General features: G+C 41.1%; 2 protein-coding genes across 3 annotated transcripts in view; both read left to right on the top strand.

Moving 5' to 3' along the window:
* The first annotated feature begins 26,721 nt into the window (after positions 1-26,721).
* On the top strand, positions 26,722-53,122 carry LOC133232094 (myosin-2). Of its 2 annotated transcripts, none has more exons than XM_061391077.1 (40): positions 26,722-26,781; positions 27,004-27,046; positions 28,493-28,716; positions 28,805-28,948; positions 30,485-30,641; positions 31,395-31,422; positions 31,506-31,620; positions 31,708-31,800; positions 32,203-32,266; positions 32,384-32,482; positions 32,901-33,004; positions 33,983-34,121; positions 34,488-34,606; positions 34,695-34,844; positions 36,472-36,642; positions 36,768-37,077; positions 37,537-37,610; positions 38,445-38,532; positions 38,621-38,738; positions 39,349-39,472; positions 39,561-39,697; positions 41,148-41,403; positions 44,010-44,252; positions 44,368-44,544; positions 44,625-44,770; positions 44,854-44,944; positions 45,031-45,420; positions 46,519-46,645; positions 47,322-47,440; positions 47,574-47,770; positions 48,476-48,659; positions 48,741-48,906; positions 49,006-49,130; positions 49,297-49,605; positions 49,692-49,895; positions 50,430-50,555; positions 50,645-50,815; positions 50,899-51,003; positions 51,123-51,218; positions 52,836-53,122. In XM_061391077.1, the coding sequence occupies exons 3-40, from the start codon at positions 28,513-28,515 to the stop codon at positions 52,986-52,988; spliced, it is 5,823 nt and encodes a 1,940-aa protein (XP_061247061.1). In that variant the 5' UTR covers positions 26,722-26,781; positions 27,004-27,046; positions 28,493-28,512; the 3' UTR covers positions 52,989-53,122. The 2 variants fall into 2 exon arrangements, with proteins under 2 accessions (XP_061247061.1, XP_061247062.1); XM_061391078.1 differs by lacking the exon at positions 26,722-26,781 and adding an exon at positions 26,797-26,859.
* A 2,725-nt stretch (positions 53,123-55,847) lies between these two features.
* The window catches only part of LOC133232095 (myosin-1), a 24,260-nt gene continuing 8,487 nt past the window's right edge, over positions 55,848-71,620 (top strand). Inside the window, exons 1-27 of the mRNA XM_061391080.1 lie at positions 55,848-55,872; positions 56,126-56,156; positions 57,959-58,202; positions 58,302-58,445; positions 58,553-58,709; positions 59,781-59,808; positions 60,577-60,691; positions 60,778-60,870; positions 60,996-61,059; positions 61,706-61,804; positions 61,898-62,001; positions 62,154-62,292; positions 62,484-62,602; positions 62,693-62,842; positions 63,941-64,111; positions 64,884-65,193; positions 65,286-65,353; positions 66,426-66,513; positions 66,594-66,711; positions 67,010-67,133; positions 67,222-67,358; positions 67,454-67,709; positions 69,554-69,796; positions 69,889-70,065; positions 70,144-70,289; positions 70,523-70,613; positions 70,701-71,090. Coding sequence (XP_061247064.1) covers positions 57,999-58,202; positions 58,302-58,445; positions 58,553-58,709; positions 59,781-59,808; positions 60,577-60,691; positions 60,778-60,870; positions 60,996-61,059; positions 61,706-61,804; positions 61,898-62,001; positions 62,154-62,292; positions 62,484-62,602; positions 62,693-62,842; positions 63,941-64,111; positions 64,884-65,193; positions 65,286-65,353; positions 66,426-66,513; positions 66,594-66,711; positions 67,010-67,133; positions 67,222-67,358; positions 67,454-67,709; positions 69,554-69,796; positions 69,889-70,065; positions 70,144-70,289; positions 70,523-70,613; positions 70,701-71,090 — 3,735 coding nt within the window. The 5' untranslated portion in view covers positions 55,848-55,872; positions 56,126-56,156; positions 57,959-57,998. The remainder of the gene's footprint in view (positions 55,873-56,125; positions 56,157-57,958; positions 58,203-58,301; positions 58,446-58,552; positions 58,710-59,780; positions 59,809-60,576; positions 60,692-60,777; positions 60,871-60,995; positions 61,060-61,705; positions 61,805-61,897; positions 62,002-62,153; positions 62,293-62,483; positions 62,603-62,692; positions 62,843-63,940; positions 64,112-64,883; positions 65,194-65,285; positions 65,354-66,425; positions 66,514-66,593; positions 66,712-67,009; positions 67,134-67,221; positions 67,359-67,453; positions 67,710-69,553; positions 69,797-69,888; positions 70,066-70,143; positions 70,290-70,522; positions 70,614-70,700; positions 71,091-71,620) is intronic.

Here is a 71,620-nt window from a genome sequence, read left to right as displayed (position 1 = left end):
AGTTGCTAGCAAAATATATAATACCAATATTCTTATGTACTACTTTTGGAACTTTTGACAAGTGAAAAGATTTTTTTAAGCTGATCAAAAAAAAAAAAAAAAATGGACTCACTTTGCTTTGGATGAGGTAGAGTCCCTGAATTTTTCTTAGTGGAGTAAATGTGTATTCACAAGTCAGGAAACCAAGCTCTTGCCTTTCCCAAAGCTCAGTAAACTGACAGATGCTCTGCATCCAATTACCTTTCTAGATATTCTAGCATTCCATGGGAGCTATTTCAAGGCCATAGTTCTACAGGCAGATAGGATGCTGGTGGGTTTACTGGAAACCAATTTCACTGCCCTCCCCCAATCTACCTGTCCTGCCATCCTCGGTTTCTCTGCTCTCCTTCCATCCCTCCTTCCACAGTATCACGATGCCCTCTTCTCGTATTCCAGGGGCCACCTCTCATCTTATTTCACTCTTTCTAATTTCATCCTGTCTGCTTCCTTCTCCTCCTCTCTCCACTGGCTGAGCCCTGCTCTCCCATCACCAGTGTCCTCCAAAACTTATACTGGTCCTCAACCCCCACAGCCTCCTCCCTGCAGCTTCGCAGCCCACTGTCTTAACTCCTCCCTCCATATTTTACTTGATCTCCAATCACCAGACACCCTCACACTTTTCCATTAACAGGAACACATTTGTAACTTTTTTGACCTCAACATGTCAGTTGCCTACAGGTCTGAGCTTCTGAGTCACTGTTGTTTCACAGAGTGATGATACAACCCCACTCTGTGGGCAGAAACCTTTCCCCTTGAAAGGCTGCATTTTCAATAGTCCATTTTGACAGAAAGTAGCAGAGTGTCAAGGGCCACGTATTACATTTAAATTAGTTTAAGTGGACATTTAAATGAAGCCCAAAAGTAATAAACTTAAAGTATTGAATTGGGAAGGAAAAAGGAAAAGCTAGTGGTAACTACCTTTGATAGAAAAAAAAAATCATATATATTTTTTAAAAATCAAAGGGCAAGATCTTCCCAATTTCCAAGTTCCTTTCTGATATTCAAGTTCCTTTCTTATCAAAAGTTAAATGCCTATAAAGTTATAACTATTGCATAGGTATTTCTTGAGAAGTGGTAATGGCACACATGGTGACCATACTGCAATGAGACAGTTACTTAAGTAACTTAAGATAACATATCATATATTCACAAATGGTGCAGCTGCTATGGAAAATGGTATGGAGGTTCCTCAAAAAATTAAAAATAGAACTACCATATGATCCAGCAATCCCATTTCTGGGTATCTGTTCAAAAGAATTGAAGTCAGGACCTCAAAGAGGTATTTATACTCACCTGTTCATTGCAATATTATTCATAGTAGCCAAGATGTACAAACAACCTAGATGTACATCAGTGGATAAATGGATAAAGAAAATGTGTTTTATACTATACACACAATAGGATATTAGCCTTGAAAAAGAAGGCAATCCTGCCATTTGTCACAACATGGATGAACCTTGATGACAGCAAGCTAAGTGAAATAAGTCACAAAAGGATAAATATTACATGATTCGTCTTATATGCAAAACCTACAATAGTCAGACTCATAGAAGCAGAAAACAAAATAGTGGTTTCCAGGGGCTGTAAGGAGGGGGAAATGCTGAGTTGCTTGTCAATAGGTGTGACGTTTCAGTCATGCAAGATGAAAAATTTCTAGAGATCTGCAGTGCAACATCGTGTCTGGAGCTAACAGTGCTGTATTTATTGTACACTTAAAAAATTATTAAGAGGCTTCCCTGGTGGCTCAGATGGTAAAGAACCTGCCTGCAATGTGGGAGACCCAGGTTTGATCCCTGGGTCAGGAAGATCCCCTGGAGAAGGGAATGGCTACTCACTCCAGTACTGTTGCCTGGAGAATCCCAAGGACAGAGGAGCCTGGCAGGCTACAGTCCATAGGATTGCGAAGAGTTGGATACAACTGAGCAACTAACACTTTGATGTTTCTCATCCTCATGTTAAATGTTCTAACTACCAAAAAAAAGTTGACACTCACCTGACTTCTCTGGCTACTGTTGATAATCAAGCAAACAGCTGTCAATGCTATTTTTCTAATAGCTAGATGCGCCAGGCTGAGGGTGTGCACTAATAAATACGTGTACTTATAAAAGACCTAGCCCAGCTCCAGGAGCCAGGGCATGGTTAGAGGAAAGGGAACTGGAAGGCACCAGCCAATGGCAGCTGCCTCCTAGCCCTCAGACCCTGCAGAGCCAGGTGGGGTTAGAGAGCCCAGGACACGGGGAAAGTATCCTGTCTACCTCTGCTTGGCTATCTGGTCCCCTGGTTTAACCAACAGCTTCAGCAGAAACAACTCCCAGGACTTTTCAGACTCTGATCTCTTCCCTTCCCATCCTGCCCTTTCCCATTCCAACCCTCAACTGCTTTTTCTATCTTACTCCAGGGGAAAAAAAGAAATGGGGGCTCTACACCAGTGTTTTATAAAAGACAGGCCCCATATCCACTCATATGCCTCACCCTCCATTGACATAAGCATAGGTATGCTAATTAGAACAAATGAGGATAGACATCAGATCTGTATAGCTACAAAATAAAAAAGGAAAAAATCAGAACAATGAAAATGAATGTATTGACACTCTATAAAAATATAAAACTAGATACTGTGACTAGACACTATTGACATTATTATAGTATAAAACAAGGTGGAAAAAAAAGGGCTTCTCCAAACAATAATCACCTTTACAAAATAAAACACCTTACAAAGCTACTAGGTACACTTCACTCACAGAGCACACTTATAAAGCAGGATCCTAGGTCAAATTAGGTCTAGTTCCCACTTTTTGGGCTAATATTTTGCTTCTCTGCTCATTCATTGTTGCTTTAATAAAAACTCACATCTTCTACTTCTCTCCAATCCACCAGTCATTTGACAGATTCTGCTGATGTATCAAAAGAAGAAAATCATTCTATGAGCAATTCAGATTTTTGCTTAAAGATGTGGTTTTTAGGCCCAAAGTGTTTCTGAAATCAGTTTTCCAGCAGTGAAATGCTCAGAGAACTAAGTTAACAGTTTAAACCCGCTGTCATGTTATTTCAAAGGCAGACTATAATTTTTTTTGGTTCGTTTTTTGTTTTCCTAGCTTCAGGTCTAAGCTAAGTTTAAACACTATCAGATTAACATGGAGAAGGGGCGGTGATGTGCAGGTGATGTTCTCTTTCTACCTGGATGAGGGTTACCTGGTGGATTCGGCTTATAAAAATTCATCAAGCAATAATCTTATGATACATTTACCTTTTTGTGTTTATATTATACTTCAAGAAAGAGTTTTAAAAACTAAACATGCTATCTTCACATAAAGATACAGGAGCTATAGACAGTTATGATATGATTTACCAAGGAGATATGATTTACCAAGAGCTTTTCTGGTCAAACTACTGCAATGGTTGTTGCCTGAAACCAATAAAGAGTAATAAGTTCAGGGACTCAGTCTTATACCCTGGAAGTGCATTTTTATTTGTTGGGGTATGCCTAACAAACAACAAAAATATCCCTTTCTTCCCCCCAGCTTTACTGAGATACAAGTGTAAGTTCAAGGTATACAATGTATTGATCTGATACACTTACGTATTTTAAATGATTACCTCCATAACCTAAACTCACCTCTACATCATAATTACCATTTCTTTTCTGTGGTGAGAACATACAGGATGTACTCACTTAGCAATTTTCAAGTGTATGATACAAAATTATTAACTATAATCACTACGCTAAACATTAGATCCCCAGAACTTATTCATCTTACAACTGGAAGTTTGGACCCTTTGTCTGAACAGTATCCATTTATTCAACAGAGTGTTTTGCTCTCTTGTGGCTTGGGAGTAGACCTTGCAGAAAAAAGCTTCTCTGTTACCACAGGAATCCCCAGGAGACTCTACTCAGCCATAACCGGCTGTGCTTGTCCACCTACCAGGCAGTTCAAGTTCAGGGGCGTCAGTCAATTGCCACAACCTGTTTACAAAGTCACACACCCACTGTCTCTCTCTCCTCCCTTCCTCTCCTCCCCCAGGACATCACCACTGGACCCCTAGACCCCATTTAACCAGTGCTTCTTCCCTTCTGCTTTCAAACAAGAGCATTTACTCCTATTGAAGATGGGGGAAATGCTTACCTTGACTCTACTGACCTTTCAATGGTCTCTCCTCTTATACTTGTTGATTGCTTGCCTCTGAATCAGCCAACCTCTTTTGCCCCTTCCCAATATTCTCCGCTTTCTGTTTGTATTTCTAGACAGTTCCAGAGAAGGTGATTCCCCTCACCCTACTACCTCCAGGGATGGAGGGGGCACTGGCCTGAACCAAAACTGAAGCCATGATCAATTTGTTGTTATCCTTCATGTACCACTAGGAATTTTGAAAAACTGAGTCCCCTCCCATATTTTTAGTTTGACATCCGAAATCCTTCATTATCAGTTTTAAATGGCTGGAAAAGAAATAATCTTGCATTTATTTTGACGTTTTTTGACATTTTTAAATAAAACTATTAATTAACTCTTTTATGTGGCTACAACAAAATCTAAATACCATGGCATCTGGTTTCCAAAATCTAAAATATGTGAACAAGATCTTCTATAACAGGCCAAATTTCCACTGTTCTTTTTTATTACTTAAAATTGTATTTCTATTTTATTTCTTCCCCAGAATTTGATCACAATGTAATGAATGTTCTTTTTTGCTATTAAGTGAGCCATCATTCCTTCATGCAATAAAATATGTCTATTATTTGAGATTAATTTTTTGAGGTTTTTCTGCATTGCTATTATTACAATTTTGGTAAGTAAAAATTTAATTAAAAAATCTAAATATATGATGTTTTGATAAGTAATGACCAAACATAAATAGTAAAGTTGTACTGAAAAGGTATTTTTTAATGAGATGGATGTGGCTGTTTTTATATTTTAATTAGTTCATAAATCCATGGATAGCTGTTACTAATTTTGAGAAAAGGTTTCCAGAGTTAATTCTTTTGCTATTGTTTTTCTTTTTATAGATGTAAGTGCTGAAACTTCACTCATATAAATAAACAGAAGAAAAGGGATTCTATCAAAGAAATTAATATTTTACTATTAGCTTCACAGGTCATATAGCTAAAATCATAAAGTGGTATGCAAAAAACTTTTTTAATGATCAATTAGTAGGTAAGTTAGAGTTTTTTCTTAATTTTGTTGGAAACAAAGATTTGGAAATCACATGTCCTGCTAATAGACTTGATTCCCATTTAGGGTCATTTACTCTCTCAGTTTTGGGGAGTCATAACAAAAAGGCTTTACCTAGATAGCAAATGACTATGAATTATACTAGTAATTGTCAGTTTTACCAAAAAGAAGGTAAAGATGATAATACCAGATTTAATGTGAGATGGACACCCTGACAAAGTCTACACATAACTGGGAGAGCAAGAAGGAAGAGGAGGTGGTGGTCTCAAGTGTTCTGTCTGCCCTGAAAATCTTTAAGAATTAAGAATTCCTACAATTCAATAAGAAAAAAACCAAATCACTCAGGTTTTAAAAATAGATAGAAGATTTCAATGAGAATTCCCCAAGAGAAGATATCCAAGTGGTCAAAAGGCACATGATAATACATTCAACTTCATTAGCCGTCTGGGACATGCAAATTAAAACCACAATGAGATACTTCTTTATACCTACTACTTAGTTAAAATTTTATTAAAAGACTATCAATTTCTAATGTTTGGAGGATATGGAGAAACTGGAGCTCTTCTACTTTGTAGCTGAGAGTATAAACCAGTAAAACCACTCTGCAAAGCTGTTTGGTGCCTTACTATGAAGTTAAGCCTGCACCACCCTGCTGCTGCTGCTAAGTCGCTTCAGTCGTGTCCAACTCTGTGTGACCCCATGGACTGCAGCCTACGAGGCTTCTCCTTCCATGGGATTCTCCAGGCAAGAACACTGGAGTGGGTTGCCATTTCCTTCTCCAATGCATGAAAGTGAAAAGTGAAAGGGAAGTCGCTCCATCGTGTCCGACTCTTCTCGACCCCATGGACTGCAGCCTACCAGGCTCCTCCATCCATGGGATTTTCCGGGCAACAGTACTGGAGTGGGGTGCCATTGCCTTCTCCACCCTATGATCTAGTAATTCCACTCTAGGTATTTATCCCAAAGAAATAAAAACTCAAGTCTGTACAGAGACTTGTTCACATATGCTCACAGACGCTTTTACTACAATAGTAAAAAAGAAAAAATGTAGACAGCCCAAATGTCCATCAACAGGAGAATAGATTATACTTTATAAACAATGATTATACTTTTATATAGATCAATATATCTCAAAAACATTACACTGAATTAAGGAGCCAGACACAAAAGAGAACAAACTGAAGGATTACATTTATATGAAGTCCCCAAATAGACAAACCTGATTTGTGGTGGAAAAATCAGAAGTGGTGACCTTTGTGGTAGGCTCTGACTGAGAAGGCACACAAAGAAACTTCCTGAGATGGTGGAAAAGTGTTATATGTTAATCTTGGTGGTAGTACAGGTGAAAGTCCATTGATCTGATTATGCCTCAATTTCTATAAAGTCTAAACGCTGTAATATATAAAACCTGAAATTTACTTGTCTAACATAATTAAAACACCATATTTTATCAATACTAAGACACATTTCCACACATTTTAACATTTCTGAAGTCAGGATATGCCTTATACTCAAAGGCACATCATGGTTTACTGGTAGCATATTTTTGTTGCTAGAAGTATATAAACTAATGATACATCTTAGATTCATTGAAACTTGGAATCTTCTTTCTAAATTTTTTTATTTTGCAAAGTTCTTACTAAAGTTATCAAAATCAAACTTTTCTCAGACTCCCTACTTAGCCTACTCAGTAATCTAGAAAAGCCTCCATTTTATGACCTACGGAATGACATTCTTTAACACCCATGTCCCTGAAGTTTGAAGACAAACTACAATGACTGCCCGCAGAAGGCAATGGCACCCCACTCCAGTACTCTTACCTGGAAAATCCCATGGACGGAGGAGCCTGGTAGGCTGCAGTCCATGGGGTCTCGAAGAGTCAGACACGACTGAGCAACTTCACTTTCACTTTTCACTTTCGTACATTGGAGAAGGAAATGGCAACCCACTCCAGTGTTCTTGCCTGGAGAATCCCAAGGCCGGGGGAGCCTGGTGAGCTGCCGTCTCTGGGATCACAGAGAGTCGAACACGACTGAAGCGACTGAACACGACTGAAGCAGCACAATGACTGCCAGGCTCCAGCCCCATGTGGCTCTAGCACCCACACCTGGGGCTCCTCCACTAATATGCTCATTCGTGCTTCATCCTGAAGGCCTCATCAGGCCAAGAGCAGCAACATGTGATCACCGCCACGGCTCAGCAGCTCAGCTACTCCTGCTGCCAATTCCACTCTGTCCTCATCCAGTTCTAATGATTAGTTTCACAGAATGGAGACAGGTGCCAAGTAAAACTTTTCTCTTCCCAAAACTAGTGTGAAAGATACTATATGTTGACTTATTAGCAACTATGCCTCACCTTATTAATCCATATAATCCTCTATTACAGAGGTTGGAAAGACAAACACTCAGTTTTCCAACTTGCCTTGTTAGTAATGGCAGCCACCGACATAGTTCTGGCAGATGAAAGGCGAGACCTCACTCAGGTCTGCAGGTGTAAGGGAGGGAGGAGGGGTCTGGGAAAGGTGATTTCTTGCTACTCTGCCTCGTGGTGTCTTGCCTTGAACTTCAATGTGATGGCTGAAGATAGAGTAGCTTTCTTGCAACTGTTAAACAGCAAGATAAAGAATCACACGCCAAGGAGGGCAGACTGGGAAAATAGAAACAGCTTCAAGATTATAAAGCTTTTAAGAAATGGTAATGATATCGACCCAGGGATCAAACCCAGGTTTCCTGCATTGCAGGCAGATTCTTTACCATCTGGGAAGACTCTACCATCAGGGAAGCCCCGTGATATTGTGGCTATTTTTCTTGAAGTCCTTATACTTTAGTGATCCGTACTGAAGATCACAACAAACTGGAAAATTCTGAAAGAGATGGGAATACCAGACCACCTGACATGCCTCTTGAGAAACCTATATGCAGGTCAGGAAGCAACAGTTAGAACTGGGCATGGAACAACAGATTGGTTCCAAATAGGAAAAGGAGTACGTCAAGGCTGTATATTGTCACCCTGCTTATTTAACTTCTCTGCAGAGTACATCATGAGAAACGCTGGGCTGGAAGAAGCACAAGCTGGAATCAAGATTTCCAGGAGAAATATCAATAACCTCAGATGATACCACCCTTATGGCAGAAAGTGAAGAGGAACTAAACAGCCTCTTGATGAAAGTAAAAGAGGAGAGTGAAAAAGTTGGCTTAAAGCTCAACATTCAGAAAATGAAGATCATGGCATCTGGTCCCATCACTTCATGGGAAATAGATGGGGAAACAGTGGAAACAGTGTCAGACTTTATTTTTTTGGGCTCCAAAATCACTGCAGGTAGTGATTGCAGCCATGAAATTAAAAGAGGCTTACTCCTTGGAAGGAAAGTTATGACCAACCTAGACAGCATATTAAAAAGCAGAGACATTACTTTGCCAACAAAGGTCTGTCTAGTCAAGGCTATGGTTTTTCCAGTGGTCATGTACGGATGTGAGAGTTGGACTGTGAAGAAAGCTGAGCGCCAAAGAATTGATACTTTTGAACTGTGGTGTTGGAGAAGACTCTTGAGAGTCCCTTGGACTGCAAGAAGGTCCAACCAGTCCATCCTAAAGGAGATCAGTCCTGGGTTTTCATTGGAAGGACTGATGCTAAAGCTGAAACTCCAATACTTTGGCCACCTCATGCGAAGAGTTGACTCATTGGAAAAGACCCTGATGCTGGGAGGGATTGGGGGCAGGAGGAGAAGGGGATGACAGAGGATGAGATGGCTGGATGGCATCACTGACTCGATGGACATGAGCTTGAGTAAACTCTGGGAGTTGGTGATGGACAGGGAGGCCTGGCGTGCTGCGATTCATGGAGTTGCAAAGAGTCGGACATGACTGAGCAACTGAACTGGACTGAACTATGGTATCTACAGCTTGCTTCAAAATAGCTCAGTGGCGGCTGCTGGGAAAGTGAGTGTAAGTATAGATTGAAACAAGATCAATTATAGATAGATAACTGTTGAAGTTAGACATACAAGCATCTTCTCTCTACTTCTGTGTATGTTTCAAATTCTCCATAATAAAAAGACTGAAAGATTTGGCAGACACTACTTCTGTAATTAAGTTTAGCACTACCAGTTGACAGTCACAGGGCTAACATCACAGGGGATTAATCTTGTCGAGGTCATGTAGCCCCTGATATGATGCAATGAGAGGGGCACTCCACCTCTGGGGCATTCTTCCCCTAAACCCACAATCCCAGGCTAAGTATCAGAAACACCAGCCAAACCATGTTGAGGAACCATTTACAAACTGGCTAGTAATCTTTAAAAAGTGTCAAAGTCATGAAAAACAAGTGAAGGCTTAGAGACACACAAGGATCCTAAAGTAAGTCAGTCAAATCATTCAGTCATGCCCGACTCTTTGCGACCCCATGGACAGTAGCCTGCACCAAGCTCCTCCATCCATGGGATTTTCAAGGCAAGAGTACTGGAGTGGGTTCATTCTCCATTTCATTCTCCAGGGAATCTTCCCAACCCAGGGATCGAACCCAGGTCTCTCACACTGTAGACAGATGCTTTACCATCTGAGCCACCAGATCCTTCCAAGGATCCTAAGGAGACATGAAATCCAAATGTAATGTGATACCTGGATTGGGTGGAATTGGACAAACACATTAGTAGAAAAACTGATGAAATTCCAAAAAACTGTGGTTTAGTTAATAACAATGTACCAACTTTTTACTTTTGACAAATGTTCTTTATAGGAGACAATAATGTTAGGAGAAACTCGGGGAAGGGTATATGAGAACTCTTTGTAATTTCTTTGTGATTTTCCTGTGAATATAAAATTATTTCAATGTAAAAAGTTTTTTTTTTCCCCCAAGTCTAAAAGAGTTTGGATTCCTAGTGGTAGTATTGAAGCGCTGAACCAACACCAGCAACAGCCTACCTTCAGATTTCTTGTTATGTGAGAAAAACAAAACACATCTTAAAAAGTAAATGCCACTCAACTAGTCTGTTACTTGAGCTGAATAAAATATGGACTGATAAAATGTGTTTAGTGTTCATCTGATGCAATTAGCTCTTAAACCCCAGAGCTAAGAACAATGGCATTAAGTACCTCACAGCAAATGGGGTCAGTTCCTGACCCTCAGCGCTGGTCGGCATCTGTCATTTCAGCAGAATTCACAGGACTGACACCCCACCCCATTCCTGCTCCTAGCTGACAGAAGGGAAAGACAGGAAGTGGGAGGGAAGGGATTGTTGGAGACCTGCCTAAAGAAAACAATGAGCAGGACCCTTTAGTAAAGCGGTTGTGACACACGATCAAAGCATAAAAACAACAGCTTTCTTTTCAACTATATCCATCAACTATAAAGGAATTGATCAACATAATGGAAAACAAATCTCACTCAAGTGGCAACAAAAACTCCAAAATATCTTGGAATAAACTACTAAAATGAGCACAATATATGTGGATAAAACTATAAAGTTTTACAGACATAAAAGACTTGAATCATTTAAAAAACATGATCATGTTCTTGGATATAAAAATATTACATTGTAAAGATGCCAGTGCTTCCTAAATGAATCTATAAATTAAATACGTTGCCAAAGTTTCAATGTAAAACCTAAATCATAATCATATATACTACACAAAAATTAACTGAAAGCAGATCATATATCTTAAGGTTTTAAAACATAAAACTATAAAGCACTTATAAGATAACAAGAGAAACTTTTTGTGATCAAAGGGATCTTGGTCATGACACCAAAAGCACAGTCAAAAAAAAAAAAAAACCCAAAAAGCCATAAACTGGACTTTACCAAAATGTAAAACTTTTGCTCTGAGAAAGACACTGTTAAGAGAAAAAAAAAAAGACAAGCTACTGATGGGGAAAAATATCTGCAAATCTTATATCAACAAATAAGATGAGCTACATAATTTATGAGGCCCAGTACCAACTGAAAATGTGGGACCCCTTGATGAAAACTTATTAAGAATTTCAGCTGCAACAGCAGAACATTAAATGGGGCTCCTCTGAGCATAGGTCTGTGTGACCACACAGGTCACACTCCCATGAAGCCACCCTTACCAACAAAGGATTTGCATCCAGAATATATAAAGAACCCTCAAAACTCAATAATAAGGAAACAAATAGCCCGTTTTTAAAATGAGCAAAAGATGTGAACAGACACTTGCACCAAAGAGAATGTGAGAATGGCAAATAAGGACATGAAAAGATGTTCAGCATCATTAACCATTAGGCAAATGCAAACTAAAACCATGATGAGATCCCACTGCACACTGATCAGAATGACAGAATACAAAGAACTCACGACAGCAAGGGCTGATGAGGATATTGCAGGGCCTGTACTCTCAGACACGACTGGGGGGAATGCAAACAGGACTGCTGCTCTGGAAGAGTTTGGCAGTCTTTACAATTAAACAGAAACTCAGCATGCAACCCAGAAATCCCACATCTGGGTATTTAGCCAAGAAAAATGAAGGTTTATGTTCACATGAAAATCTGTACGTGAGTGTTTAAGATGACTCTCTTTTCAGAGTGGCCCCGAACTGCAAACAACTTGAGTGTCCTTCAGCAGAGAAGAATGAATAAACTGGAATCATTCATGCCGTGGGATATTACTTTACAATGCAAGAAACACACTCAAGAACTTGGGTGAATCTCAAAGGCACCATGCTGACTGAGAGATCGGTCTCAGAGGGCTCCATACTATTCGATTCCATGCATATAAGATCCTCAAAAAGACAAAATTATAGTGGCAGAGAATAGACAGTGGATGACAGGAGCTACAGCTGGAGGAAAGTCTGACAGTAACAGGTTGATGAAAGTGTTGCATATCCTGGCTGGGGTGGTGCCTACACCAATCTGCACACGTCGGTACTCACAGAACTGTACATTTCCCCCAAAGTTAATTCTACTATATGTTAATTTTTTTAAAAAATTTCCAATGTAATTTTTAAGTGGAACTTGACAAACTAACACTAAAGCTCAGCCATAAGGAAAAAAAATGAACAAAAATAATGAAAATATTTTGAGAACAGTGTTTGAAGACCTGCCCCACCAAATTTGAAAACATCCTATAAGATTATCCTAACTGTATGGCATGGAAAGTATGGTTGGTTTAGACAAAGAAATCTATAGAAAGGCAAATCACTGGACGAGTCAGAAGCAGGTATACATGCAAATTTAGTTCAGGATACAGTTTACATCTTAGACCAATAGGAACAAGTGAAGTCGCTCAGTCATGTCCAACACAACCCCACGGACTGTAGCCTACCAGGCTCCTCTGTCCATGGGATTTTCCAGGCAGTAGTACTGGAGTGGATTGCCATTTCCTTCTCCAGGGGATCTTCCCAACCCAGGGATCGAACCCAGGTCTCCCACATTGTAGATAGACGCTTTACCATCTGAGCCACCAGGGAAGTCCTAATAGGAACAAGAGGGCCTATTAAATAAATGGTTGGGAACAAAGGATACCTATTTCTTTCAAAGTATGGTTATATCACATTAATGTATTAAAATAAAACTTAGCTACATTAAAGATTCGTTAATTGTATAAGATTGTAAGTTTTCTTCAGAAATCTGTGTAAGAATATCCACCAGAGCATCCTTTGTAACAGCAAAGGGAGAGAGTGAGAAAGACAACAAATAAAGAAATGTCCATCAGAAGTTACATGACGCACATTCATGCTACGGAATAGGTATATTTACATATGCTCCAACATGAAAAGATTTGGAAAACGTAGTGCAAAATGCACAGAAAGATGTCTTTATATTGAAGCTGCATACACTGATCTGGAGGGCTTGCTCTAGCTGCTGACCTGGGAGAGAGGGGAGGAGGAGGTCTACCTTTACCCTGCATACTTCACTTTAAACAGTTTTTCACTACAAAGAGCAATGTATTATTTATTGTTAAAACAGACAAACAAACAAACAAAAAACGCTTAACTTCAACTAACTTTAGCACGTAGTGGTAGGAGGAAAGAGGTCTGAGAGAAGAGCCTTGGAAGCCTGGAGACAGGCCTGTCAAGTCTGCGAGAGGCTGTCATAAGAGAAGGACGTTTGTGCTAAGTGACAGCCAGACCTCCCTGGCCAGCAGGGCTTTTTGTTCCCTTTGCCATCCAAGGCCCAGTTCCCCAGTAAGAAGTAGTTTTCAAGGAATAAGAAGACTCTTTTAGCCCAGATCCAGGGTTAGTAAATGTTTACTGATTTGCATTTTCCAATGCGTTGAAGAAGACTCTTGAGAGTCCCTTGGACTGCAAGGAGATCAAACCAGTCCCTCCTAAAGGAAATCAATCCTGAATATTCATTGGAAGGACTGAGGCTGAAGTTGAAGCTCCAATACTTTGGCTACCTGATGTGAAGAACAGACTCATTAGAAAAGACCCCGATGCAGGGAAAGACTGAAGGCAGGAGGAGAAGGGGACGACAGAGGACAAGATGGTTGGATGGCATCGCTGACTCAATGGACATGAGCTTGAGCAAGCTCTGGGAGTTGGTGAGGGACAGGGAAGCCTGGCGTGCAGCAGTCCATTGGGTTGCCAAGAGTCAGACTCGACTGAGTGACTGAACAAACAGCAACAACAATGATTTTTACAAGAAAAAGAAAAGCAAGAGACAGAAAACCACGGCAGTGCTCAACTGTGAAAAGAATGCTCTGCCTTGTAATGCAGAAAGACAGTAAACCCACAATGAAGTGAAAAGATAATTAAAGAAATCAACTGGCGAAGGCCCTGGGAAGCACTAAAGAGGATGAGGAGGGATTCGAGCTGTATTCCTGCTTCACCTTCTCTCCTGGGTTGTGAGCTCTTGGAGGGTAGGAATATTTCTCAGATTTCCCTGAAGGTCTTAAACAATGATTTTCACATAGTAGAATCAATACATCAGTGACATGCTATTTAAAGAGCAAAATATATGCTCTGACAGCCTTTTGTTCGAATGTAAATTACGGTTTTCTGGAAATTATACCCCTTTAGCTCTAGTTTATTCTACCTATATCCGAAGGTGGAATGCAGAAGGATTGTCCTTCATTCTGTAGGGTACAAGAGCTCACATCATACTCACTAGTCAGGAAGATCAGAAAACCCCAAAGAGTTTGAACCTGAGCAGGAACCTATAGAGCCTTCATGGGGCAAATCCCCACCCTGTGTCCCCTGCCTCTTGTTTGTATCAACAGAAAAGTTTTAGCCTCCCAGGCCTTCTGAGTTCCAAAAAGCAAATTTCATCAGAGAAGTGAGAAAATGAAAACACAAAGGAAAGCAGTCAAGTAAAAGAGAATAATAATAATTTAGCTATAAAACAAAGTCAAGGATTCCTGATGCTTCAAGGGCCACAGATAATATCCCTAGCCATATCCTCGGGTTGTTTTAACAGAAACCAAACTCCTACCAGATGAAAATTGGGGGCCACTGGCACAGAAACCTCAGAAAGGTTGGAGCCAGAAGGTTGATTGAGATTCCTAAAACATCACCCTCTTACCTCATCATCAACAATCAGAGAACTGCACAAGCTGATCACGCATCTGTGACCCTTTCCCTCACACTCTCTTCAACAACCCTTTCCTGAAAGCCACTGGGGAGTTCAGGTCTTTGAGCATGAGTTCCCATTCTCCTTGCTTAGTGCTCTACAAATAAATGCTGTATTTTACCTTCTCCACAAGCTGGGGTCAGTAGATTCACTTTGTTGCATGCCAGGCGTTGAACCCAGTTCCGTTTGTTAGTAAGTTCAGCGTGGCAAGTTCTCCTGATAGAAAAAAATAATGCAAAATTTAACTTGGTTAAAACTTTTAGGTTTCAAGTCTTGTTTCTCAAAATTCTCCCACAACCTAAATCAGTAGCTGGAACTATTAGATGAGCCACAAGTACATCATTTATTGAATAACTGATGCCCTGCAATAAATGGCAGCTTTGAAGGAAATATTCATCTTCCAAATGGCTTGTTTCACCTAATTCCTATAAAAGTCATCAGACACTGAGACATACAGTTGTTTATTACTTAATTAGAGGGCTTCAGATACATCACATTTTGGTTCTTTTTCTTTTTTTTTTGACAAATAATTCTGAGTCCTGACCATATGTCAGATGATTGAGAAAGAATGGTGAGCAAAACTGAACCATACCCTCCAGTTCATGGAGTTTACTGAATAATGGTACTTTTTCATTCAGTTCCCTGAATTCCACCCAATACTTTCTGAATAAGAATCCCTAGGACAGTCACAAACTTTAGTTCAGTTCAGTTCAGTCGCTCAGTCGTGTCCGACTCTTTGCGACCCCATGAATCACAGCACGCCAGGCTGTCCATCACCAACTCCCGGAGTTCACTCAGACTCGCGTCCATCGAGTCAGTGATGCCATCCAGCCATCTCATCCTCTGTCATCCCCTTCTCCTCCTGCCCCCAATCCCTCCCAGCATCAGAGTCTTTTCCAATGAGTCAACTCTTCGCATGAGGTGGCCAAAGTACTGGAGTTTCAGCTTCAGCATCATTCCTTCCAAAGAAATCCCAGGGCTGATCTCCTTCAGAATGGACTGGTTGGATCTCCTTGCAGTCCAAGGGACTCTCAAGAGTCTTCTCCAACACCACAATTCAAAAGCATCAATTCTTCGGCGCTCAGCCTTCTTCACAGTCCAACTCTCACATCCATACATGACCACAGGAAAAACCATAGCCTTGACTAGACGAACCTTTGTTGGCAAAGTAATGTCTCTGCTTTTGAATATGCTATCTAGGTTGGTCATAACATTCCTTCCAAGGAGTAAGCGTCTTTTAACTTCATGGCTGCAGTCACCATCTGCAGTGATTTTGGAGCCCAGAAAAATAAAGTCTGACACTGTTTCCACTGTTTCCCCATCTATTTCCTATGAAGTGATGGGACCGGATGCCATAATCTTCGTTTTCTGAATGTTGAGCTTTAAGCCAACTTTTTCACTCTCCACTTGCACTTTCATCAAGAGGCTTTTGAGTTCCTCTTCACTTTCTGCCATAAGGGTGGTATCATCTGAGGTTATTGATATTTCTCCTGGCAATCTTGATTCCAGCTTGTGCTTCTTCCAGCCCAGCGTTTCTCATGATGTACTCTGCAGAGAAGTTAAATAAGCAGGGTGACAATATACAGCCTTGACATACTCCTTTTCCTATTTGGAACCAGTCTGTTGTTCCATGCCCAGTTCTAACTGTTGCTTCCTGACCTGCATATAGGTTTCTCAAGAGGCAGATAAGGTGGTCTGGTATTCCCATCTCTTTCAGAATTTTCCACAGTTTGTTGTGATCCACACAGTCAAAGGCTTTGGCATAGTCAATAAAGCAGAAATAGATGTTTTTCTGGAACTCTCTTGCTTTTTCGATGATCCATCGGATGTTGGCAATTTGATCTCTGGTTCCTCTGCCTTTTCTAAAACCAGCTTGAACATCAGGAAGTTCATGGTTCACAAACTTCAGTGCCTCTCAAAAGCAGACTGCTTTCCTCTCCACCTCCAGAGTTTCTGATTCAGTTATTTCAGGGTAGGGTTCAACAATTTGCATTCTAACAAATTTAGATTTAGGCAATGCCAATGCTCCTGGTCTGGGGACCACACTTTGACAGCCACTGGCCTAGGGCGCAGGACCCAAGCATTTGCAGTGACTCTGATGGGCGTCCAGGGTTAAGAACCACTGGAGTACCGTCTGCCCATCACCATGTTGTTTGCCATTGCTAATGGAATTTCAAAAGAAGCACAAGTACAGTCTCTGCTTCCAAGAAACTCACAGTGAGATAGGAGAGATAAAACACAGCTGAATTTTATGAACAAATGAAGTGCCTTTCTGGGTGTTATTGTTACATTTACACAAAAGATCCAGAAATGTGTGTCCTCTGTGAAGGTTGCTGCTGCTGCTGCTACTGCTAAGTCGCTTCAGTCGTGTCCAACTCTGTGCGACCCCATAGACAGCAGCCCATCAGGCTCCCCCGTCCCTGGGATTCTCCAGGCAAGAACACTGGAGTGGGTTGCCATTTCCTTCTCCAATGCATGAAAGTGAAAAGTGAAAGTGAAGTCGCTCAGTCGTGTCCGACTATTCACGACCCCATGGACTGCAGCCTACCAGGCTCCTCCATCCATGGGATTTTCCAGGCCAGAGTACTGGAGTGGGGTGCCATTAGGGAGGGTTAAACAGGCTGCTGGGTCTTGAAAACTAAGTGATATATGGATAGGCAGGCAGGAATTGGCAAATTTTTAATGAAAAACTAGAGACTTCTCTGTAGCTCAAATGGTAAAGAATCTTTTTGCGAGGCAGGAGACCAGTGTTCAATCCCTGGGTTGGAAATTCCTCTGGAGAAGGGAATGGCAATCCACTCCAGTATTTTTGCCTGGAGAATTCCATGGGCAGAGAAGCCTGGTGGGTTACAGTCCGTGGGGTCACAATGGGTCAGATACAACTGAGCGACTAACACAGCCCACAGTGAAATTAACTGAGTCCATTTGGTGACAAACACCAGGACTGGGAGCAGCACCTGTGACTTTGTCACCAAAAGAAACTACAGGTATTTTCACATCATATTTCAGTTAACTATAGCTATTTCAAATATTGTTTATAGACATTACCTCTGTGAAATTACAACAGCCACAGGTCTGCCTCTAGATCTTACAGGAAATGCAAGTATGGCTTTTTTATCAATATACCTTTTAAAATATTTTGATAACTGTATTTCAGTATAACTTTAGTGTAAGTGTCTCTTGAAATCTTACATGTTTCATTGCATGCATTTTAAAATTACTCTGGGGAGGGGTCTATGGCACAAAATCTGGTGAAGACAGCATTAGCAAGGCTGGGTGGCCATGAGAGCAGAGGAAGCACAGAAGACAGAGGGCAGGGTGTGGAGTTGGGGATAAAAGTAAACTAAGTCTGGACTGGTGGGGGGTTGGGTGGGGGCTTAAAAACCAAGGACAGAGCCCATAAGTTTGGTGGACTCTTTGTCCTTAAGACGTAATTGTTGGTCTCAGTTCTGACTGAATAGTTGCATTGAGGCTTCTCAAATTTTGGTATAGATAACAATTCTATGGAGAACTTATGAAAACACATATACAGCACATACAGCAGTCCATCCACACAGACCCCTCTGATTACCTCTGATATAATTAATGACATATACACAGAAAAATCAAGTTCAGGAACAGCTATAGGTTGTGCTAGTGGTAAAGAATCCTCCTGCCAATGCAGCAGACACATGAGATGTGGGTTCGATCCCTGGGTCAGGAAGATCCCCTAGAGGAGGAAATGGCAACCCACTCCTGTGTTCCTGCCTGAGAAATCCCAAGGACAGAGGAGCCTGGTGGGCCACAGTCCATGGGGTCTCAAAGACTCAGGTATGAGTTAGTGACTGAACACCACACACATTGTGTTATAATACTTTCTGCATTTAGCAATATGGCGCAAGTACAAAGTGGGAAAGAAAAAAACGTCCCATGCTAAGGATATATATGAAAACTTTAGAACAATGAAATCAGATTTATGCTCAGACTGTTTATCATGCCCGTGTGCACAGTCACTCTTCAGAAGGAGGTGGAGGGCAGTGTGTCCCAAGTTTATATCATGCTGGACTAAGAGTCCTAAGGACACATTTTGAGTAAAGCTGATATCTCTGGAAAAGCTTCCCAGGATACAAGAGACCATTTAAGGCAATCTACAGATAAAAAATTTTTGTTCATAAGTCTTTGCCCATGGGACCTGAGGAGCTGAATAAACATCATACGGTTCAGCTGAAGACAGTTTCTCGGACTTTGATTTCCTTATGTCACCTAAAGTATTGATTTCCCCGAATGCTAACTTAGAATCCTCTGCTCTATAGGACCTCAGGGGAGAGGCCTATCTAAACACCCTGCTGCCCTGTGATGAGTCTGAGGTTGGGGCACTAAACACGCACGGCACCCACGTGTGCACACGCACAGGACTCCATCTTCCATCCATCGTCTCTTCACAGACCTTTTACTTTGAGGACTGTTCAAGATTGGCCAGCTGGCATATCATGACAGTATGACATGACTTGGGGGTTTCAATGGTTATTTTTATTGCTCAAGGGGGAAAGAATACAGAACATGAGGCTTGAGTCTCCATGGGACAATCAAAACACCCCCAATGCCTGTGTTCACTGACAGTGTATAAAAGGGACAAAGAATGAGAAAATTCACTCAAAAGTCCGTCAGGTTCCTCAGGCAGGCCGTTAGAGCAACTGGGTCTCTACCACGTTCGGTGTCTGGATGCCTGGCCCCTGGCTGCACCTCTCCTGAAGTGTTCTCCCTGAGTCCTGCCAAGAGCCAGCTTCTACACAGAACTAGTGCTTTGGATGACATTATCATCCTTTCCTTCAAATAAAGAAACCTGCCTCCTCAAGACCTAAAAATACTTCTCAGACTTGGAGCTCAGCCCTGTTTTCATCAACACCTGTCCACTGGACCAGTTGCTCAACTGGGGCAAGCCAAAAGCAAACAAAAAGCAGCAGTTTTGAGGAAGCCAGTTCTCCGTGAAATATCAAGTTCACAGAACGAGCAAAAATCTTTCTTCTTTTGACCATGAGAATTCCATTCTCATCCCAAACTCACACTCTTTTCTAAATTCACTTTTTGGGGGGATTTTTTTTTTTTCTGAGGAGAATGATCTTGGTAGGACAGAACAAAAATTATTTTGATTGAGCTTTTTTCATTGCAACTGGTACAAAAGCAAAGAAAGACTTAATTGAACACTTTTTCCATTCCTAAAAATTGACTTAAAAAATCCCATCACAATCAAATAAAATTTTCTCAGAGAAACATTGGGTAGACTTTATTTTAAACCATGTGTGAGAAGATTTTAGTGCTCAATGGTATCGCATTCTGAATTCATGGACTGTTGTTTTGCTCAATATCCCATAAAGGCTAAATATCTATTTTATTCATGTCAAACTCTTCTGTATAGCCTTTGAGGCTCCTTGTGGTCACAGGCTGTGAGTGGGTTTGGGAGGGCAACATAGGCACAGAGCAGAAGTCACAATTGTTTCACGCTTCAAGAGACATCAGTGTGAGGAAGGGCCATAGTCAAGGGAGAGGGTGAAGGTTAGATGTCCTGACAGTGTGAGCAAGGGCAGTCCAGGGAGGAAGAGCTCAAGGCAGATCAAAGGCAGAATAGGGCCCCAGTAGTGAAAGGCTATCACGGTGAGTGAGGATATGGGGGCTGGGAAATAAACACAGTGCAGAACTGGATGAAAACCAAGGAAGCTGGGCTGGGGGTTGGTCAGTGGTCTGGGGATAAAGGCAGAAAGCTCCTGCAGCAGGTGCTACAGTCAGCCTCAGTTGCAGTTTGGAGAAAAGACATTTTGTTCTTAATGGGTTAGTCACAGAAACAGCCTCTGACACACCTGGTCTCAGTTTGCCTCCCTAGACGTCTCCCTTACACAGCTGTTTGACTCACATCAGACAAGACAGCTCCTTCACCCTCAGACAGACTCCAAGCTCCCCCTCTTTCCTGCTTTGATCTTTCTGTTTCCATTCTTGCCTCCATTCTTTCTTTCTTCCTGGATCTCTACCTGTCAAGTCCTACCCACTCCTTCCTGGACCGGCTCAGATGTCACTTCTATGAAGGCTCTCCTTCCCCTAGATCCCATCTCTGCACGTGAGACGTATGTGTTCTGTTACTGGCAGCCACTAACTTGGGGGTGACTGAGAGCACAGGGTAGCAAAGGCGGGGGTGAGAATTATTCCACTGCATCTCCTCTCGGGGTGCACACTTCAGACTGTCTGCATTCCAGAATAACTAGTGGTAAATTCATATGGGCACAATCATCTTACCTCCCCAGAAGGTTTGTATGACGACTGGTGAAGGCTAGAATTTGACTAACGTACATCTTAACAATCTATGTAAAGGAGTTAGAGCAATTCTGAAATGAACAGCAATTGGAGTTACATATATTAGGCATTATAAGCAGAGGAGAGTGGAGCAGTTGAGCTCTGCTCTGCACAGGCGGCCATTTGACACACCCTCTGAATCATGGTTAATTCAAATATGAAATGGGTAATGTGTATTTTCTCCACCCACACTCCAGAGCTTCAGAATACAAAAGTAAGATAATGCCCACAAGGTATTTACAGGCTATAAAATGCTAGTACATAGTTGGCATTATCAAAATTATGTTATTTTTAATCATTCAACTAACATGAATTAATGTCTACTATTTGATAAGCAGGAGAATAATATAGACCAAAACATACTTATTATACCTCTTAACTGCATAATCAAATTAACCTGATACAAGTAGGTAAGTGAATGTTGAGATGTACAGAAGTGAATGCATTTTTTTCCACATCTAACATTGAGAAATAAATTATCTTGGCTTTCATTCTTTTGTTATTCTTTTTCCCAATTCCAGAATATCCATATACCTATGTTACTTTTGTAATTAGGAAAACAAACATTGGTTTGGTCTTAAGGGAGTTAGTTATTCTTCTCCCAAATTTCTCCAAGGATGCTCACCAAGCTCCCTTATCCACACACAGATTCCATGCTCTGTGCTGGTGGGACTGCTGGGTGTTGGACACCAGACATGGCCTATCTTCCTCTCTCCTAAGCTCTTAACAGGTTGCTTCATGCACAACAAGTCTTTGGATTCCTGCATTTTAGCGCAGCGTCGTTCCAGCAACTTCCTGAACAATTCTACCCACCAGTGCTCACAGATACAAACTTTCCCTCTCCCACATCTATTTTCAAGTAGGACTAACGAAGGCTTTATTTCAAAGCCCAATCTGCAGCTACTAAAAAGAACCACATAATACATCTTGCCTGGAGGATCCCATGGACGGAGGAGCCTGGTGGGCTGCAGTCCATGGGGTCGCTGAGGGTCAGACACGACTGAGGGACTTCACTTTCACTTTTCACTTTCATGCATTGGAGAAGGAAATGGCAACCCACTCCAGTGTTCTTGCCTGGAGAATTCCAGGGACGGAGGAGCCTGGTGGGCTGCCATCTATGGGGTCGCACAGAGTCGGACAGGACTAAAGCAACTTAGCAGCAGCAGCAGAAATACATGACAAAACCAATTTATAAATGGCTTTTGAATGACTCTCACCATCTCTCTGAATAACTTTCAGTTATGAGCACTCCCACTGGGAGTGCTAGCCATTTTCTTTTTTCTTTATAAAGCAAATTCTCAGGGAATTCTGTGACTACATATTTGAAAGTACAGATTTTTACGATGGGACTTTATACATGTGGGTTGCTAGTGCAAAGGGATCGATCTGAACCAGAAAAGTCTGCACATTCCTAGAAAACGACATCGACACCCATAGTTTTCAACATGTGGTTCAATGAGTCTCGTCTACAGAAAACAGAAGTGGCTGCTGAGAACTTTCTAGGATCGTGACTCTTCCGTCTCTCATCTCTTTAATTCTGTGGCCATACTTCTTTCAATTACACTCATTCTCTTGCTGTGTTTTTTAGAGGGGTCCTCTTTTAACCAATCATCAATTGTTTCTTTTAAACACATACCCAGCACAAAATCAAAAAGTATGAAAGGCATAGCATGAAACCTCAGTCTCCCTTCGACCCTGCTATCAAATGTTAATTTCCATTCTCCTGGGAAAGTACCAGTGAACCAGTTTCTTCAACATCCTCTCTTTTCATTTCTACCACCAATTCTCTAGACTGGATTTCCATTTCTACACAACTGTCTTCATGTAACAGTTTGTCTCTTACACCAGTTTATCTCTTTCCAGGCCAAACTACCCTTCCTCTATCAGGTAGGATAATGGAAGGAAATGTCTGGGTAAGTCCTGGGCTGGATTTCGATATACATGAGACATATGAATGATGACAAAAGAGAGTCAGACATTCCACAGTGGCAGCGGGGAGCTTACCTAAGAGCCTGACTTAGAGGAACGTTCTGAAAATGTTTAGTGAAATAATCAATGAAACGAGCATGTATTGTCTCAGACGTGAATCAGAAAAGAAAACTACTTCACTGCAACAGAGAATTTACAATAAGAAGTAACAACAGATGGGGGACAGAGAACTCACAATTGTTAATATCCTTTGAATTAATAATGTTGCCAGACACTGTTCTAAAGTTTTAGATATTGTATTATTTATTCTTTAAACATCTTTATGAGGTATCACTTCATTATCCATTCTGTAGATCAGGAAATGGAGTCTACTGGGGAGGCTTAGTAACTGTCCAGAGATACCCAGCTTCTGTGTATTCATGGCAAATCCAGATTCCAGTTTGCTATTGGGAACGACAATTATTAAAGAAATCTGGAATGTCAAGAGTTTGTAAGCTGGAATTGGGGGGCACTATCTATACATTTGCACCATTCTAGCTGTTGATGAAAATCAAACAGATGGCTAAAATATGGCTCCTTTCCTGCAAATATGTATGCTGTATTTTTAAACCTGCCATCGCATTGTTTAGAAGGTGACCCAAGCTGCTTCATAAAGCTTTTTTTTTTTTTTTTCCCCAGCTAGCTTGTGACTTCTGAAGACAATCAGTGCCTGACATTCCCTTTGGCTCACCTTTAAGTGCACAGGCCAATATTCACTCTTGAATCCCCCTATTCCTGAGTTGTCACTAGATCCAAATGTGACACATATCTCAAGGGGTAAGCAATGGAAAGTCAAAAGCACCTGACTTGTTAGAGCAGTGGCCAAAATATTGTTGAAATCAAGAAAAATTCCAGAAGAGAATGTATGTTTTGACTTGTTTGTAGACTGGAAAAGCAGATTATCCTGGTAGACATATTCCTTAAGCCCTAGTTCTCAGAGAACATCTACCAGGGACAAATCATGAGCCACACAGCTCCACAGGGGACAATTAGAAGTATTTCTCATCCACTGGAAATGAGGCTTTGCACTTTCTTTTTTACACTAAAATATATATTTTAGACAATTCTGTCAATAAATACAATATTTGCCAAAGGAGTTTACAAACTGAGGAAGCAGAATATAGAACCATGACAGGACTTAAAAGTTAAGGATGCTTTGTAAAGAACATAAGACAGGAAGTATTTAATAAAGTATAGAGAAAATGCCCATGGGCAGCAAGAACAGAACCAGACATGTCAAAATATTGGTTTGGACAGTAAAAATTGGTTGCTTAGTGTGGGGAAATAGAACCACAGTTCCCCTGAAAGCAGAGCTGGCAACCAGTGAGTCTCAGCCTCAAAAAGGCTACTGATGTGCCATGAAATATTGATTCCAGCAGTCACAGGGTGGCTGATGGGCAGAGGCCAGAGTCTTGGGAGGTGGTCTCTGGCTGTGAGACATTAGCCAGAGGTTCCTCAGAGGGCAGTCTGGGCTGACTTAAAGTTGCATGGACCCCACAATCCCACTGCTGGGCATACACACCGAGGAAACCAGAATTGAAAGAGACATGGGTACCCCAGTGTTCATCACAGCACTGTTTATAATAGCCAGGACATGGAAGCAACCTAGATGTCCATCAGCAGACGAATGGATAAGAAAGCTGTGGTATATATACACAATGGAGTACTATGTAGCCATTAAAAAGAATACATTTGAATCAGTTCTAATGAGGTGGATGAAACTGGAGCCTATTATATAGAGTGAAGTAAGCCAGAAAGAAAAACACCAATACAGTATACTAACGCATATATATGGAATTTAGAAAGATGGTAACAATAACCCTGTATGCGAGGCAGCAAAAGAGACACAGATATATAGAATAGTCTTTTGGACTCTGTGGGAGAGGGAGAGAGTGGGATGATTTGGGAGAATGGCATTGAAACTTGTATAATATCATATATGAAACAAATCACCAGTCCAGGTTCGATGCATGATACAGGATGCTCGGGGCTGGTGCACTGGGACGACCCAGAGGGATGGTATGGGGAGGGAGGAAGGAGGGGGGTTCAGGATGGGGAACACATGTACACCCGTGGGGATTCATGTTGATGTATGACAAAACCAATACAATATTGTAAAGTAATTAGCCTCCAATGAAATAAATTTATATATTTTTTAAAAAGTTGCATGGATATTGTACCCTACAACCCTCAAAGCAGGCAAGCACAGTGATAGCATTCATCATGTGCTGAGTGGAACCAAGAAGGGCATGTACTTAAGAGCCAGCTGAGAGTGTGGTGCTGCCAGCCGTAGGCAGGAGACCCCTGGAGTTTCTGGGAGGGCTGCTGTTCCAGGATGCCTGGAACAGGGCATACCGCCAGAGAGCTGCCAGCCAGCGCAGAGGTGCTGGAAGGCCAAGGGATTTTTCTGGTGGAGACAGTTCCAACTGGTAGCTCCAAATTCTGGACTTTGACTCTCTCAGGTACTTCTCTGTATTTGTGGCCGAGGTGCCCTTTCAGTGATGACCATCCTGCTACAGGATGAGTCCTCTAACACGTGAAGATTATGGCTTCATCACCTTTCGAAATACTTGACATGAAAAAGAGTTCAAGTGGATTCAAAGTTTATTCTCATTATCCTTCAAATTTCAGCATTATACTTGTCAGTCAAGGAAAAAGAGCTACAAATGTTTACAATTTCAACAGTTGTTTAAAAATATACACATATGTGTGTGTACACACACACACACATATAGTTTTATGTTAGCATAGCCTTTATGGGCAAAGTTACAATGGTAATTATCAGGAATGCACTTACTCCACATTCTCATTTACTATTTTTGATAAGGGAACATGTCATGGCTTCAAGTACAAAGTCAGATATAAACAAGTTTGATTCATGGCATCAAGCTGAAATTTCTCCTTAAAAGATTTTTCAAAATTATTTGGAAGTTTTAGACACATTCAGTATTTAATATATTCCTTAATGCCGTGTATATTTATTCTATTTATATCACATAAAGAAGTATAAAGACATGTTCTCACCATGGCTTGTACATATTAATACATAACCAAAGCACACCCCCATTTTTCTAGCACAATACCTAAACGTTATTTTTTCCCCAGTGTGTTGACATGAAAAACACTGGGGTGTGCGCCCGAAAAGCCCTTTGAAATATTCAGCTTTTCTCTTTTTCTGCAGGCAAGTCAAGTGAGTAGGAGGACAGGAAACGAGTAAGGGTACACCCCAAACTACAAGAAGACTGGAAAAGAGGACTTTCTTTTTAAATCGTTGAGGGCATGGAGCTTAATTTTACAGGGCTGGAAGGAAAGGATCAACAGGTGAAAATTAACCCTCGCAAAATTAAAATAAATATTTGTATTTTATTTCTACCATTTAATCTGTCAAATATGAAAAGTGATGCAACAAGCCCGAAAGGCATGCCCAGCAAGGCCAGGAGGAATTTAAGAGAGAAGCCAGGTATTCTGGATGCCTGGCCACTGCCTTTATCCACCAGCATGAATCTTCCTTTCAGATCATCTTCTCAAATTATCCATAAGAGATTTATCCACATACTCAATAAGAAAAATATTTCTAATTATATCCAACCATTCTTAACATGAATGACAATTATGCGGGGACACAAGATTGCCAAGACTTTTTTGCCAAACAATTCCTTTTGACTTAAGAAAGAAGAGGCAGCTGCATTGTTTCCATAGCTATCCATATAAAAGAGCCCTTGGAATGAGGCTGACTCGTCCTGCTTTAAAAAGCTCCAAGGTAAGTGGGAACAAGGACCAGACTCTCAAGAGGGACGCTAGCCGCACCACCCCGTGTCGGCTGCAGCTGCTGCCTAGGGTACTGCTCCTTCTGCATGTTTTACATCCATGGCTTTGGTTGCCCTCTGTTAACAACAGCCAGTGTTGTAGCAAATGGAGTTTTTGGTTTGCTTTGTTTTCTTTTTGGTTAATTAATCAAGTGCTTTTCCTTTTTCTTTTATAGAACCGTCTCACTTCCAGGCTGCATCTTCTCACTTGGTAACAAGGTAAGATTTGGACTAACCAGTCCCTGGAGAAGGCAAGAGCCTCTGGGATGGATGTGTGTCACTTAGCAACCTTTGAGAAAGTGCTTGTCTCAGTAAATACCTAACAACTGTATTTCAGGAAAGATGCAGGAGAGGGAGAAGGGGACGGAGGGCTTGCCTTTTAGAACAAGGCACATAGTCTTAGGACTCTGGCACTGGTGGGATGACATTTTAGCAAGGAAAAGGCTGTGAAAAGAATATCGTTTCCGAAGGGGGAAAAAACATCTGCACTAAGATTCCCTGGTTAAAAATCTCAAATTTGTAAAAATGTGTCCTGCTTTTAGAATTCATTTAGCAAACACGATATCTAACAAGTAAGAAAAGAAGAACCTAGGAAAGCGGGCTGCTTTTACTTCTGTGAAGAGTTTTAAAAAGTCACCTTACCCAATGCTAGGTGTTATATGAAACCAGAACACTGAAATTTTTGTTACATAAATAATGAAGGTATTAGTCTGCCCACTACTACACACTGCATTTCTAAAGAGAGAGGCTGGTGGGTAGATGATTAAAGTGAGTTTCAAGTAACTCGATCACTTAATGACTGAAGCAGCATCCTCTGCCAAGCCTTTCATTCTACTGATGTTGCCGGTGATCTGCAGACAGCACTGAATGGAGCAGCCTGAGCCTGTGTCCTTCGGAAGGAGATGTGGAACAGGAAAGTGAGCCTTCAGTGCAGAAGAATGAGGATAATGTTTGCTTTTATCCTCAATTAGTTTAACTGGGTTAAGCTGATTAACTGGATTTAATATGCAAAGAAATTATGCTAGAGAAATTCTACTAAGCACCTAACTCAAAAAAAAAAAAAAAAAGATAAACAAAATTATAATGTGACCTCCTGCCAAATCCACTGAACATGAGCACTTCCGGCTGAACACCTAAAGGAGGAAATAAAGTTCTCATATGGCAAAAAATGGAATTCTCTTACATTATAATAAACGACATTTTCTATCTTAGTCATAGCCTGAACTTGTTCAAATTGCTTTCTTACTCAAATTTTAACTTTTTCTCAAACTGTCTTCACGCTGTCTCATGGACTGTGGATACAAAAGGCAATATTGTGATCCCTAAAGACGGAGATGCTGAGGCACAGAGGATCAAGGGCAACCCAAGGTCACAAGCTCCTTAGCAGCTTGTGAGGCTACCCCTCAGCAATCTTATTAGAACATCAGTCTTGAAGGATGAAAGAAGGTAGCCCCGAGTCCACTGCTGGGTGCACAGTGACCCCAGATGCCTTTGAGTCCTGGTGATTTCTTATGATTATGTTTGCTTCAATAACTACAGCATGGAGTACAGTGCATCTGCCTGGTGAAATTTCCAACTGGGCCCATGAAATATCATCAAGGTAGAGATTTATGCGTATAGATGACAATTCAGAATCTCTAGTAAGAAATGCTTCATCGCCTTTAGGACCTCTGAGTTCAGCAGCCATGAGTTCGGACCAGGAAATGGCCATCTTTGGGGAGGCTGCTCCTTACCTCCGAAAGTCTGAAAAGGAGCGCATTGAAGCCCAGAATAAGCCTTTTGATGCCAAGACATCTGTCTTTGTGGCCGAGCCCAAGGAATCTTTTGTCAAAGGGACTATCCAGAGCAGAGAAGGTGGGAAAGTGACAGTGAAGACCGAAGGAGGAGCGGTGAGTAGTCCAGGAGCTGGCCACATGCTACTGATTATTTTGTTTGGCCACTTGGTTGACATAAGCAGTTATCCTTCCTGTTTACCAGACTCTGACAGTGAAAGAGGATCAAGTCTTCCCCATGAATCCTCCCAAATTCGACAAGATCGAGGACATGGCCATGATGACCCACTTGCACGAGCCTGCTGTGCTGTACAACCTCAAAGAGCGTTATGCAGCCTGGATGATCTACGTGAGTGTTCCCAAAACCCCAAAGTGGTTTTGACCACTAGACCCTGTCAGCTCACTGTACTACAAATGGGTCACAGACAGTGACTCACTGCACTTTCACTAGTAATGTAACTAACTAAGAGGTTCACGATTGCTACTGTAAGGCCCAACCCAACAGCTGGCACATAATCTTTTGTCTTCCCAGGCAAAGCCACTGTCCACATGGACTGGGTTTGCCACAGATCCCCTGAACAAACACGGTAGCAGCTACTGTTTACATCTCAACCACATGCCTGCGTCTCCCCTCATTCCCATTCCTGCTGCAGAATCATCCAGAGGAAAAACATAAACTTATGTTTCAACACTTAAAAGTAATGTTTTTAAAGACCAATTTTCAATCCCCCCAAATAACAGCAATTTGTATCTCTGTGTTCTGGTCCCTTCTGAGTGGAGCACTTCCTTGATGGAATCTTGCCAACTTCCCCAGGCAGAGTTCAACCTTGTGTCCTGGTGTTTCTGCCCTGCAATAATGCTGACAATGTTTTTTCAGCATGAATCATTTACATGTCCATCTCCTACACAGACTGGGAGTTCCTCAAGGAACAGTATCATATGTTCAAAGAAAAATAACGTTTATATTTCATTCTTAGGGCCTTGCAGAGACTTTTCACATAACACAAACTCAGTGATACTAATTGAATTTACTACGTTAGGTGGACATTTCTGTACAGTTTTGTGGTTGCTGCTTTGGCCCCACCACACAGCTTACAAGACCTTAGTTCCCTGACCAGGGATTGAACTCATGCCCCCTGCATTGGGAATTCAAAGACCTAACCATGGGACCATCAGGGAATTCTCATCATTTCTGAATGCTGTAGTCACTGCTGCTATTCAGCTGGACAACACCTACACAGGTGTGCCTGTGATTAGTGTCAGAATCCATTCTGTTTGGTTGGCAGTTACCCTAGACCAGATGTCAAAAATATTGGAAATCCAGCTGTTGTAATCGTAATGTATTCCCATCATTCTGTGTTCTGTTTCTTCACAATTCAGGAGTGGTTTACAAATATTTCCCCACTATTGCTGCATACCTTCATGTTTGCCTTTTTAAATGTCTGAATCATACTATCTTAAGAAGATTTTTCCATAGTTCACCTACCTATTTCATACTGTTGAGTACTTAGGTACCATAAATTCATTTTCCTAGATCATAAATTCATTTTCATGAATTTGAACTATCTTAAATATACTCCTATTTTCTAAACTATGGTAAAAATGTATTAAACATTTTTTTAAAAACCCACAATTTTGGACCTCCTACTATGTGAAAATCACTGTGACAAATCCCAAGAGGAATAAGAATCTAAACTGTATTCCTCACCCTCAAGATTTTGCTATCTTGTTGAACCTTTCAACTAGTTTCCATGCTGATACCTTGAAGATGTGTAGACCACTTACTTAGAGTGTTCTTTTTCTGTTAAAATTCATTAAATAACTGAGCTGTGCAAATAACAGGAAAGGTGTCTGGTTAGTTATTCTTTGTTATTCGCTTGCATAGACCTACTCGGGCCTCTTCTGCGTCACCGTCAACCCCTACAAGTGGCTGCCGGTGTACAACCCTGAGGTGGTGACGGCCTACCGAGGCAAAAAGCGCCAGGAGGCCCCGCCCCACATCTTCTCCATCTCTGACAACGCCTATCAGTTCATGCTGACTGGTGAGTTGGATGTTTCCACGTGCATCTTTTTAGGAGATGAGACTCTAGGAGAGAGAGACTAACCACAGGAGAAAGAGACTCTACTCATCTCAACACACTCTTTGAGGTGGTCCTCTAAATGCCATTGCCCTTTTCCCAGAACCAACCAAAACATACTCCAGAGTATAAGGTGTATCTGGAATTAGAGCGGTCATACTATGAATCTTCCTGGAATGCTGTCTCAGCTAGACCATTCTAAGGCACAATGGCACCTTGGGGAAAGGACTGAGAGATTTCCTCTTCAGAGAGAGCAGAACATCAACATGAGCCTTTAGTTTTCCCTGAAAATACGACTAAGGCTATGTTTACTTCCAAAGCTACCACCTTTACTATACTGACTCCTTCTCCCACACTAAAAATATCTCTAATGCCTTTTTTCCCCATTACTTTTTGTACTTACAATAAACATGCTACTAACTTGTCATCTAAATCCACCTGAAAACCCAAGTCCACTTGGTGTACATTTAGTGTGGAGTATAAAAAGAGAAAGCCTGCTGCTTCCTGGCAGTGTTCTGTTTCAGCGGTGGTCTGTAAGCTGATGCAATGGGGGAAGCCTCAGGGAGCAGGAGAGAGGGGACCTAGAAAAGGTGCTGAGCCTGGGGACCACCAACCCTCAGGATGCTGAAAAATACTAGCTTCATACCATTTTATTAATTTACCATTTACAAATATATTTAAAGACGGTATTGACTGCCTATAATTTCTCTTTTATAGACCGAGAGAATCAGTCAATCCTGATCACGTAAGTAGACTTGATGCTTTGTTTTCACGACTGCTATAGCTGCTGGCTTCGGGACCTCTACTGACTTGGGTTTTATTCAACAGCGGAGAATCCGGGGCAGGAAAGACTGTGAACACAAAACGTGTCATCCAGTACTTTGCAACAATTGCAGTCACTGGGGAGAAGAAGAAGGAGGAAATAACTTCAGGCAAAATACAGGTGGGTCTGATGGACATGTCAGAATCATGACGGAAAGGGTGCTCAAGAAGCCCCACGTGTGAGCACTGCTGTTGTGTTTCTCTGCAGGGGACTCTGGAGGATCAGATCATCAGTGCCAATCCACTGCTTGAGGCCTTTGGCAACGCCAAGACCGTGAGGAATGACAACTCCTCTCGCTTTGTAAGTCTCTTGGACATTACCATGGACACTACTCACTGGTCAAGATTTATGGGATGTTTGTGAATACATTCTCTGAGTCTTTTTCATTCCCATTATACCAGGGTTCTTTCCTTTTCCTCTAAGCACGTAATAATATGGATCCAAGCCTTGTCCAAAAAGAAATGTGACCCTATATCTGAGTTCTTATCTTTCATTACCTACAATTATTCACAGATTTTTAAATTAAAATTGTTTTATCTACAAAATAGGAGATACAGCTTTTTTTTTAAACCTGATACCAATAGTGTCTGAATTGATTTACTATTAAAACTTTAGCACTTAGTGCTAATGTTAGTGTTTTGAGTTTCTCAAAGATTTGATATGATTCAGAAACGAAGTAGTAATATTAACTTTTCCTTCAAGGGTAAATTCATTAGAATCCACTTTGGCACTACAGGAAAACTGGCCTCTGCTGATATTGAAACATGTAAGTGCCTGGATAGTCTTTACCACCATTTCTATTTCTTATGACCTACAACACTGAACAGAAATAAAATTTGCATTTCATATGAATTTTTCTTGTTTGTTATTAATTTCTTTTCAGATCTGTTAGAGAAGTCTAGAGTTACTTTCCAGCTTAAGGCTGAAAGGAGCTATCATATTTTTTACCAGATCACATCAAACAGGAAACCAGAACTAATTGGTAAGAAATGTCATCCTTTCTTTACAAAATTTATCTCACCTACGCCTATCGATGCCTGGTCAACTTGGTATTCCATGGTGGAATTTTGTTAACTGTATACATTATCTTTATTTTGAAAATCGCTTTGTAAGTTTGATAGAAACTTATGTGTGCTCTTCATAAAAATTCAAAAGGAAAAACTGAAAACACCTCCAAATCTTATCACTATGAAACAACCACTATGAACACTTGGATGAAATCTTTAAATACATACAGTAACTAGGATCAGAGTTACATGCTCTTCCATCATCTACCTTTTTTACTGATCAATAATATATCCTGGCTTTTTCCATTCTAGTGCCTTAGAATTTGTCTCATAATCTCTCATTTTAATGAAGAGGATATTTCTGCTTACTTTTGCTTTCTTCCATTTACTTAGAGATGCTTCTGATTACCACCAACCCATATGACTACCCATTCATCAGTCAAGGGGAGATCAGTGTGGCCAGTATTGATGATCAGGAAGAACTGATAGCCACAGATGTAAGTAAAACACAAGAAAATTAGAATGATTATTTTGGACGGAGTGATGGTCCCTCTAGATAAACATTCAGTTTCCAGTAGAAATCACAAAACTTCAAAGATGGGCATGACCTGGAGTCAACTGAAAAGACTGGCATGTGCTCCTACATCTCACTTTCTCTTAATAGTCTTAATGATCTATCCTTTCTGAATTTCCCTAAACCATTTTTTTAAATCTGTGTGTGTGTGCTCAGTTGCTCAGTCGTTCCAACACTTTTGTGACCCCACAGACTGTAGCCTGCCAGGTTCCTCTCTCCATGGGATTGTCCTGGCAAGAATACTGGAGCGGGTTGCCATTTCCTCCTCCAGGGGATCTTCCCAATCCAGCGATAAAACCTATGGGTCCTGCATTGGCAAGTGGGTTCTCTATTGCTGAGCCACCTGGGAAGCCTCGTAACAGTAATAAGTGCTCTTTTATTGGAGCACCCAATAAAAGAGCACCCCCCCACCCCTCCAGTTCCCTGCTATGGTTGCTTATTTTTCCTTTTCTTGTCTATCAGTCATTTTGAAACTGGCAATTTGATTCAAGCTAAACAATTTTCCTTTGAATCCAGAAAATAAGTTAAATGCAGAGTCATTATTCTCCCATTCTATATTTCCACTTACTCTAAGAATTTAGAAACAATCATTTGGATGACTTTATGTTATCTTACAAGAATCTGTTCCACCTCTCAAAACAACAAGTTAAATAACTATCCACGTTCTCTATTTTAAATCTACTTTTGGCATCTTTAGAAGGTATGCACCTGTGATTCCCATGCTCTGTGCTGGCCTCTGACTGACCAGCTCCCTAGGTCTCGAATCTAAGGAGTTCCTTGCTCTGCAGCAGTACTGGCAGTTTCCTCGGTTTGACCGAAAAATCAGGAATCCAAATGTGAAGTATTGATAGTACGCATGTGGATCCTAACTTGACAGTTATTCTACTGGTTGTATTGGCAGAGTGCTATTGATATTTTGGGCTTTACTAATGAAGAGAAGGTCTCCATCTACAAGCTCACGGGGGCTGTGATGCATTATGGGAACCTGAAATTCAAGCAAAAGCAGCGTGAGGAGCAAGCAGAGCCAGATGGCACTGAAGGTACCAACCTAGTCACCTGCCTGACTTCACGTCTGCTTGAAAATGATGTTCTTAACTTGCTACCCTTGAGCTCTCCCGAGAAGACAAATTCATTTCCAAGAATTGCATTTGAAAGTATACCTAGATAGGATATATGTGGCATGGGTATTAGACACATGTTGCTACAATCTCTAAGTTCTTTGGGGAACACTACCCATAATAAAGGTCTTGAACTTATTGGGGGGTGAGTGGAGAAGGTAAGAATACTCAAAAGATATTCTTAAAACACTGCACAAAATGCCTCTAGCTTATTATTTTTGTTTTGTTTTTTTTAAGGAAGTGGACTGCTGTGGGCAATAACATCATTCTATCCTTTCTTCCTTTCAGTGGCTGACAAGGCTGCCTACCTCCAGAGTCTGAACTCTGCTGACCTACTCAAAGCCCTTTGCTACCCCAGGGTCAAGGTTGGCAATGAGTATGTCACCAAAGGCCAGACTGTAGAGCAGGTAGGTACATAATTCAAATTCACCACCAGGGATGCAGGCATTTTACAGTCCTCTATTAACCTCAAGAAATACTCCTTTCTTTTTCAAGGTAACCAATGCAGTGGGTGCTCTGGCCAAAGCCGTCTATGAGAAGATGTTCCTGTGGATGGTCGCCCGCATCAACCAGCAGCTGGACACCAAGCAGCCCAGGCAGTACTTCATCGGGGTCTTGGACATCGCTGGCTTTGAGATCTTTGATGTGAGTTGGTAATCAGTTCATAAGGGGTTTTTACAATAAAGCAACGGATACTTAGTAAGAAGAAATTTGTGAATATTACAACCTTTTATTACCACTGTCACAAAGTTATGCTAAAATTTAAAAGAGAGTGAATGGGTAGCTACTAAATATTTATTGTAGTGGCAATTCCACTACTATGAGAAATAATCCACTTAATGAGGATGCTTTAACTCTAAAGGGATCTAAAGGGAGTCAGGAATTAGGTTGGTGTAATGAGAAGTCTAAAAATCCCACAATGCAAAGTGAAGTTAATATAAAACATCAAAATAAATCTGTGCAATGTATAATATGCTCTCAATATATGGTAGAGAAACCACTCAGAAACATATAGGCAGATGATAAGAGCTGAGAAAGTATCAGTAGTTTAGAAACAGCATTAATAAACTCAATGCAAGGAACTCTTAATTCTCAATGTGATATGGGGTAAAAATTCGAGTTTGATTATAAAATACATTTTTTCTTCCTTATAATTTTAAAGAAGCTTATTTTCTTCTAATTATAGACACAACACTTAGGCATGGCAGAAATCATTGAAAATCAAAGAAAAGAATTCCAGACTGATTCCACTATATGTGAAAGTCACTCTGAAAAGTCACTTTTCACGAGTGAAAGTCACTCGTGTCTGACTCTTTGCAACTTCATGGACTACAGTCCATGGAATTCTCCAGTCCAGAATAGTGGAGTGGGTAGCCTTTCCCTTCTCCAGGGATTTTTCCCAACCCAGAGATCGAACCCAGGACTCCCACATTGTAGGCAGATTCTTTACCAGCTGAGCTACCGGGGATTCCACTATATATGTCCACTTAATGTCAATATTTTGGCTTTTCTTTTCCAAAAAAATATGAGTGTGTGTTAACATATTGTACATGATATTAGATACTTGATTTTTTTAAATCTCCAATTAAAAAATAAAGGTGGTGATTATTGCTCCCTCGCAATGTTGACTATGACTGCTTCCACACAACAGAGAGAACATTCCAGTCAGCTTCTAATAGGTTGCAAATTAGCTGCTAAGTGAGTCAATAGACGGAGAAGGCAATGGCACCCCACTCCAGTACTCTTGCCTGGAAAATCCCAAGGACGGAGGAGCCTGTTAGGCTGCAATTCATGGGGTCGCTAAGAGTCGGACATGACTGAGCGACTTCACTTTATTTTTTCACTTTCATGCATTGGAGAAGGAAATGGCAACCCACTCCAGTGTTCTTGCCTGGAGAATCCTAGGGATGGTGGAGCCTGGTGGGCTGCCGTCTATGGGGTCGCACAGAGTCGCACATGACTGAAGGGACTTAGCAGCAGCAGCAGCAGAGTCAATAGAAAATGCAAAAGATAAAGGAAATAAGTACAGAATGATTAAGCAGGAACTCAGAAAAACACCTGAGTCAATTTAAGCAAGTACAAGAAAAAAGAATTACTAATGATTTAAGATTTTGGATAAAATGACCGCAGAGAAACAGTAGATTTCATAGGTCCCCAAGGATTTTGGTATCTATAATCTAAAGGCTATTCAATATACACTTTTGAATTAAAAGTCCTATATTTTAAAATGCCCAATATGCAGAGAGAAAAGTAAACCCATCTGTTTATTTAGTTCAACAGCCTGGAGCAGCTGTGCATCAACTTCACCAATGAGAAACTGCAACAGTTTTTCAACCACCACATGTTCGTGCTGGAGCAGGAGGAGTACAAAAGAGAAGGCATCGAGTGGACGTTCATTGACTTTGGGATGGACCTGGCTGCCTGCATTGAGCTCATTGAGAAGGTCTGTTTCAAGTTTCAGAAACTATGTTTTATGATGACTAAATTATTCATACATCTTGTTTAAGCCTATAGACAGAGAAAAATGCTTACATAGAGTTGTAACATTGTGTTGTGGGCTGCTTCCAGCCTATGGGCATCTTCTCCATCCTCGAAGAGGAGTGCATGTTCCCCAAGGCCACAGACATGTCCTTCAAGAACAAGCTGTATGACCAGCACCTGGGCAAGTCTGCCAATTTCCAGAAGCCCAAGGTGGTCAAGGGCAAACCTGAGGCCCATTTTGCCCTGATCCACTATGCGGGTGTCGTGGACTACAACATTACTGGCTGGCTGGAGAAGAACAAGGACCCCCTGAACGATACTGTGGTTGGGCTGTACCAGAAGTCTGCGTTGAAAACTCTAGCTTTCCTTTTCTCTGGGACTCCAACTGGTGACTCAGGTAATGCTCAAAAAAATCCCAATGTTTTCTCCTGATATTACAAAACATGGTGTTAGACTGAAGCTAGTGATATCCCAGCCCAGGACGAAGTGTTGTGGCCAAATCCACTGTGCCTCCAAGTTCTGAGGAAGCAGGCTGCATCATGACATTCACTCCAGCACTGATGAAGGCCCTGCTGCCAAGAGCCAGAAAGGAACTTTCAACATCTTAAGCAATGAAAAGGCTTGGCTTCTATCATTCTCTCCTGCTTCTTCCTCCATATCTGCTGCTTACTGAGTGTCACTGAGAAATGGATATGAACTTAATTGACATATAAGATTCATTAAGGCTCAAACAGACAGGCCAACTGCATTGAAAAAAATGCTCCATCTGAACACAGAAATCAACAAATGGGCAGCATATAGCCCTGTCAATTTAAAATTATATCTGAATGACATCTTTTCCGATTTTTTTCTCCAGAGGCAAGTGGTGGAACTAAGAAAGGTGGTAAGAAGAAGGGCTCTTCTTTCCAGACGGTGTCTGCACTTTTCAGGGTAAGGAGGAAATTGTTTTTGACACTCTCTTGTTAACTTTGTGAATTTGTTTTTAAAAGCACAAGTCATTTAGGACAGGATTAACCTTAGCTAATGATTTCTGTTAATCGAGTTTTGGAGAGAAGAGCTTTAAATTACTTGGAAATTATTAGGTCATCTTTTGTGCTAAGCCAAATAGTAAAAAATATTTTATATGTTATAAAACGTAGTGCTCTGCTATTCATAATCTAATTGAGTTGTGGAAATAAGCAATGGTACATACCCAAAAAGACTAAGTCCTCAGTAGCTCTAATGAACATCTGACAGCTAGTCTTTAAGGAACCTAATATGGTATCCTTGCTCTTAATCTAGTCAATTCTCAATTGTAACTGGTAGGTTCCCCTTACAGATAATCTTTATGCCCCCAAAGCTGACAGAGTTGAAAAGGGGAAGCTATATTTATGAGAAGTAGACCAAATGCAGTGCAGGCATGTTTCCTTACTGGAGAACCATAGAGTTTAGCAGAAGAAAGGGTGACCATCTAGGATGGGAAGCCAATGGCTTTGTGAAGGCTTGTGGGTGGCCAGGGGCCAGGGCTGAGAGGACGATAGTGCTTGGATACTGAAAAGATTCAGCTGTCAAGACTGCTTTATGTGTGTAACTCCTGCAAACTCGAGTGGAACAAGAGGTACTAAGAAGGAAACTGCCTCTCAGGAGAAGCTTACCAAGGTGCTATCTTAAGTGAAAATGGTCCACAAGGGTCATTCAACTCAGATGGACACTGATTTTATAGACATTGCCAAGCTTTCATAAGCATGTCTAAAACTCAGATAACAGGGTTTCCTGATTTTACAGGAAAATCTGAACAAACTGATGACCAACCTCAGGAGTACCCATCCTCACTTTGTGCGGTGCATCATCCCCAATGAAACGAAGACCCCTGGTAAGACATTCCAGAGACGAAGAACAAAGCATGACTGCCATCCCTCCCTTTAATAAAACTCTGCAATAACATGGACATGTATTTGTAGGGGCCATGGAGCACGAGCTGGTCCTGCACCAGCTGAGGTGTAATGGCGTGCTGGAGGGCATCCGCATCTGCAGGAAGGGCTTCCCCAGCAGAATCCTGTATGCGGACTTCAAACAGAGGTCAGCCTCTCCTAATTATGGGGTGTCCTGGAGTTTTAGTGCAAGCAAAGCAATTTAGTAAAAAACATGCCTCTATTTGTTATTTTTAATTTGCCACAAAAAGTGTAAAAAGTTATAAGCCTCAAAGCACCTTTAAAATAAAGATACACCACCTGGTGGGTACTCTGTGGACTTTTCACTGGATATACCATGCTCCTAGCTTAGCTCACGGATGTCCACTGTAACTTCAATAATTAGGGAACATCATTTCTGAGTGCTTAATATATTGGGGTTATTTCATTTAATCCTTCCAAAACCACAGTAGAGATTAAGCACTACCAATAGCAAATGCATTTATTGGTCATCTACACATTAATGTGAACCAGATTATAGAATCCTTTCCTGAGAACAGGGTCTGATGAGGCAGAATGGAAAGTTGCAACTGCGCAGAAAGGTAAAATGGAATAAAAAGACAGCAGATAACTAGATTGGCCATCTACATATACAATGTCCTTCTTGTGAAGAAAATAATTGTTTTAAAGCTCTGACTTTTAAAAATCAATCATTTATGTTAGCTACTTCTAGTCTCATCAATAAACCAAGTTTTAGAAAACTATATTTACTTTATCAGATACAAGGTATTAAATGCAAGTGCGATCCCTGAAGGACAATACATCGACAGCAAGAAGGCTTCTGAGAAGCTCCTTGCATCCATTGACATCGACCACACCCAGTATAAATTTGGTCACACCAAGGTAATGGTCTCTAAGGCCCACCTGGCACTGTGTCTGTCCCTTTGGAGTCTGTGTAAAGTTTCTGATCTGCAACTCTGGCCATACACAGGTCTTTTTCAAAGCTGGTCTTCTGGGGCTCCTAGAGGAGATGCGAGATGAAAAGCTAGCCCAGCTGATGACCCGAACCCAGGCCAGGTGCAGAGGGTTCTTGGCAAGAGTGGAGTACCAGAAGATGGTGGAGAGGAGGTATACAAATATATTGCTTATTTAGTCATACTTTCCTTCTTCAGAAACACATTTGAGGTGGCTTACAATTAAGACTCAGATATCACAAGTCTACCAGAGTAAGAGGGATGAATAAGAGTCTGATGCTAAACTGGAGATACACATATACCAAAGTACTTAAGGTAGCAATCACCATGGAATAAACTGAATGCTCGGGTAAAAAAGAAAAAGTAAGAAAATTAAAAAGAGAGAGAAGCATAATAAAAAAGAGAGAGAGAGAGATGTGTCAGTCTCATCTAACGAGAAAACATACCACTGAGCAAGCAGAGGCAAAATGTTGCCCCAGCATTTGGTTCTAACATGAATTTACTGGGTCGATAATTAAATAAGATATTGAACTGCAGAGCACACGTTTATTTTCAACAGCAGTTTTACATGAAATACAGAAACAACTTCTTTGTCTGATCACTTATATTATTGAATTATTATGATTTAAAGTATTAAGGGCAAAATTGGTGAAAGAACTTTTTCAATAAGTTAATACAATTTCACCAAGGTATCTTACTTTTTAGTGATCTACTCTGATGCAGTGACAGTGCTCTAAGGCTACAGGTCAGGTGTCTCAAACTGTAGGACACATATGAATAGGATCCACAGAGAGAAATGTATTTTACACTGATCCCTGTATATGCATGCATACCTGTGTGTGTAAATACATAATTTACGTGAAACAGATTTTCTATCACCTGTAGTTCTGCTAATATTTTCTACTATATTCTATTTCATTAAAAATAAGTTTGGTATAACCCCCCTATACACACACACACACATACACACACACACATATATATATACACTTGGGCAATTGACTATATATGAAGGCAATTTTTAAGAATAATTATATTAAAACAAATGTGATGATATTAAAGAATAGAATGCAAAAATCATACAACATTAAAATATAAAACCAGAGATTTTTCAAAGAAACTGAGTTTTTAATGAGTCTCTTTATCCTGCACCTCACACCTGGCAGGGGTCTGGTTCCCCCTTCGCTGCTCTCAGCGGTGTTCACATAGGAAAGTTTGCAAAGCACTGAAGCAGAGCAGTACTTCTCAAAGGGTGGTCCTTGGACCTGTATCATCAGCATCTCTTACAAACTTGTTAAAAATGCACATTTTTGGCCCCATCTCATATCTGCTGAATCTGAATCTCTAGGGAAATAGCCCAGGAATCAGTATTTTAACAAGGTCTTAGCTGATTCTTATGCACACCAAAGTTTGAGAAGCACCAACGAAGAGAAATAAATGACTGATGAGTCCTTGACCACCATCCCCAAATACAATTTATTTCATTTGTGTTTTTGAAAGTGGTGAGGAACATGGTGGAAGGCAGAACCTCCAACTCTCATCACCAAGATTTCATCTCATTCCATCATCCACACAGCATCTAATTTGCATTGGTTAAATTTCAGGGAGTCCATCTTCTGCATCCAGTACAACATCCGAGCCTTCATGAATGTCAAGCACTGGCCCTGGATGAAACTGTTCTTCAGGATCAAGCCCCTGCTGAAGAGTGCAGAGACGGAGAAGGAGATGGCCACAATGAAGGAAGAGTTCCAGAAAACCAAGGATGAACTGGCCAAGTCAGAGGCCAAAAGGAAGGAACTGGAGGAAAAAATGGTGACTCTCTTGAAAGAGAAAAATGACCTACAGCTCCAGGTTCAATCTGTGAGTACCCTCTGTGCTGAATGCACCATGTCAGTGACTTCAATTGCACCATTTTCTTGACTTCACAAACACCTTGGATTTACAAATGGCCTTTTCTTGAAAAAGAATATTTCCAATTGCTTTTTTCAGTATTTCACTTAACTTTCAACATTCCTATGAAGAAGGCAAGAACTACTTCCAAATTGCAAATGGGAAATTGAAGAATTTATTTAACAATGTCACAAATTTAACAGCCATGAAGGAAGCAATTTAAAGGCAAGCCCTCAAATCTCAGTCATTTTTCTGAGAAAATGACTGCTTTAATGCTTCAACCCAGCCTGAAAAGTGGAGCCCTATTTTCTGAATACACATGTATAAGATTGCATTTAAACTCAAAAAAGACAGTCATTCTTATTTCTCTCTGGATCTCTTTTTCCCAACCCCCAGGATTTAGCCCAACAAATTGACTTGCAGTTATTTGAACTGAACTACCAGGGTAAAAGGCAGAGCTAGTGAACCCTGTGATTCTTCCTTTGATACAGATCCCGAATTCTTAAGGTCTCTCCTCTGTTTATTGATTCAAGAAGAAGCTGAAATCAAAGTGGGACAGGCTTGGCATCAACATTCTGGCCAATTACAATCTCCCATTTCCTTAGTCCAAGTCAAGCAAGCCCAACAATGTCATGAAGAAATCCATAAAAAGGATAGCTTTCTTAAAATTTTTAAGCTATTTTCAACTTTTCCTATTGATAAATTAACTTATATGAGTTACATTTTCCTTAAAGCACAGTATCACAGCCTCTTCATTTTAACCTCTCTTCATAGGTATTATCATTAGTCAGTGAGTAAATATGTACTAAGCGTATCACTTGAAAGCAAAGGAACCCTGAAAAGTCCCCATTATCATTCATTCAAGCATTTTAAAAACTTAAGATATAAACAAACACTGAGAAGTTAAAGAAATTCCCCAGATCAGAGTAATCTAATAAGTCAGTGGCTGAACTGATTTTTATGAGTCCTTTAGTCATTTATAAAAACCTTATTGAGTTATATAGTTTCTCAAAATTACAAGTTCTGACATACTCTAAAATTCCTTTTGAGACTAATTCTTAAAATGGAAAAGGAAACCTTGGACAATTATAGAACTGTTATGGCCTATCAGCCTGGTAGGCTGCAGTCCATGGGGTCGCTAAGAATCGGACACGACTGAGCGACTTCACTTTCACTTTTCACTTTCATGCGTTGGAGAAGGAAATGGCAACCCACTCCAGTGTTCTTGCCTGGAGAATCCCAGGGACGGTGGAGCCTGGTGGGCTGCCGTCTATGGGGTCGTACAGAGTCGGACACGACTGAAGCGACTTAGCAGCAGCAGCAGCAGCCCAAATACAAAGGGGGAGAACAGCGTGGAGAAAGTGATTTGTTTTCTCTGCAACTTCCTTGAACTTCTAGATGTTTATGGATCTTAAATCACAGTGTGTACAGCTGATAAACGATAGTACTCTACATCAGTTTTTACTGAATTATTGTTTGTTATTGATCTCTAAAATGAGACTTGCTCTTTCCAATCCATCTCCATAGTCAGTGCGCATCATATAACGTTCGGGTTGCTGCATCAGCACTTAACTTGCTCTACCTGCCCCCAATTCTCTCCCTCCATCCAGCCTGCTCATTGCTATGCCTGAACCAATCATTTTACAACTGCTTTCATCAACTCTGAAATGTAATTTATGAGACTGTCTTTGATTTGAAGTGAACTGAATTGGTTTGGTATAATTTACTCATCACAAAATCATATATTTTTTCCTGCTGATTAAGATTGGTCTCTTCTGTCAAGTTGGGGTGGTATAATAACTCCTTCCTTTAGATTACAGAAGGGAAAAGAGCTCTTTTGCTGTCCCCATTCCCTTCAAAGCTATCCTGAAGTCTCTTCTCTTGTCCCTAGAGAATCACTTAGCTACTGTCCTATATTACCATGCTCACTACCTGCCTGTGTGCAGCACACTTTCTTCTTTTATGTATCCAAAGACTGATATGGAGGCTCACTGATGAATGTATCTATCAATTTCTCTCTCTTTTCCATCCACCCCCAACTCTCTTAAGTAGAAACATATGTTGCTAGGAATTTGATTACTTAATGCCTCAATTAGAATTTAAAGTATCATAACCAGGATCATCCTCCAAGACTACAAAGGGAAATAATTTGCTAGTAGTGGCTACATCTGGAAACTTCTGAATGCTTTCCCTTCTCCTGATCCTTCCCCCAATAAGTTCATTTCTACAAAACCAAGTCCTATCCATCTCTCAAAGCCCAACTCAAATGCCACTTCATTCATTAAATCATATCTGAAACAACTTCTCTGATCTTTTATGTCACTAATTGCTTTCTGAATTAATCGTAGCTTGTTGGGGTTAAGCTTTCTAACCTACTGTAGAATATACTCTTCTAAATGAACAGGACAATACCTGATACATTTTGTTTTTCCCAAAATGTGGAGCATCTGGCAATCACACATGACAAGTGGTTCATAAAAGTTTAATCCAAAGAATTAATGGGGGAGATTTATACCATTATCATTGTATAATACTTCATTCTTACTTCCCAATTTTGATTTTGCTTTCAACTCAAGGAAGCTGAAGGCTTGGCTGATGCAGAGGAAAGATGTGACCAGCTGATCAAAACCAAAATCCAGCTGGAGGCTAAGATCAAGGAGGTGACTGAGAGAGCAGAGGATGAGGAAGAGATCAATGCTGAGCTGACGGCCAAGAAGAGGAAACTGGAGGACGAATGTTCAGAACTAAAGAAAGACATAGACGACCTTGAGCTGACACTGGCCAAGGTTGAGAAGGAGAAACATGCCACAGAAAATAAGGTATGAAACATACAAGGAAAGTTTATGTTTTTATCATTACTAGGCAATACAAGCAAAAAACGGAAGCCACCAAAATGTAACATGTAATGAATGCAAAGTGTTTTTACTTCCTAAGGTGAAAAACCTCACAGAAGAGATGGCAGGTCTGGATGAAACCATCGCCAAGCTGACCAAGGAGAAAAAGGCCCTCCAGGAGGCCCACCAGCAGACCCTGGATGACCTGCAGGCAGAAGAGGACAAAGTCAACACTCTGACCAAAGCTAAAACCAAGCTAGAGCAGCAAGTGGATGACGTAAGTCTAGGATTGTCAAGGAAATTTTCTTTGAAAGGAAGCTAAGCAATTCTTTTTGACTCAGCATTATTTGTATTTAGCTTGAGGGGTCCTTGGAGCAAGAAAAGAAACTTCGCATGGACCTAGAGAGAGCCAAGAGGAAACTTGAAGGTGATCTCAAGTTGGCCCAAGAGTCCATAATGGACATTGAAAATGAAAAACAACAACTTGATGAAAAGCTCAAAAAGTAAGTATGAAAGAATTGTTTATGGACTTGCTTCCAATGTTGACTATGGACTCAACTGTTATCCTTTACTACTTTTCAAAAAGGAAAGAGTTTGAAATCAGCAATTTGCAAAGCAAGATTGAAGATGAACAAGCACTTGGCATTCAACTGCAGAAGAAGATCAAAGAGTTGCAGGTAAGTTCATATTTCTATCAGTCTGGCTCAAAGAGCCATAGTTATGAGCATAAAGGAGCTCACAGTGAGCTTCTCCCCACCTCCAGGCCCGCATCGAGGAGCTGGAGGAGGAGATCGAGGCCGAGCGGGCCTCCCGCGCCAAGGCAGAGAAGCAGCGCTCAGACCTCTCCCGGGAACTGGAGGAGATCAGCGAGCGGCTGGAAGAAGCCGGCGGGGCCACTTCCGCCCAGATTGAGATGAACAAGAAGCGGGAGGCCGAGTTCCAGAAGATGCGCAGGGACCTGGAGGAGGCCACCCTGCAGCACGAGGCCACCGCGGCCGCTCTTCGCAAGAAGCACGCGGACAGTGTGGCTGAGCTGGGGGAGCAGATTGACAACCTGCAGAGGGTCAAGCAGAAGCTGGAGAAGGAGAAGAGTGAGATGAAGATGGAGATCGACGACCTTGCTAGCAATGTGGAAACGATCTCTAAAGCCAAGGTACTGCCGAGTCTGAGAAACTGTTATTAACAGCAATGACCCATTATGTGCACAGTCTGCATAGGGCCTTTACACACAGGTGATTTGTTCTTTGCAGTAATCCAGGAGGTAAACAAGAAAGATACCAGTATTATATTATTTCCACTCAATCATAGGAAGAAACTAAAATTCAAAGAAGCTGAGCATATTAACCCCACCACACTATTAACATAGGACAACATCTGCAGCGAACCAGGCTGTCCGTGTTCTCTAGCACTCCAACTGGGGAACACAGGTCTCCAAAATTCTCAACTATCCAACATGCAGTTTCACTGTACATAAGTAGGCAGTGAAGTATTTATAAATGCTTTTTGAAAATATGTCACTACATTTTTCACAAAATCTTTAGTACATGATCTTTCATTTTTTTATCACAGGCAGACCTCAGAGATATTGCAGGTTTGGTTCCAGACCACCACAATGAAGCAAATATCAAAATAAAGCAAGCCACTCAAATTCCCTGGTTTCCCAAGGCGTATAAAAATGATGTTTACACTATAATGTAGTCTATTAAGTGTGCAACAGCATTATGCCTAAAAAAAAATGCATCCCTTCATTTAAAAATGCTTTCTTGCTTAAAAAAAAAAATGCTAACCATCATCTGAACCATCAATGAGTCACAGTGCCAACATCAAAGATCACAGATCACTGAAACAAATATAATAATGAAGAAAAGCTTGAATACTGTGAGAATTACCAAAATGTGATACAGAGACATGAAGTGGGCCAATGCTATTGGAAAAATAGTGCTGATAGACTTACTGGATACAGGGTTGCCCAAACCCTAAATTTGTTTTTAAAAAAAAGTGATATCTGGGAAGAGCGATAATACAAGGAATGCCTGGAATAATGAATGAAGCTTCACAATTAGCTTTTTAAAACTCCCAATGTGTGTCTTCACCTTAGGACAGCAATCATATTATACAAGATAAAGAAAAAATTCCTATATATTACATACAAGATAATTTACTTTATATGTCAAAATAAATCTTTTTCTATTTTAGAAGAAATGGTAGCTGTCAATGTCTGCACTTGCTTCTTCCACTTTTCCTCTCACAGGGAAACCTAGAGAAGATGTGCCGAACTCTGGAGGACCAAGTGAACGAGCTGAAATCCAAGGAGGAGGAGCAGCAGCGGCTGATCAACGACCTGACAACCCAGAGGGGACGCTTGCAGACTGAATCTGGTAACTCTCTCCTCCTCCATGAGGCCTAAAAGTGGAGATGATGTGGTCTAAAACAACTGATATGTGAGAGCCTAATAAAAGCAACTGAGAACATGTGATTCACCGGACAGTTCAGACTCTCCCCCACGTACAAGGTTACTTAGGGACGATGCTGAGGTGAAGACTTCCATAGGACTGGGCCAAGCTCTGCTCCACAAAGGCCTTGAGGATTTGGCCACATAGAAGGGATGCCTGGGGCCAAGGGTTTTTCCATCATGGGTCCAGGGCTTCTGTTTTAGATCGTGCTTCCTTTTAGCTAAACCAGAATGAACCAAATTCCTGCATAGGGCAATGGATAACCCAGTCTCTCAAAAGTCTTATGAAACAGGGCCAATGTGGAATTAAAAAGTTTAACTCCCTTCTTTGACAGTTATTAACAGGTTTTGTACAATAATGTAACCCGAAAGAATCAGTTATGGAGAGGACAAAGAGAAGTTAAGCTGCATTTATTCATTTAGGTTATTTTCACCATAAAAATCAGAAAATTGACATCAAGCATGATGATGTCAATAGAGAATTCAACCACCCGAGCACTCAACTGAAAAGGGGGTGTTGAGATTTTCAACTTATTTCTCATACAGTCTTGCAAAACCTTTTCTTCGCTTTAACAAGTGGTGCCATATCATTTGCCTATCAGGTGAATTTTCACGTCAGCTAGATGAGAAAGAAGCTCTGGTGTCTCAGTTGTCAAGGGGCAAACAAGCATTTACTCAACAGATTGAGGAATTAAAGAGGCAACTTGAAGAGGAGATAAAGGTAACTAGATAAGACTCATTTCCCCCTACCCTGACCCTAATTGGAGTCCATTATACCAACTTTTACAGGGTTTTGAAGCTTAAGAATTAAACACTAAGTATTCAGTAAAATGAACATATAACTCTCTTCGCAGGCCAAGAATGCCCTGGCCCATGGCCTGCAGTCAGCCCGTCATGACTGTGACCTGCTGCGTGAACAGTATGAGGAGGAGCAGGAATCCAAGGCCGAGCTGCAGAGGGCGCTGTCCAAGGCCAACACCGAGGTGGCCCAGTGGAGGACCAAGTATGAGACAGACGCCATCCAGCGCACGGAGGAGCTGGAGGAGGCCAAGTATGTGCTCAGATATAAGAGAATGTGCAGAGAATGTTGAACATTGAATCACAGAAACAGAACCTTTGAGGATTCAGTGAATTAACTCACAAACATTCATTAATTAGCTCCTATCTGCCAGGCATTATCAGCCCCTGAGAACAGGATATGAATAAAGCAAACACCATCACTGACCTCTGAGCCTAAAATCTAGTTAAAAAGAATAACTCACACAGATAATCAGCCTTATTGCTGGCTGTCAGGCACACCAAGCGCATTGATGCTTCAGGAATTTGTTAGCCCCTCTTGTGTCTGGAACAACCTCCCCCCGCCAGATCTCCCTCTGGCTCTCTCTGACTTCTTTTAGATCTTGACTCAAACATTACCTCCTCAGAAAGGACTTCCCTGAATATCTAAGAATAGCTGCCCACTCCTTACTCCATTTTATCTTCCTTCACTGCACTTTACATCTGCAATAAGTCGCTATGCATTTTCTGACTTGCTTATTGTTTATCTCTCTCTTCTTTGGAAGCTTCATGAGGCAGGGATCTTTTCTGTCCTATTCGCTGCAGTGTACTCAGCATCTGGTTCATAAAAGGAGCTCATCAATATTTTTTTGAATGAAGGAGATTTTTAATATGAAGTTCCCCACACTTTTCAGCACGGTAACAGTTCATAATTCTCGGTTTGGTTTCCCTCTCTCTACAACCATGTGTAATCTTCAAGGAAGAAACTGGCCCAGCGTCTGCAGGCTGCTGAGGAACACGTGGAAGCTGTGAACGCCAAATGCGCCTCCCTTGAGAAGACCAAGCAGAGGCTCCAGAATGAGGTTGAGGACCTCATGCTCGATGTGGAGAGGACAAACGCTGCCTGCGCAGCCCTGGACAAAAAGCAAAGGAACTTTGACAAGGTAACTTCTGCACAGCCTCCGGCCTCCACCACTGTTCTCTGTCCTTTCCAGCCAGGTAACCTCTTTTGGTGTGTGTTTCAGATCCTGGCAGAATGGAAACAGAAGTATGAGGAAACCCACGCCGAGCTCGAGGCAGCTCAGAAGGAGGCCCGCTCTCTGGGTACCGAGCTGTTCAAGATGAAGAATGCCTACGAGGAGTCCTTGGATCAGCTAGAAACTTTGAAACGAGAGAACAAAAACTTGCAGCGTGAGTCCCTTTCACTTTGAATAGTTTTCATGCCTTGGAGGTACCTTTCTCTTCTGTTTTCTGTCTGATCAAGTCTCTTCCCGTCTTTCACCCAAACAGAGGAGATCTCTGACCTCACGGAGCAGATCGCAGAAGGAGGGAAACGTATGCATGAACTGGAGAAAATAAAGAAGCAAGTGGAACAAGAAAAGTCTGAAATTCAGGCTGCTTTAGAGGAGGCAGAGGTATGAGTCAAAAATGTACATTGTAAACAAATTCAGAAAAGAATTAGGACTAGCCACATACACTGAACAGAGGAATAAATGGCACAAAATTGGCGGAAGGAAAGGTGTGCAGAAAAGCTGCTAAATGTGTCCATTCCTGCTAACGTCATCCCTTGCTGTTGTTAAGGCATCTCTTGAACACGAAGAGGGCAAGATCCTGCGTATCCAGCTGGAGCTGAACCAAGTCAAGTCTGAAATTGACAGGAAAATTGCTGAAAAGGATGAGGAAATTGACCAGCTGAAGAGGAACCACATTAGAGTCGTGGAGTCCATGCAGACCATGCTGGATGCTGAAATCAGGAGCAGGAATGACGCCATCAGGCTCAAGAAGAAGATGGAAGGAGACCTCAATGAAATGGAGATCCAGTTGAACCATGCCAACCGCATGGCTGCTGAGGCCCTGAAGAACTACAGGAACACTCAAGCCATCCTCAAGGTAAATGGGTTCAGGAGATGGTCCCAGTACAGGTGGGTGACTGCAGCCCTGAAAACAAGGTGTCTCAATGATCGTTCATTCCACAGGATACCCAGATCCACCTGGATGATGCTCTGCGGGGCCAGGAGGACTTGAAGGAGCAGCTGGCCATGGTGGAGCGCAGAGCCAACCTGCTGCAGGCTGAGATCGAGGAGCTGAGGGCCACCCTGGAGCAGACGGAGAGGAGCAGGAAGATCGCAGAGCAGGAGCTCCTGGATGCCAGTGAGCGCGTCCAGCTCCTGCACACCCAGGTAAGATTCAGCACAAAGAATTCACCTTCAGTAAATGCCTATGACCCAGAAAAGATAAACTTGAATTTTTTATATAACAGTCAGGTTTTATACTTCTACCAAATTTTCACTGCATTATTGAGAAATCTTTCGCTATTTCATCTTGCATGTATTATTAGTGTTTAACTTCTTAAAATATTCTAAAACTTGCCATATTCTTTTGTGTTAGTATCTTTATTGACCCTGGCTATCAATATTGACATTTTTATTGTGGTAAAAGAAATACTTGAACATGTTATAATTTTATCCTTGTGAGTAGTTTCACTGGTAAACGGCAGTTTAAAATTATAGAGATATTTGGTCTAATTATAAGAAATGTACAAAGATGCTAAATATTCTATAACATTTCTATTTTAATTAATTGTACTACATAACAGAATAATATTCAAGAGCATTTGACTTCCAAATTTTTATCTGAAATTTTTATCAAACAGTGGCCACCACTACGTACTTTGGTAACATGATTAAAAGAGCATATAACTTACTTTCAAACAGAACACCAGCCTGATCAACACCAAGAAGAAGCTAGAGACAGACATCACGCAAATCCAGGGAGAGATGGAGGACATTCTCCAGGAAGCTCGCAACGCAGAAGAGAAAGCCAAGAAGGCCATCACTGATGTGAGCAGAGGGCCACACCGGGTCGTCAAGCTAGAATCTTGATGGGCTGTCTCACCTTCCTCAACTAGCTTTATTTTACTGCTAATTAGGCAGCCATGATGGCTGAGGAGCTGAAGAAGGAGCAGGACACCAGCGCCCACCTGGAGCGGATGAAGAAGAACATGGAGCAGACGGTGAAGGACCTGCAGAACCGTCTGGATGAGGCTGAGCAGCTGGCCCTGAAGGGCGGGAAGAAGCAAATCCAGAAACTGGAGGCCAGGGTGGGTCTCCCAGTATCTATCTATTTCCATTTATTCCCAGTGCCTTAGTGGATCAAAGTTCTTAAGCGCCTACTCCTTTGCAGGTGCGTGAGCTGGAAGGAGAGGTAGAGAGTGAGCAGAAGCGCAATGTGGAAGCTGTCAAGGGTCTGCGCAAACACGAGAGGAGAGTGAAGGAACTCACTTACCAGGTGCAGCAACAGTTTCTATCAGCTAAGCACTCCTTGTATATATAGGAAATGCTCCCATGTCATGACACAACAGTAGTGTGCTTTTGAACTAAGACTCTGTGGTTTGTATCATCTTTCAGACGGAAGAAGATCGGAAAAATATTCTCAGACTTCAGGACTTGGTAGATAAACTTCAGGCGAAAGTGAAATCTTACAAGAGACAAGCTGAGGAGGCTGTAAGTATTCTTAAGACAAAGGGAAGAAAGTCCTCTGTTAAGAAAAACTCATAAGTACTTAGATTTACTATTTAACTGTAGTAAATAAGCTGTCTGCATTATAGAAGACTGAGTACTTCTTAAAAATATTTGTACTTTTTTTTAATTTTTAAAGTTGACCTTCTATCCACAAAGAAACCTCAAAAAAATCTCAAAGCAGAAATAATACATTCTCTAGCCCTAGTGTGATAAAGTTGTAAAGTGATGAGAAAATATCAAGAAAAATTTCCAAGTATTTAAATGTTAAAAAACTGACTTTCCTAAAAAATTTTTGGATTAACTTGAAATAAAAACACAATTACTGAATAGTTTTTAACTGTAAATAAAATTTCATGGAAGATGAGACTTTTATAAACCTTGAATGTAGTCTGAGCTGTCCTTGAAGGACAATTCATTTCTTTATATGCTTTCATTATGAATCAAAAATAAAAATAAATGAAGAAACTGACAGTCCAATCAAGAAGTTAAAAATAATAGTAAAATAATGAAGAGGTACTGTTAAAGGTAATATAGAAATGAATGAATGGGTATATCCTATTTCCAACAGCTAATCTCAGTAATATCTTGGGAATTAATAAAAATAAATATGTAATCAAATAAAAAGTGAGTGAAAGTAAAAACTCACAACATTACAAATGAGAAAGGGGACAAACCATATCAGGAAGAAGATTATTTTTTTAAATGCAAAATATGTAACTATCAAGGTGGTTGAAATCTTAAATAAGAGAATATAAATTATTAAATTGGCTGAATAAGTTACTTCAGAATTCCTTCTGAAAATGAACTCATTCCAGATAAGTCTTTCAAATTTTGAAGGAACAGATAATCCCTGAGCTATGTAAGCCACTTCAGAGCATGGGAAAAGATGAAAAGCTTTCCAAATCATTTTAAGAAGCTCGCATAACCCTCATACCAAAACCTGTCCAAAAGAGAACAGGGGTGGGGAAAGACACTAAAGGCAGTTTTATTCATGAGTATAGTTGTAGTGAAGATAAATTACTAGGTCACTGAAACCCGTACTTTATTAAGTAAATTGTCCATCAGTGATTAAATATATTTAATTCCTACAAACTAAGGATTACTTAATATTAAGGAGTCTGTCAACAGAATCATTACATACAAAGTAGGAGGGAAAAAGTGATTGCTTTGAAATGTGCCAAAATAACATATGATAAAATCCAACATTTATTTCCACTTAAAGAAGCTATTAAGAAATGCATCCTTAGTGATGAAGAATATCTAACTCAAGCGAACAGTCGTCATCTTCCAGCAAGCATTAACAAGCATGATTTTATCCTTGCCTTCTTTCCTGCTTTTATATTATTTCTTGCTTTACTTGTGGTACATATTTGTTACCCTGTTTTGGTTGCAAAAGTAGAGCTGCAATTCTTTATGAAGCATAAAGCCCCAGATAAATCTTAATTTCAATGATAAGCAAAGTCCAGGAGGTGGTAGGATAATAATGTCTCCTGTTGAGTATTCTAACTTTGTAGATGCCAAGTCCTTTCTTTCCTTAGGCCTACAGAGTCTATGAAGATGCTCAGTATGCATTCCTTACAATTCCATTTTTATTCTCAGGAGGAACAATCCAATACAAATCTATCTAAATTCCGCAAGCTCCAGCATGAGCTGGAGGAAGCCGAGGAAAGGGCTGACATTGCTGAATCCCAGGTCAACAAGCTGCGGGTGAAGAGCCGGGAGGTTCACACAAAAATCATCAGTGAAGAGTGATCGTGTCCTGATGCTATGGGATGACTGAAGAGAGGCACAAAATGTGAAGTCTTTGGTCATTTCTCTCTGTAATTATCATCTATCCTACTCTACTGCAAAGGAAATAAAGAGCATAGGGCACTGTATAAGCAATACCCTTAGACTGGTCTTTTCTTTCTCTCCTGAAGCAAAGTCAAAACTGAAATAATCATAGAATATAAACAATCCCATTTGATCTGCCACTAAGAAGTAATTATGCACTTGCTTTTATTTTAGGTCTATAGTCATACTTTGGGGCTTCCCTGGTGGCTCAGCAGTAAAGAATCTGCCTGCAATGCAGGAGATGCGGGTTTGATCCCTGAGTTGGGAAGATCCCCTGGAGAAGGAAATGGCAAGCCACTCCAGTATTCATGCCTGGAGAATCCCATGGACAGAGGAGCCTGGCAAGCTACAGTCCATGGGGTCGCAAAGAGTCAGACACGACTGAAGCAACTTAGGGGGAATAGTCATACTTTAAGACCATAATGTTGTCACTGATCAAGGAAGCCTGTTCTGATGAACAGAAATATGGAAATTACTTTTATTTCTTCCTAAACTTTCCTTGAAACTGGGGTCTAGTAGGAACTCAGAAAGCTCCTACTTCCTCTAACATGAATCTATTTTCCAGGTCTATGCAAGGAATGGCCCTAGTTATATTCTCACACAGGGGTGCCTCCTGAAGCATATCATGAATTCTCCTTGCTAATTCTCCTTGAATTCGTAGCTAATATGAATTCCAAGTATGGGTATTATTAGCACAGAAAGATTTTCATCATTAATACCAGTACACAATATATTCATAGTATATGTGCTGGATAATAGGTAACCACATGAAACAGTCAGATGAGACTTTTCTCTCTAGGAAAGCCATAAAGTCTGGAGGCAAAATATTATTCTATATATTATGTAATATCAATAGGCTGTTTATTAGCCTATGTTTCCAGACTTTATGGCCTCCTATAATTATGTAAAGAGTCAAAATAAATGATTACAAGTATCAATAAAATATGATCCCAAATAAATTATTCAAATGTATAGTAAACCCACAGAATGATAAGAATTTGGTGCAAAAGCTAGATATAGTAGCAACCTGAATTATTTAGAGGAGTTTCCCAAGAGAATCAAGATTTTTTTTAAGCTGGATTTAATTGCAATGCATAGCCAAAAATATAACCTTCTTGGACAGCATAAAGTAAAGACTAAATGATGATTTCCCATCTGAATAAAAAGCACATCAGTCTAAATGGCCCTGCGAGAGAATTGACTTAATCATATGTGCGGAAGTAGTTGCACAGGTAATTTGGATCCACACTGTCACACTGGCTCAGGAAGGATGTGGAATCACTTCTCACTGCCCTGGCCCCTTTCACTGTGTTCTCACACCACCTGTAAATAGTTGTGTGCCTCAGAACTTGGCAGTAATGACCAAAACCAACGTCTATTTTCTACTTATTGGAAACTCTATCCAGAGTAGTCCAAAGGCTGTCTTAAAATTCCCACAGAACTCTATTGAGAGCATTATTAAAATGTTCTCTCTTCCTGAAACTACTCAACATTTTCCTGATAAAGTGTGTAAAAAAGCAAAATGATGCACCTGTGGTTACAAAGCAGATGAAGGCTAGGCTAGGGAAGCCCCTCTCAGACTCAAGTCTCCAAAGACCCTTCCTAAAGGTTTTAACCTACTCAGTTACCAGCAAGCACACCAGACTGCGAATCAGGTGCCCAGTGTCTACACTGCTGTGTCATTTGTGAACTCTCTTCTGTTCTTGGAATCTCCGTTACATTATTAGTGAAGTAACGAATAGCGGTTAGATAGTCCATTACAGCAATAAAATCATGTGACTGTTACAAACAGTATCTCCAGATATCTGCTTTCATAAGGCAGCCTCTTTGCACTGAATCAACTGAAATATCAGTACAATAATACAGGAATGGTTGCCAAGCAGGGTATATTAAGCAAATTTTGTCTCAGTCCCAGATAAACAATGCTGACATAAGAGATGCAAGACCATCGAGACGATAAGCCAAATTTTTAAAATTAAAAATAAAAATAGAAAATAATGTACCAGTATTGTTTGTAAGCAAAATGTGAAATATATACCATGGATAACTGATAGAGAAGTCACAGATGTTATATATTTAGACAGATAAATGCCTTGTTTTCTATGGTGAGTTTCATAGAGGAAAACAAATGTCACAAGCAACTTGCATCTAAAAAATAAAAGTGAAGGAAAATGATTTTGCTGGCTTGGCAAAAATGATTTGACAATGAATCAGGAGTGACTAACCAAAGGAAAAAAAAGAAGCTGTGTATCTTTGGCTGCTCTTCATGAGGAAAATTGTAAAATTAAATTTCCAAGCATCCTTGAAAAAGTACAATAAATTGGGAGAAAAAAAACATGGCTTCTTGGGAGAAACTATCTTTTTCTGGTGCTCTGGTAAAGAGCAGAAACTTTGCTCCCTAGTATAATATCTGCAATTGTGCAGGCAGTCGAAAAGACTCACACAGGCGATTCAGTGAAATACAAGAGCAGCAGGCAACAAAGTCCAGGGAATCCAGCTCATGGCTATCTCTGAAACAACACCTTACATTATTCCAAAGGCAGTCACTTTCAGGTTGCCAACAACTCAACTTATTTATAGGAGATTGATTTATACACTTAACCCAATGTGAGAGGAAATATTTCTAATTATATCCAAACATCTTTAATATGAAGGGAATTATGCTTGGAGACCTTCATTGCCAAAAACAGGTTTTGCCAAATATGATTTAAGAAAGAGGAGGAGGCGACGTGTTTTCCATATTTGACCCTATAAAAGTACCCTGGGGATGAGTATGACTTGTCTTTCCTCATAAAGCTTCAAGGTAAGTGTGTGTGAGGACAGAGCTCTGTCTGAAGGGCCAGCAGGGATGCCTGGCTGCCCGCATGCATGCCACACATCCTGGCTCCTGCTGCCCCTGGGAGCCCTTCCAGTGAAGCACCAACTTACTCCGCAGCAATTTTAATTAGATGTTTTGGTGTTCCCAGTCATTTCCTGCTTCTCAATTCAGAATCATTCTTGCTACTATTGGGAACTGTTCACATTTAATCAGAGGACATTTGCTCTTTTTCTTACAGTTCTGACCCACTTCAAGGTTGCATCTCCAAGGTAAGGCACTGGCTTGTTTTTCTCATTCCTTGCAAGGAGTAGGAAACCTTCTGCAGTGGTTTGGAGAGTGGTTGAGGGTAAGGGCTACAAAATAAAAGCATTTCAATTTCATGGCTGTTCATGCTTCCCTGAAAAACTCAGAGGGAGACTTTAGAAACTGGTTCTCATTAATCAGTATCTTTTGCAATAAATACAATGCTTCAGGAGTTTTTAGATACATTGTTTTTTCTATTTCCAGCATTGCAGATTATCTTTTAAATAATTCAATTACAATATGCAACGCAGCATTTCACACCATTATTGCTCATTTACAGAGAAAATGTAAATGTCCTATCCTGCAGCTCTTACCACTGTATATAATATAAAAACCCTTGAGATGCAGCATTACTGGATTAATAAAATGAAGTGAATCTTTGACTTGGAAAAGTGGTTGAAATCTGCATGCTGTTTCACACTCTGTAAAATGAACATTTAAAAAATTATATGATACGAAAAATGATTGTGAGCATTTTTAGTAGGACAAAGGATTTTTAAAAAATATATTTTGCTGTGGACCATTTTTAAAGTCTTACTGAATTTGTTACAATATTGCTTCGGTTTCATGCTTTGGGTTTTTGGGCCCGAGGCATTTGGCATGTTAGTTCCCCGGCCAGGGATCGAACCTGCATCCCCTGCCCTGGAAGGTGAACTCCCAACCACTGCACTGCCAGGAAAGTCTAGACAATGGACTTTAATTGTGCTATCCAAACCACTGTGGTTTGAATAGAAAAATATTGAGAAGATGACTCAAGTGCTTTGAGTTTTTTCTCAATAAAATATCTTTTTAAAATTATAAAATAGTATACCTGTGGCGGATTCATTTCGATATTTGGCAAAACTAATACAATATTGTAAAGTTTAAAAATAAAATAAAATTTAAAAAAAATTATAAAATAGGTTATATATGATTCTTATTGACAGGATTAATGAATGTTAAAGTGACAAGAGACAGATTTGAAAAGAAAAAGTTTCCTGAAATTTTTATGAGAATACTAGTAATAAAGCAAGAAAACTTAAGTAATAACTAATGTCTTTGAGAAATACTAAAGACAGGTGAAGAAGCTGAGTTTCTCAAAATTATGGCACAGGAACAAGAGTAGTGGATGTAAAAACAGGATTTTTTAACTGAAAATGCAAAACAAAGCTCCTCACATTTATGCTTTCCTTTATTATTATGTGGTCCTTGTAAATTCCAAATCTATAATGAAAAGGTTTTCACCAGGCACTGAATAGTTCATATAACTTTAGCAACATAGTTGTATTGATCTTTTAATATATAAAGCCAACTCTGGTCCTTACCCACACCCAGCATGTGTTCTAAGAGGTGTGAAGGATGCTATAAAAGGAACATACTCCCAGTCTGCAGGGTCCCTGAAATCTGATTGGAAGACAAGAAGTACAGGTGAAGGAGCTCGAGAAATCCTGCTGTCGTCTTAGCATTGTGTCTGTATAAGCTGATGATAAGCGGCTTTCTTTTATGCAAAAGAAACAGAGAAAGGAGTTATAATATCGTGTAGAAGATGAGCCAGAACCAACAGTCTCTTGCCAAATAAGTATCTGTCAGCAATGGTACAGAACACAGAGACTGCCATTTCACCTCCAGCCAAGCCAGGGAGGTAGTCATACCCAGCAAGATGCTAGTGCTCAACCTGTCAAGGAATAAGGTTGGGTTTGTTTTTGTTTGTTTGTTTTAAAAAAAAAACAAACATGAATCTAATGATCCAGTTTCTGAATTTCTGTAATATGTTTTCTTCCTCTGCCAGGCAGGGTCTTTGATTGGGCTGCCATCAATAAACTGCAGCCATGAGTTCAGACCAGGAAATGGCTGTTTTTGGGGAGGCCGCTCCTTACCTCCGAAAGTCTGAAAAGGAGCGCATCGAGGCCCAGAATAAGCCTTTCGATGCCAAGACCTCAGTCTTCGTGGCGGACCCTAAGGAGTCCTTCGTGAAAGCGACTGTGCAGAGCAGGGAAGGGGGGAAGGTGACGGCCAAGACCGAAGCTGGGGCGGTGAGTAGAGCATCTGGAGGGGATGCGATGGGGCCCCACTGCCCATTAGGAGAGCTGACACTTCTTTACTAACCTGGCTCCTCTTGTTTGACCTGACAGACAGTAACTGTGAAAGAAGACCAAGTCTTCCCCATGAACCCTCCCAAGTTTGACAAGATCGAGGACATGGCCATGATGACCCACCTGCACGAGCCCGCTGTGCTGTACAACCTCAAAGAGCGTTATGCAGCCTGGATGATCTACGTGAGTTTGTTCTCATGGACTCTGTTCATGCAGGCGGCTAACATTTTGAAAACCAGTATTAATGTCCTCATGAAACAATTATATTCCTTTTTTCCTTTATGGTGCAGACTTACTCAGGCCTCTTCTGTGTCACCGTCAACCCCTACAAGTGGCTGCCAGTGTACAATGCAGAGGTGGTGACGGCCTACCGAGGCAAAAAGCGCCAGGAGGCCCCGCCCCACATCTTCTCCATCTCTGACAACGCCTATCAGTTCATGCTGACTGGTACGAGCCTTGACCGTTTATCATACAAAAATTTTCACCATCTATAATCACCAAACGGGGAAGCTAAAACATAAAAAGATCCTTAGAAATAACCAAATCCAAATCCAAGCCCCCTAGTTGCACACCAAAAGTGAGGAAAGAATAGGCATACACACCCTGTCAAGTGGGGAAAAAACCTCCGTTCTCCTGATTCCACCTCCACAACTTTATCAGACCATAGTCTCCTTGCTGAGAAATATATGATTCATTTTATATATTCAAGTCACAAAAAAGGTTAAGTTAGAGCTGAATAGTATTGCCTGAACAGAAATGAAAAATATATGTTCAATCATTTTAGTACCCAAGTTTCTTGTTGATTTTGAATTAGATGGTTAAGAAGTGTTGTATGTCTTTAAAGTTATCAGAACCCATTTCAGAGATGGCAGCCTCTCTCTGAATGAAATGTATTGGGGGACTACAGCATTCAAATGGAAGCTGTTTCTGGCCCCTCTCCAAAAGACTTTATTCTGATTAAGGCATCCTCTCTGATCTGTCTTTGACCCAATGGCCTACTCTGGGAAGCCTGATCACAGTTAGGGTTGCAGTCTGGGATCTTGAGACAGATAGATGTGTGTATGTGTGTGTGTGTGTGTGTGTGTGTGTCTGTGTGAGATTGATCCATAGAAACCAAATCTCAATCTTGGCCTAATTAACACTATTTGGAACTATGAAATACAGTCCGCATCCTGAGTGTACTGCATTTCTCAGTTATATGCATTTGTCCATGAAGAGCAGGCCATTGGAGCCTAGAGATAACAATGAACAGCTGTGCCTCTGGAAAGAACTGCTCTTTCCTTCAAACCAGAAGGACACACTTTCTGTGGAGTTCAAGGAGTTTAAAATGTGACAACATTTTAATGTTTCTCTTCCCCAACTTGAGAGATATAACAACATTGCATGTACCTTTATAATAATATACTGAAAAATTCTCCTAAATATGACACTTACACTCAATGCCCTCAATGTTTCCCGGTGGGAAGTTCTGCGTAAGTAGCTGGTAAATAATCTGACTGTCCACTGTTTTTCTTCTAGATCGGGAGAATCAGTCTATCTTGATCACGTATGTATTATTATTCTGACACTCCAGTTTTATTTTCACTGGGAAAATGACTAATCAAAGGAATAAATTAGTTCATGCCCCTGTATTAAAGCAATGGCAAATCAGCCAGGAACTAAATACCATTATTGTTTATTATAGGGTTCGGATTGCATCTGAATGTAAAATAGCAATGTCCCAAATTACATCATTTGCTAGACCAACCTTAAAAGTCCCAGAGCTTTCCAGGGATTAGATGTAAAACACTATGTCCACACGTGGCCAGAACCCAGTACTGGACAGCAAGCGTATATACCTTCTAAAGGCTGGACACTTTGTGAATATTACCAGTGGTTCATTTTCAAGGCTTACTGGAGGAATGTCTAGTCCTTCAAAGACCTAACTTGGGAGTATCTTTAGTCTAAGGAAGCAAAAGAACGCATGCATTGCTTCAGAGAGTTTTTACTAATCGTTTCATTTACTACATAATGGTTGAGTTAGTTGCTTCTCGGACTCCTCAAGCCCTGGCCTCAGCACATAGAAGAGAGCTTGACACATTTTAAGCACTCAAGAAACAAGTGCTGCATGATTAATGATTGAATGTCTCAGCTTTTCATCAATGCAAAGCAACAGAAATAATACGAGCTAAACACGGGCTGAAGAGAAAAACCTAGGGGGCTCTGACAAAGACATATAAAGACAGGCACATTGGCTAGTCAAGGGTAATAAAGGAAGCAGTTTCACTTGTCATAGAGCTTAAATTCTCACATTTATTTGACAACTGTTTGACAGCGGAGAATCTGGGGCAGGAAAGACTGTGAACACGAAACGTGTCATCCAGTACTTTGCAACAATTGCAGTCACTGGGGAGAAGAAGAAGGAGGAACCAACTTCAGGCAAAATGCAGGTGGGTCTGGTTGCCAGGGCAGCATGTGGGCTATCAGGTGAGAAACTCCCAAGCCCCACATGTGAGCACCGCTCTTGCCTTGGCAGGGGACTCTGGAGGATCAGATCATCAGTGCCAACCCCCTGCTGGAGGCTTTTGGCAACGCCAAGACCGTGAGGAATGACAACTCCTCTCGCTTTGTAAGTCTCTGGTCACAGAAGGGTGTTCTTTTAGATGCCAGAGAGGGCTGTCTGTGTTATTATTTCAATCTCTTTTACTGTGTGCTTCCAGTTTTATATATACCATCATCTTTTTCACTTTCAAGGGTAAATTCATCAGGATCCACTTTGGTACCACAGGGAAACTGGCTTCTGCTGATATTGAAACATGTGAGTAACAGGACCTCCTAAACAGAATCCGGAGTGACAGTGATGGATTGGAGGAACATCTTACAGCTCATACTGGGCCTGGAGCCTGTGCAATACCACTCACTGCCAAACACACCCCTGGGAAATGCCAGTCTAACTAGATCCAATGGTGTGCTTCACCCACTTCAGTCAGGGGCTGCAGAAACTGCCAGGAGTTGCTGGGCTTGTCAGAAGAATTCCAGCCTCACAAGACACTTCAAATTTTTATAAGAAAAGACTAAGATTAGGGGTGCATTATTTGGGTTTAGTGTATGAGATTTCTTCCTAAGTGTGAGCTTGATAAATTTGCTCTTAGTAATAACCCCTGTTATAAAGTGAGCAGAGATGCTGAGGAGGAACAGGTTATCAAGAATCAATTATACCCAAAATGTCAAGGATCCTCTGCATGAGAGGTGAATATGTCTTGAGCCAGAGAACATGAGTTTCCTTCAAGAGGTGGTAAGAGTAACCACAGTGATAGAGACAAAATTACGTGGTACCTCATGGGACCATTCAGCTGAAATCACAAGGGGCCAATGAAATTTTTAGTTCATGACCCCAAGAACCAAAGTCACTCCCAGAACTTTATCAGTTTTCCCTCTAATCCCGTGTCCACTTGCCATTGCAGATCTTCTGGAGAAGTCTAGAGTCACTTTCCAGCTGAAGGCAGAAAGAAGCTACCATATTTTTTATCAGATCATGTCTAACAAGAAGCCAGAGCTAATTGGTATGCAAGAGCTTAAATGTATTAAGTTAAAAGCTAACATCTTTATTAGTCCCTTCTAATGCAAAACATACACCCTAAATTCTATGTACCCAGAAATGCTCCTAATCACCACCAACCCATATGACTACGCCTACGTGAGTCAAGGGGAGATCACAGTCCCTAGCATTGATGACCAAGAAGAGTTGATGGCCACAGACGTAAGTTTCACATGCAGTTTTTAAAACGAATTGGTATATATGGGAATGACAGTGACAACCCTGCTGTAGGTGTGGTTCAGGACACAGTATAAAGTCTCCTAAATAAGTTAGTGTCTTACGTCCTAATTCTGTCCTCTCATCTCTCCTGGCAGAGTGCCATTGAAATCCTGGGCTTCACTTCTGATGAAAGAGTGTCCATCTACAAGCTCACAGGGGCAGTAATGCATTATGGGAACCTAAAATTCAAGCAAAAGCAGCGTGAGGAGCAAGCAGAACCAGATGGCACTGAAGGTACCAATGAACCCCCAAGTGGGTTGAATGAGAGAAAATAGGCAACTCCACGCTCATGTCTCCTTTACACCTGAGCATCTGATGGACACACAAATCAAACCCCACATAGCAGTGATTCCCTCCTTACTCTGCCCCTAGGTGTTGTGGGGCCACAGTAGGCCATGCTGGATGTCTGAATTGTGTCTCTGCAGTTGCTGACAAGGCTGCCTACCTCCAGGGTCTGAACTCTGCTGACCTGCTCAAAGCCCTCTGCTACCCCAGGGTCAAGGTTGGCAATGAGTTTGTCACCAAAGGCCAGACTGTAGAGCAGGTAAGTGCACAACCTCTGTGAATCACATCCTTCCCAGGCCTTCACATCATGCCTTTATTAATGGCAATGATCATTACTTTGTCCATGAAGGTATATAACGCAGTGGGTGCTCTTGCCAAAGCCGTCTATGATAAGATGTTCCTGTGGATGGTCGCCCGCATCAACCAGCAGCTGGACACCAAGCAGCCCAGGCAGTACTTCATCGGGGTCTTGGACATTGCTGGCTTTGAGATCTTTGATGTGAGTAAGCAGAAACTTAGCAGGAGGAAAACTTACAAATCTTGCTGCCACAGTAAATGTTTAAAAAGACCCATGAAAATAACTACACTACAAACTGAACTGACACATGAAGGGAGATCAAAAGTCCATGAACGGACATCAGCTTTGGGATGAGACAGATCTGGGCTCAAACTGCACCTCTGTGAACTTAGATAATGAAAATGGTATTGACCCCAAACAGGGTAAATTCACCTAGGACCTGTACAGAAAGCTCCACATAACATGCTTATTTCTGTAAATCTTTTGCCATTGTAAGATTTCTGGATTTAAAGACCTAAGCACTGTCCCCCAGCACATAGTTTAGCATTTAGTAAATGATAAAGAACGTGATAAGGGTGACAGTGGCAGAAAAGATGGCCATGGGGAAGTTAATGACAAATTCAAAGCAGAATCCAGAGATTCTCACCTGCCCTCCATGGCCAGTAGAGGGGATGGAAATGGCATGGTAAATAAGCTCAAATTCATTTGCCTGAGACAGAATACCTCCCATACAGTTTACCCAAGTCTTCTCCCCAACAGCAGTGTCTCAGGTGTGTCTGATCGAGAGGTCTGATTTCCACACCTTTCTCTGAGTGCATTCATGGACACTGAATGAGATTTTCTGGGTTTAGGAACAAAAGCATTTCCAGAAATCCTCAACCCAACATGGGAAGAAAGGAATAATCTAGTACCAAGCAATAATATGAAGAGTAATCCACAAGCTTTCAAATAAAAGTGCTAAGGACAGTGCAAACCTGCAACCTCTTTCCCATTTCCCTCTTACTTCACCCCCTAGAAATCTGTTTCCTGTCTGTAAGGATATGCTTAATCTGGACATTTCATGTAAATGACATCATACACTACTTAGAGCTTTGAACCCGGCTTCCTTCACTCAGCCTAGTATTTGCAAGGTTCACCCGTGTCTTAGAACCTCTTTGGCTTCTGTGTATGGGGACATCACTCTGAGTCAGGTTGTGTTTTCATGCAGGGAGCAGTTAGGCTAACTATGTCAGAAGAGTCCTTTCAAAGAGAAGCTGTTATCACAAGAAGAATGTTCACTTGTATTTTCTACTTATTTAGTTCAACAGCCTGGAGCAGCTGTGCATCAACTTCACCAATGAGAAACTGCAACAGTTTTTCAACCACCACATGTTCGTGCTGGAGCAGGAGGAGTACAAGAAGGAAGGCATCGAGTGGGAGTTCATCGACTTCGGGATGGACCTGGCCGCCTGCATCGAGCTCATCGAGAAGGTTCGCCTTCCTTTCTCAGACCACAGGTCACACTGCTGACCCGTATTTAGAGGAAAATCACAAATCTCACTGCACACTCTGGTAAAAGGTTTCTATTGGTAACTAAGATCAGGGAAGGTCCTTTGGCCAACTCTGAGGTAGATGATCTGATGAAAGGAGAATGAGTCTTTCCTAGAGTCCAGAAGTCTACCCTTCCTCATAGTCTGATGACAAGTCTGATTCTTAAACCATCTTTCCTTATTAAAGAGCTCTGAGGAGAGCATGATTCACTTATTTCTTTGTCAGTTTTGGAGCCATTCCTGCTGGCATTTGAAGGTGGAGTTCCTAGTACTTGAAAGCAGGGGCTCTCAGTTGTGCCAAAGACCCCACAGGTACTGAGTAAACCTGCACATTCCCCTAAGCTCGCTCCTAGAAACATTTTGGGGGAAGGGTGGGGTAGAGCCTTGGGATCTGCATTTTTACCAGGTGTTTCTGACACAACCCATCACACTTGGAGAAACATTGCTCCAAGGCTTTGGGGCAAAGACACAAACTCCACCGGAGGTCCTTCCTTGTTCATCTTACTCTCCATCATATCCCAGAGCCCAGCACACACCTGGGTATTGATAGACACCCAATTAATCCTTGCCATTTAACGACTTCTAACCAAAGAAATCAGTTTTCACTAACTGTAAAGAATGATATGATGTATTTACTCAAGTAGGATCAGAATGCTACCCATTACTTCTGCAGGCAGACAATTCAAGTGGCATGTTGCTTTTCATTCTCTCAGCCTATGGGCATCTTCTCCATCCTGGAAGAGGAGTGCATGTTCCCCAAGGCCACAGACATGTCCTTCAAGAACAAGCTTTATGAACAGCATCTTGGAAAGTCCAACAACTTCCAGAAACCCAAACCTGCCAAGGGCAAGGCTGAGGCCCACTTCTCCCTCATTCACTATGCGGGCACTGTGGACTACAACATTACTGGCTGGCTGGACAAGAACAAGGACCCCCTGAATGAGACGGTGGTCGGGCTGTACCAGAAGTCTTCAGTGAAGACTCTGGCTTTACTGTTCTCTGGCCCAGCATCTGGTGAAGCAGGTAATTACCAACAGAATTCATGTCTACCTAAGGTATAAAATGAGATAAAGCAAGCCTGTACTACGAGTGCCTGTGGTTTCTCTTCCCCTCAGAGGGCGGTCCAAAGAAAGGTGGCAAGAAGAAGGGTTCTTCTTTCCAGACCGTGTCTGCTCTTTTCAGGGTATGGACCTCATTTTCTCTCTCTCATTAGATTCAGGAAATTAAATCTGAATTTACTGTGTGGGGAAGGGGAAGCAGTCTTGCAAGTATTCTAGAACTGAATGTAACTCAAGGAACCAGGGCAGCAGAGGTAGTGGTGCTGAGTCTCTCAGGAAGGTTTGGGGCAACTTGGAAGAGACAGTCAGCAGGTAGAAAATACAGGTGCCCGAAGGTCGGACTCCGTATAAGATGGTAACACTCAATATTGGGGCTGGGAAATATAGTCATTCGACACATAAAAGCTTCTTCTTGGAAAAGCAAATCAGGAGATTTTCTTGAGTTTCTGGGGGCGTCTAACTGAGGTAGAGGCTTAGGTGCATCTTGGCACAGAACTAAAATGAGTGGATTTTGAAAAGTGAGGGTAGAAAAAATAGTGGCAGGACTTGGAGGCTGTTCTAAAAGAAGAAAATAAGAAATCAGAGAAGGTGTGCTAAGAAATACCGCTTAAGGAAAATTTACTTACCTTTTAAGAATTCTATCTATAATAACTGAAGTTCCAGTTATTCTGAAAACTCAGAATTTCCATAGGGTGAATGATCTCTCACACTTGGTAATATGGCTGTCCATTTTCTGCCAATTCCCAGAAGCAGGCATTATAAGAGCCCTTTCTATGAAACCAGCAGGAGGGCACAGCTATGTAATTATAAAGAATAAACTTGTGCTAGAGAAGCAGATACAATTGAAAAGTTGGGAAAAGAAAGAAAGGGGTGAGTTGGAGGAAGACTCTGAATTTGTAAATCAGACTCCGTATCTCGTAAAACATACTGGGTTGAGTATTTCCATATGTTAATATGCCATAAATTTACACAATAAACTAGGAAATTCAACAGGAATGAACAACCACTTCAACAGCAAGTTTATAATGCACAAAGATAGGGAAAATAGAGCTATTTTCAGAGACAACCCTTGGCAAATTCAATCTAGATACTATTCACTGGAATTAAACAAATTTCATGGATGGTGACAATTATGTCTATAAATATGAATGTATAAAAATGCTGCATTTTTAACCAGATATGTATATGGGTCCACAGGAGAACCTGAATAAGCTGATGACCAACCTGAGGAGCACTCACCCCCACTTTGTACGCTGCATCATCCCCAATGAAACTAAAACTCCTGGTAAGGCACATCTGATACCCAGACAAGCTCCTGCATGACTTCTCAGGAGATTATTCTATGGAAAACATCTTTTTTTTTAGGGGCCATGGAGCACGAGCTGGTCCTGCACCAGCTGAGGTGTAATGGGGTGCTGGAGGGCATCCGCATCTGCAGGAAGGGCTTCCCCAGCAGAATCCTGTATGCAGACTTCAAACAGAGGTCAGACTTTCTCACTGTGAATTATTTTACAAGGTTCTTGTTATTGAATTTTTCAATGAAATAAGCCTATCCTTTATACCATCTATTAAAACTGGAAAAAGCAACAAATTTAACAAATTCCATATTGATATACCAAAAGTTTGACACCCTTTGAATATACAAAGAATAGATAAAGAGGTAGATATGATTACTTGGTTATGTGTTAGACTACCCAACCTTTCAACTGTTTCTGTAGTAAGGCAGAAAGAGTTCTTGTTGGTGACAATGGCTATATCACTTATTTGTTTGGCTCAAACAGATACAAGGTATTAAATGCAAGTGCGATCCCTGAAGGACAATTCATTGACAGCAAGAAGGCTTCTGAGAAGCTCCTTGCATCCATTGACGTTGATCACACCCAGTATAAATTTGGTCACACCAAGGTAATGGTCTCTAAGGCCCACCTGGCACTGTGTCTGTCCCTTTGGAGTCTGTGTAAAGTTTCTGATCTGCAACTCTGGCCATACACAGGTCTTTTTCAAAGCTGGTCTTCTGGGGCTCCTAGAGGAGATGCGAGATGAAAAGCTGGCCCAGCTGATTACCCGAACCCAGGCCAGGTGCAGAGGGTTCTTGGCAAGAGTGGAGTACCAGAAGATGGTGGAGAGGAGGTACTCTATGGGAAACTTTCTAACCCCATCAGCCTATGCCCTGTAATTCCGTTTCCTGTTATACCTGACTTTGAACATTTCTGCTCCTATCACAGAGAGTCCATCTTCTGCATCCAGTACAATGTCCGTGCTTTCATGAACGTCAAGCACTGGCCTTGGATGAAGCTGTATTTCAAGATCAAGCCCCTCCTCAAGAGTGCAGAGACAGAGAAGGAAATGGCCAACATGAAGGAAGAGTTTGAGAAGACCAAAGAAGAGCTGGCTAAGTCAGAAGCAAAAAGGAAAGAACTTGAAGAGAAAATGGTGACTCTGACACAAGAGAAGAATGACCTGCAGCTCCAGGTTCAGTCTGTGAGTATCAGAAGCCATTGTCTACTATCTGATGCTAAAATTCCAATTCAGCAGCTACTAGGGGAGAGTCTAGATGGCACCTTATTGAGGGACTCATCACCAGTCTTTCCTAATTCCCATCCTCAAAGTGTTCCATAAAATTTCATATGCACTATTATGAACAGCTCTGTCGGAGGATCCTGTGCTGTTGAGAAGAAAGTAATAAGAGTGATTTTCTTTTGCCCCTGGTGTTTTTCCTAGCAGAATACGGGCAGGAAATAAAGTGATCTTTGCTCCCTAAGATTCTCCCCACTGAAAAATGCAAATAAGAACAGTGAAGAAAGAACAATATAGACAGTAAAGAGGGTGGAGACTCTATGATGAAAATGTACCAACTGGAAACCAATATTGTGAATTTTTAAATCTATGGCCTCCTGGCAACTTCCCTCTCAACTAGCTCTTTAGGAATCCTCCAGTACCTGAAAATATAAGATCATTGCCAAGATAATGGCAGCACTTTCTATAAATAGTGTCAATGAGGCAAAGCATGAGTTGATGCTCTTGTTGTGATGTCCTAAGAAGTCTCCAGAGGCTTGGGAAGAGATATTTGATGAACATCACTGTCTATCCCATTTCTGTGACTCAAATGACAAGAAAATTTCAGCTGCCACCAATGAAATCAATAACAGAAATATTAAAAGTTACTCTCTAGTTCTCTGAATTCAGAAGGGAATCTACATCGCTTCTAGGGAGTGCACACATTTTAGACACATAACTAGAAAAAATAAAAGTGAATTATAAATACTTGGGTTGGCACTTCCCAAGTCACAAGTTGTGACTTCCCTTATGGTTTATGGAGTTAAAGATTTTTCGAACTGAGGATGGATTTATCATACCTTCAAAAATCAAGGGATAACTACATGGGAATTAACTCCTCTCAGTATAATATGCTCCAACCATTTCTTTTTTTTTTTTCATTTACTAAACCTTTCTGGAAAACAATACTAAATAAAGACAGCTAACTGAAATGATGGGAATCAGGTTGGGGCTTCCCTGGTGGCTTAGATGGTAAAGAATCTGACTGCAAACACGGGGAGTTATCATGTAGGGGAGTAAAAAAATTTCATTGACCCTCTTAGGGTTCCTTGGCTAGGTCTGAAAATTAAACTCACAAAGATTGATAGGAGAAAAACATACAAACTTTATTTAATTTTTATGTATATATGTAAGCCTGTATAAGAGAATGAAGACCCAAAGAAGTGACCAGAGCATGAAGCTTTAATACCTTTGAGACAAAGAAATGATAAATACGTGAAGAACTGACAAGACAGGGGGTCCTGGACTGGGGTAGTAAGTGATGAAGAAACAGAAAGATAAGAGTTAGTTTAACAAGATTTGTTTATACAGCCTTCTCAGCCCTAAATTCCCCATCTCTTGTAATAAGAATGCCTTCTTTCCTCCCAGTACAGAGAGGGAACCTTTCACGTAGAAGGTTAGTGGCTTGTTTCAGGGAAAAGGGGCAAGAGGAATAGTTCAGAGTGGTCTTCCTATTTCTGCTCTTTTCTCAAACTCCTTTAGCTTAAGATATTCATTGTGCCAAGGTACCATATTTTGGGACAGAATATCCTGAAACTCATCATTAATACGTTTATTTTATTATAATTTCACCAGGAATTGTAACTTAAATTCCTTTTTAAAAATCTCCAGTGCCTTAAATACCCAATAAATATTTCCTAAATTATGGAAAACTAATAAAAATTAACCTAAAGCTTTAAAGTACAATTTACTTCTTTGGTTTCAATTCTTAATAAAATCTGAAAAGGTCCACAGAACAAGACCTAAAAGTGTCTACCATCCCTTCTCAGGAAGCTGATGCCTTGGCTGATGCAGAGGAAAGATGTGACCAGCTGATTAAAACCAAAATCCAGCTGGAGGCTAAGATCAAGGAGGTGACTGAGAGAGCCGAGGATGAGGAAGAGATCAATGCTGAGCTGACGGCCAAGAAGAGGAAACTGGAGGACGAATGTTCAGAACTAAAGAAAGATATAGATGACCTTGAGCTGACACTGGCCAAGGTTGAGAAGGAGAAACACGCCACAGAGAATAAGGTATGAAATATACTTCTATACAGCATATAGAGACTCTGCCATCTAATTAGGCTGCTTTACAACAGAGATCATCTCTTTCTTAACCTTTCTAGGTGAAAAACCTCACAGAAGAGATGGCAGGTCTGGATGAAACCATTGCCAAGCTGACCAAGGAAAAGAAGGCCCTCCAGGAGGCCCACCAGCAGACCCTGGATGACCTACAGGCAGAAGAGGACAAAGTCAACACTCTGACCAAAGCTAAGACTAAGCTAGAGCAGCAAGTGGATGATGTAAGTCTAGGACTGTCAAGGAAATTTTCTTTGAAAGTAAGCTAAGCAATTCTTTGACTCAACATTATTTACATTCAGCTTGAGGGGTCCTTGGAGCAAGAAAAGAAACTTCGCATGGACCTAGAGAGAGCCAAGAGGAAACTGGAGGGTGATCTAAAACTGGCCCAAGAATCCACAATGGATATAGAAAATGATAAGCAGCAACTGGATGAGAAACTCAAAAAGTGAGTATGAGAGAATACAATTGTAACCCACTCATTGTCTGGATCTCAAAAATATTACTTCACAGCACACAGAAAAAAAAATAACATCTTTGACTTTTGATTTAAAGAAAATGGTACATTTCTGACTTGTAAAACACCCACTTAGCACTTCCTCATCACCAGCCATACAAAAATGTTCAGTTACACACAGAAAAGAAGACACGGTGTGAGCTAACATGCTGCTCTCCTAACAGGAAGGAGTTTGAAATGAGCAATCTGCAAAGCAAGATTGAAGATGAACAGGCCCTTGCGATGCAGCTGCAGAAGAAGATCAAGGAGTTACAGGTAAGTCCGTGGTTTCCACCAGTGTCATGCAAAATGACAAAATTACCAACTCAAAGGAGCTCACAATGAGCTTCTCCCCACCTCCAGGCCCGCATCGAGGAGCTGGAGGAGGAGATCGAGGCTGAGCGGGCCTCCCGCGCCAAAGCAGAGAAGCAGCGCTCAGACCTCTCCCGGGAACTGGAGGAGATCAGCGAGCGGCTGGAAGAAGCCGGCGGGGCCACTTCCGCCCAGATTGAGATGAACAAGAAGCGGGAGGCCGAGTTCCAGAAGATGCGCAGGGACCTGGAGGAGGCCACCCTGCAGCACGAGGCCACGGCGGCCGCTCTTCGCAAGAAGCACGCGGACAGTGTGGCTGAGCTGGGGGAGCAGATTGACAACCTGCAGAGGGTCAAGCAGAAGCTGGAGAAGGAGAAGAGCGAGATGAAGATGGAGATCGACGACCTGGCCAGCAACATGGAGACTGTCTCCAAAGCCAAGGTACAATCATGATTTAAGTCTTAAAAGAGATTTCTGTGGGACAGGTGAGAGCAAGCCTTTCAGGAATCATTAGCAACTGTCAGGATGAGATTATGACAGGAGGCTAGTGGCAGGAAGGGCTAACCCCAGTGTGATGGGGCGAGTGTTCCCTCTTACAGGAGACTAGCTGTACCCCAAGACTGTGCATCCTGAAAACTCAAGTTCTTTCCAATAAAAAATACAATTCAATGGTATATTTTGAAATTTTAAAAACACCTCACCTTGAATAGGCTCTTTGTTTTCCCCTTAAGCACAAATACATAATTTGTTTCTCAAAAAAATTTCTTGAGCTGAATCGTTGACTATCACTATTCTCATATCACAGATGAGCCAACTGAGTAAAGGTTTTGAGTCACAAGGCAATTTCATGGCAGTACGTTTAGACTGTTATATTTTGACTCTTTCCATCACAGCCTAAGGCCTCAGTTGGTTTTGTTTGTAAAGATAGCTTATTCTCGAAGGAAATGAGTACAGCAGCTCCTATGGAATCC

Source organism: Bos javanicus, chromosome 19 (genome assembly GCF_032452875.1).
Source record: "Bos javanicus breed banteng chromosome 19, ARS-OSU_banteng_1.0, whole genome shotgun sequence".
Classification (NCBI taxonomy): Eukaryota; Metazoa; Chordata; class Mammalia; order Artiodactyla; family Bovidae; genus Bos; species Bos javanicus.
Note: the sequence above shows the minus strand (reverse complement) of the source record. Positions and strands in the feature narration are given on the sequence as shown.

What these genes read in the sequence shown, in the direction of transcription:
- LOC133232094 (XM_061391077.1), top strand. Translation starts at nt 28,513, where the DNA reads ATGAGTTCGGACCAGGAAATGGCCATCTTTGGGGAGGCTGCTCCTTAC. An exon ending in CAATGAAACGAAGACCCCTG is followed by an intron (nt 38,533 to 38,620) that starts GTAAGACATTCC and finishes ATGTATTTGTAG; the next exon opens with GGGCCATGGAGCACGAGCTG. An exon ending in ATAAATTTGGTCACACCAAG is followed by an intron (nt 39,473 to 39,560) that starts GTAATGGTCTCT and finishes GGCCATACACAG; the next exon opens with GTCTTTTTCAAAGCTGGTCT.